At 39.1% G+C, this 70,939-nt stretch overlaps 3 protein-coding genes across 5 annotated transcripts in view; 2 read left to right on the top strand and 1 right to left on the bottom strand.

Moving 5' to 3' along the window:
* The window catches only part of OTUD4 (OTU deubiquitinase 4), a 26,713-nt gene extending 17,481 nt beyond the window's left edge, over positions 1 to 9,232 (top strand). The window contains exons 16-21 of the mRNA XM_054392258.1: positions 1,742 to 1,797; positions 2,349 to 2,435; positions 3,054 to 3,192; positions 4,237 to 4,506; positions 5,098 to 5,138; positions 6,636 to 9,232. Coding sequence (XP_054248233.1) covers positions 1,742 to 1,797; positions 2,349 to 2,435; positions 3,054 to 3,192; positions 4,237 to 4,506; positions 5,098 to 5,138; positions 6,636 to 7,871 — 1,829 coding nt within the window. The 3' untranslated portion in view covers positions 7,872 to 9,232. The remainder of the gene's footprint in view (positions 1 to 1,741; positions 1,798 to 2,348; positions 2,436 to 3,053; positions 3,193 to 4,236; positions 4,507 to 5,097; positions 5,139 to 6,635) is intronic.
* A 2,093-nt stretch (positions 9,233 to 11,325) lies between these two features.
* On the bottom strand, positions 11,326 to 25,002 carry ABCE1 (ATP binding cassette subfamily E member 1). 2 transcript variants are annotated; one of them, XM_054392159.1, is made up of 18 exons: positions 24,990 to 25,002; positions 20,836 to 21,000; positions 20,469 to 20,554; positions 19,875 to 19,972; positions 19,379 to 19,496; positions 18,355 to 18,492; positions 18,125 to 18,194; positions 16,998 to 17,094; positions 16,354 to 16,443; positions 15,584 to 15,705; positions 14,693 to 14,914; positions 14,147 to 14,206; positions 14,004 to 14,062; positions 13,736 to 13,846; positions 13,497 to 13,639; positions 13,276 to 13,398; positions 12,118 to 12,229; positions 11,326 to 11,869 (listed from the first exon to the last, which is right to left on the bottom strand). In XM_054392159.1, the coding sequence occupies exons 2-18, from the start codon at positions 20,936 to 20,938 to the stop codon at positions 11,822 to 11,824; spliced, it is 1,800 nt and encodes a 599-aa protein (XP_054248134.1). In that variant the 5' UTR covers positions 20,939 to 21,000; positions 24,990 to 25,002; the 3' UTR covers positions 11,326 to 11,821. The 2 variants fall into 2 exon arrangements, with proteins under 2 accessions (XP_054248134.1, XP_054248133.1); XM_054392158.1 differs by lacking the exon at positions 24,990 to 25,002 and adding an exon at positions 24,533 to 24,579.
* A 635-nt stretch (positions 25,003 to 25,637) lies between these two features.
* Positions 25,638 to 56,587, top strand: ANAPC10 (anaphase promoting complex subunit 10). Of its 2 annotated transcripts, XM_054392334.1 has the most exons (5): positions 25,638 to 25,667; positions 27,692 to 27,808; positions 28,693 to 28,783; positions 29,523 to 29,643; positions 56,356 to 56,587. In XM_054392334.1, exons 2-5 carry the CDS (start codon positions 27,694 to 27,696, stop codon positions 56,584 to 56,586), a joined length of 558 nt encoding a protein of 185 aa, XP_054248309.1. In that variant the 5' UTR covers positions 25,638 to 25,667; positions 27,692 to 27,693; the 3' UTR covers position 56,587. The 2 variants fall into 2 exon arrangements, with proteins under 2 accessions (XP_054248309.1, XP_054248310.1); XM_054392335.1 differs by lacking the exon at positions 25,638 to 25,667 and having other exon boundaries at positions 27,691 to 27,808.
* The last annotated feature ends 14,352 nt before the right edge of the window (positions 56,588 to 70,939 follow it).

Below are 70,939 nucleotides of genomic sequence, written 5' to 3'. Positions count from 1 at the left end.
TGCTTTGTGAATGTGGCTGAGAGCAGGCTCCTTGCTGGGATTTTTGTAGTAAACAGCAATAGTAATGAGAGAAACACTTAGCAGAGTGACCCTAATGCTGTTGAAATTCTAGTGAGGGTGGCAGAAAGTGCCAGTGGGAGCAGCATTAAGATGCTTACTGAAGTCAGCTAAGAGAACAGCAGGTAAAAAAAAAATGTTGTTAGCATACAGTGGTATAGAAAGAGGGGAGAAGATGGCATACAGAAGAGCTGAAATGCCCTCCCCGCTGCTTACAGTAGGAAGAGCTGTCACATGGACAAAATATTTTAGCTTTTGTCCCTCCCCTAATTTTTTATACACTCTTTAGCTTCTCTTCACTGACTCTTAAACATTTCCTCTTCTGTGAGGAAGTAGAAGGTGGCAGTAATCAATGAAAACTATAGCTGTCAGGAGGAGGGCAGCTGTGAGGAGCTGTCTTTGCTAAATGCAGCAGACAATATTTTTTTTGTGTTTGTGTCCTGCCAGCTTTGCCATAACTAAACACTGAATTTTGATCTTGGCACTTTTTATTTCCTGCCTAAATAAAATCCTAACTCTTCAGTCTCCTGCTAGACGCTGTTCTTTGCTCTGTGCAACAACAGTGAAGACATTTTGTACTCTCAGTCCCTCTTACAGCAGGCAGTGCCTTCTTGAGGGGTTTCACAGGGACTGATGTTACCTATGTTTCATTCTCCAAACATCTGAAAACTTAACTTTGAGAATTTGCTTCATCTTCAGTGCCAAAATGTATGTTCACATAGAGAAAGCTCTTTACTACAGTGTCACGGTAGATGTTGCTGAAGTGCATGGCATGTGCAGCCTTCTCTGGCTTTTGTGGTGCTCTGGATCATGTTGCATCTTCTGAAACTAGGTTACAAATGCAATGGGAATAAACCCTGCATTCTTCTGAGTGTTTAGAGGTTCCAACTGGTGCTTGGGGAATTGGCAGGAATTGTCATAATCAATATTGATTTAACAGGTATTGTTGTCTGCCTGTGGTGATGCACATACTAAGCACATATCTATTTAGTGGCTACTATTGAATTTAAGTGCATGAATTTGATTGTCAAGCAATGTTAGCCAGAGTTGAACATATGCTAGAATGTGAATAACTTGTACAGGTCTTATTATATGCAGATTACATTTTTCAACACCTTCTACCCCTCAGGAGTTTGCTGGTGCTTGAGAAATTAAACTTCCTGCATCAGTCTGAAAATTGCTAGATCTTTTGTACTGTTGACAGCTTGTAAACTGATCTTTTACTCCCTCAAAAGCAGACATGACTTTAAGCTTCTGTGATTTTAACGCTTGAGTATGGAAATGCAAATCAAAACATTTTCACTTCAAGCAAAGTACAAACTCTCTGCTTTTTTTCATTAGGAGATATTTAGGATGAATTACACGTTTAAAGAGACAGCTACATTTATTTCCTGCTTCCCTCTGGCATCACTGAGAGCTTAATCAACATCAGTAAAGAACTCCTGTAGAATTTTGAAAACCCAGGTTGAAGTAGCTGCTCTGTTACTGCCCTAACTACTGTTTGTTTTAGGATGCTTTGATCTTTGATAAAAATTGAAGTTTAAGTTTTCTGAAGTAATATGTGCTGAGGTAGGCTTTGTTTTGAAGGTTTAACTTTGGAAAGACAAACTTTTAACTGGCTTAAGATGTGATAGCCATCAGTGGTGTAATGGTTCATTTACTAGGTTATGTCTTGGTGTTACAGAGTCAAATTCCAGGCAGATCCACTTAAGTCAGAAGCTTGAGCCAAATTCATCTGAGGTAATCTTAAAGAAAAGACCAAAATTTTTTTTAATGTTATTGCTTCTCTGACACATGATTAGCAGAGCAATAGCTGCTTTTAAAGCTGTGATTGCTGTTGCTGCTTTACAGCTTTTAGTTGAAATACTTCTAAGATTGGAAGCTTGTATTGCTGTCAGCTTTCCTCAGCCCCTGTCACCCTTACTTATACTCTTTCTCTGCAGTCTGGGTTCTCAGGTCTGGGCTACTGAGAGCACTTACGAATCTGGATTTGTAATTGCTTAGTACAGTCCATACTGTCAGTATAATGGGACCACAGGAGGTTTGATGTTTACTAATAGCTACTGTGCTAACAGACCACTATCTCTGAAGTTCAGTGAAGATTTGTGGCCTCTTGTTGGCTTTTAACCTTTGCTGTCCTTTCAATGAGCAAAATGTTACACTAGTACAAATAGTGACTGGGTGCTTAGCCCACTTTGTATATAGAGTGATTGAATATCTTTGAATGCCTCTTTGAGAAGTACATCTGCCTATTAGACTAGCTGTGTCTGTTGTTTCTAACTTTGCTTTAGAAGAGTAGTCAAGATGAGAATTATCCAAAAGCTTCATCTCCTGTGGAACAAGTGAAAACAGAATCTCCTCCAGTTCTTGCTGAGCAAGTAAGAAATGTTTGTTTGATTTCAAAGTTTTCCAGTCAGGAGACTTCAAACAAAGGGGAGCTTCATCACAGCCACGTATGTATTATAATACTGGCTTTTAATTACCTAGTCATTGCTGTGGTGGTAATGCAGAAATGTCCAGTTTACAGTCAGGAATCTTATGTCCAGTGTAAAGATTGTGAAAGCACAACCCCTGACAACAAAGTAAAAGCATATCCTTTGTCTTCTGAGAGGGGTTATTTCAACCTTTCTGCTAAGATCTGAAGTGAGTAGCATGGTTACCTTCACCTTGTTCAGGTTTCTCCACCTTACTGGTAGATGTTGGTGAGGGTGGGTTTTCTTTTGGATGGGAAATAGCTCAATGTAGAGCTGGGGGAGGTGGTGACAGCACTGAGGGCTGTCTGTGCTACATGCTGGATAGAGCTCAGTGCAGAGTCCTTCATGCAGTCTCAGGTCTCTCTTACCCATACAGCCTGATGTCTTAGTGTTTTGCTGTGGTGATGGTGGTAGGCTGCATGATGCTGAGTCATCGAACCTTTTTTGGTAGAAGTCAGACTCTTTAGGGGTCACCAACAATGGTGATTTAGAATAATTTCCTGTGATCTCCTGTTTTTACAGAACTTGACAGAGTGCTTACCAAGTGTAACTCCAACACCCTCACCAGTCTTCTCTGAGGTGCATTTACCTCCAGCAGTGCCTTCTGTACCAGCCATTGTGCCAGCTTGGCCAAGTGAGCCAGCAACTTACGGACCAGCAGGTTTGCAGAAACGCCAAATCAGAAACTCCTAACCCCTAACCTTTGTCTTGCTGAGCTGAAGATGCCTCCAGGAGACTGTTTCATGTACCCTCACATTCCACAGGCATTAAGCAGTAGCAATATAGTTTATTACTGCTGAAAGCTAGTGAGAGTTCTGGTAGATCTTTGATTGCCTGGGTGTACACTTTGCTTTCCTCCCTACCTAAGGGTGGAAGGGGGATGTGTATTCAATGCTGCTTTTTTGTCTGAGTGGGATAGCATGTTTTGAGAGAGGTTGTTCTGAGGATCTGCTGAACTTAAAACACAGCAGCATGTTGAAGCATGATATGTGCTTGTGCTCTGTGTCCCATGTAATAAGCTCACTGATTCACTAAGGACTCAACTCAGGTCTGGTATGTCTGGAACTGATGAGATCCATTTGAGCCTGAACTGCAAAGCCAGCATAATGTTTTTTCTGTGCTGTATCTTGTGGTAGATGGAATTAATTTAGACTCAGTATTGCTATAGTGCTGCATCTTCTCTCCCACTGTTAAGGTTCTGTACAAGAAGCAGCTTTCAAATTGGCATCCTGTATTCACATGACACAGTTATAATCCTGTCATGCTTGACCACAGCTGTGACAAAGGAGGCCTTGCCCAGTTAATCTGAGCTCAGGTTCAGTGGTGACTGTAACTGACTAGTCATAATGAGAGCTTGCAAAGATTCACATAGAAGTTTCAGTTCCCCCTTCCTTCCTCTTTTCCTTCCTTCTTAGATGGATCCCTTCTAGTATTCAAATGTAAAACATAGGAAGGGCTTAGCAATTTCTGGAAAGCTTGACTTGTTTCACTCTTTCTGAAAGCTATTCTCAGTATTTAGCCAGCTCTGCTGTTTGTCACATCCTGACCCAAGAATTCCCTCCTATGTTTTCCTGAGTGTTGTGCCTGGGTATTTTTTTTTTTTTTGTCTCCTGTCTTTTGAAACTTGCTTTCCCACTGTCATTTTCTTTGGTGACTGCCTATAGCTGTGAGAGAGAGATACACTTATATATGTTTTTTCCCCTAGGTATTCCAGCTCAAATACCTGCTTCTTCATTGATGCCAGCCCCAGCAGCAGGACCTGACTCTCTTGTGTCACAGGCCCAGGTAACATCTGCTCCAGTTGCTGGAGTTCCTGTGTCACTACAAGCAGTTAACCAGCCTGTAATGCCTTTGCCTCAGACTCTGAATCCTTATCAGGATCCACTATACCCTGGATTCCCTCTTAGTGAAAAGGGAGAAAGAGCCATTGCACCCTCTTACTCCCTGTGCAATACTGGGGAAGACTTGCCTAAAGGTGAGAAGCTGGGGCTTGTTCTGTTTTTTCTGTAGATAAAGATCACTTCCTTGGTCCTGTTGTTAATCTGTGTTAAAAGATCTAGATGTCATCCTGTCATTTAAGGCGTGGGAGGGAATATTGAAGAGGAAATATTGCTAAAACTACCATTATTGTAAGTGGTTACACCTGCAGTTCTGATCATTTTGTGGTTCTCAGCTTGAAGTTTTGTAAATGTAAAGGATTTTCTTTGCTGGAACCACTTCCTTGTAATCAAAAGCTTGGAAATGGTGGAGTGTTTCTTTAATGGCCTGGGTAAATACAGGTTTTGGCATACTACTACTATGGAGCATGCCCCTAAAGAACATAGCATGTCTGGTGTTTGTTTACTGAGCTCTTCTTCAGAAGGTCAGTTCCACAAACTCTGAAAAGGGAGATCAAAAGAGACACAAACAAAAAACCCCCAAGCCAAATCAAAGGCATCGAGCAGCACCTTAGAATCTGTCCTTCTCTGCTGAAATGGAGCTTTATGCAGGAATTAATTTTTTTTTTTTTGGTCAGGTAAATGTAATAATTGAGGACTTCATGGATCTTTTTTTTTTTTTCTCCTAGATAAGAACATTCTTAGATTTTTCTTCAATCTTGGTGTGAAGGTAACTCTTCAAACTTTTATGTTGTTTTCTGTTTGTTTGCTTGTTATACCATAGCCTTTGCTTGTACTTGGTAGTGCAGAAGTTTAGCTGCTGCAGCTGTATTCTTCAAGTCCATCTTTAAATTTGAAATACTTTTTTTATTTTCAGTTAACTGGGATCCCAGCAGTGGTCCCCATTGCAGTTCTAGTCAGCAGAAATAAATTTTCTCTCAACAGTGATAACAAAGCTGGCTTCCAGCTGTCGCTATACAGTCAGCAGATTGTGCTTTACAAATCCCCAGGTAACTGCTGTGAGTTTGAAGGTACATTTTTTTGGAAGCAGGGAATAGTAAGAGAAAGAGGCCTCTACCCCTGTCTGGCTGCTGGCATAACCATTGCAGTACACACCCTGTGGATGCTCCCCTAAGTAATTTAGACACCTGTCCTCAGGATAAGGACAGCAGCATTTTAATCTTTTAAGTCATTAAAACAGCAGTTCTGTGTGTGGTTGGGGAAGAGGCTCACCCAACAAAGGCACCATTTACCATTCCTTGATAAGGACTAGTGGTTTGCTTGGTTTCTCCTCTAGCTTCTGCACGTTAAGATGTTCCTTATTCCTTCTCTTTCTTCTGTCAGGAAAAGGTGCTTGTTCTAGATGACTTTAGCCATTAGTAATGATTTTCTTCGGTGTCTGTGCATAGAAAGAGGGAACGTTTGGCACAATGTATAAAGTAAATTTAGATTTGATAACTGTGTGCATAATGCAAGTGTCTGCTTAACAGAAATCCACCAGTCATTAGCAAGTGCCTCTGCTGTATGTTTAAACAGCACTGGCTTCCGAAGCCTTCTCTCCCTACTGGTGCGCTTTTGGGATCGAATCTGCCGGTTTGGTGCTTCAGCGCCATCTACTGGTCAAAGTAGTTGTGCTCCTCAGCTGGTGACCAAAGGCAGACCTGGGAACTACTTCCGCGTTACTCTGCACCGGTGTGGTCCCCGATGCTGCCATGCTGTTATCCACACCCTTCCAGTTGCTTGTTCAGACTGAACCCACTAGTTCCTGTGGAGAGGAGGTTCTACAAATGGATTAGACAAGACCATGCCAGATTTCAGGCTCTGCCCTCTACCTACTCCAGTGTTTTTTTTTTTTTAAATGCTCTTTGCCTCCAGCAGCCTTCATGGTGTTCTCTGTGGCCCACAAGAAGTTTATTTGGCATGTAGTGTTAAACACAACCTCCAGGTTGCTAAAGCTTGACTGCACAGCACTATGTCTTTAAATGAACTATATACAAATTGTCACCAAGTTTTCTTACTGGTCCCAACTCTTGCCCATTGCTACTGCATTTGGAAGGGAACCAAAAAAAAACCCAGATAACGTCATCCAGGATACATCCTAGATACATGGAATGAAGGGCAGTCACTGTAAATAAAATTAACCTTTACCTTCTCTAATTGTTTCAAAATGGTGAATGACTTGTGTGGTTAGAGCTGTCTGAACGGTTGTTTTATCCCTGTTTTGCAGGCATACAGTTGTCCCATGTGGGCACCCCATTCCTACTTGTACCCCCTGCACCAGGCCTATTTAGCTGCTTGCAGGATGTACCCGAACGTGTCCCTTCCCATGTACCCACACAACGCCTGGTTCCAGGAGGCTCCGGCTCAGAGTGACAGCGAAACTGCACGGACAAACAGGCACTTCCCTGTTCCCAGCGAGGCCAGACCCAACGGTCAGATCCCACAGATTGACAGCAGAGCTGCATCACTGCCTCTGATGATACCTACAGCTCAGGTGTCGGAAAGTCAAGGACAGGTCTGTGTGGAATCGGAGAATCCAGTGCAAGCTCTTCATGCCAACTATGAGGAGTCCCTGAGAGGAAAAAATATGTTCCCACAGACCCCCTTTGGACACAATCACTTTTTAGGAGCTGTTCCAATAGCACCTCCTTTCTTCCCTCACTTTTGGTATGGGTACCCAGTTCAGGGCTTCATTGACAATTCAGCAGCAAGACCTAATGTAGTCCTGTCACCTGAGGACAAAGAGGCAGCAGCTAACACTGTGGTGAACATGTATGTGGCGAAAGAATGTGCCCCTCCGGTTCCTGTGGTGAACTGTGCAGAGCAGCCTCAGAAGGTTGGCAGCAGCTCAAACATAATGCCTTTCCCTGTGGCTGGAGCAAGCAGTGAATGCAGCGCCCTGAAAGAAGCTTCAGCCAGGGCACCCCAGTTGGAGCAGACTTGCCCTTCGGCTTCTCCTGCTAAGCAAAAACCAGCTGGACAGCAGAATCGTTCTCCACTAACACAGGGGACCGAGAAGCAGACAGCAGTGCCCAACACTCCACCGCTGGCAGCAGAGCCACCTAGAAATGAACTGAAACACAGTGTTTGCAGTCGTAAGGAGAAGACTGACAGAAGCAGAGATGGCAGGGGCACGGGTGGGCTGCAGGCAGAGAGCAGGGTGCAGAGAGCTCGGGAGGAGAGCTCAGAAGATGAGAGCGAAGTCTCAGATATGCTGAGGAGTGGCAGATCCAAGCAGTTCTACAACCAGACTTATGGAGGAGGCAGAAGGCCTAGACTTGAGTGGGGCTATTCCAGTAGGGGAGGGTATCAGTTCCAAAGGAATGAGGAGGCCTGGAAAGGACCACCCAGCAGAACCAGAGATGATGGCCACCAGTACCAGCGAAACTTTAGAGGGAGGCCATACAGGAATGACAGACGAAGGGCAACACTGGGAGATAATCAGAGGGGGAATCAAGCATAGAATGGAGGGATAATGGAAACTTTTAAAATACAGGAAATCATTTGAAGTAGCAGTTTAAAATGTTCAGTCTTTTTTTAGTAATGTTCATGGCTATGTTTAACTTTTGGCGAGTAAAGACTAAGAGGATGTGAGCGCCTGCCCTCTGGTTTGGAGGATTCTAGAGTTTGTTTGACTTAGTGTTTTTCCTCATTGTCAAATTAGAAAAAAAAAACAATAGAGGTTTAGTGTTTGGTAATGTTTGGGTTTTCCCCCCTCAAAGGTTTTGAGTTTGTGATAGAGGATGGAGATGTCCATTTCCTAGTGACAAATTAGAGCATCTGACGTGATCTAGGTTCTGAAGTCGACAGTGACACTGCACCAAATCCAAACGTGTATCTTATCATCCAATGCCTTAGTTCTGAACTGAGCTAAAGGGATTCTCAGCCTACTGCACTGTTGTCTTTGATACGCTTCCAACCCAAAGGCCTTTCATCTCAAAACAATCTGTCAGACTTGAATGTTTCTCTCCAGTGCGTTACACGTACAGCAGCCAGCTAACCCTGTGTCTTAGGGATGTTGTATATAGTTGTTTTAATATTCATAGGGTCTATTTTTTAATTAAAAAAAAAAGCATTTATTTGTTGAAATCAAGATCAAGACAAGCAGTCAGGAATAGCTTGTGTAAATGGATTAGAATGGCTGTTTCCACCAAGAGTTCTTAATGCTGGTGTGACTAGAATGGTGCCTATGCCAACTAAATAATAACAAAGACAATACAAATGTAGATGCTATGCATTTCCAAAAGAATTCTGCAGCTGTTATAATAGCAGAAGTTTTTTTAATGCCACTTTAACACTAATGCACTGACAAATCCTAAATACTTTGTGAGGAGAGATGCATAAAGTACCTGTTACATGTTTTTAAGCGTGTATGATTGAGCTACTGTTCAGTATTCTTTTGGTGTTGCACTGTTGATGCAAATTTGCGTTTTGCATGTACAAGTCCTTGCTGGAACTACTTTTAAAATCCAGATGGAGCGTCCTGGTGTGCTCTGCTCTTCCCTACACTTCAGAAGAAAGTGGCTTCTGCCTTATATTTTTACACTGTGTCAGCGTTCTGCTGCTGTTTCTTCTGCCCCTGACAATGATCTCTGCAGTGTTCCTGTTGCCTTTGCAGTTTGGATGTTGAGCTGTCAGGAGACGGACATTCACTCAGCTCTGCTGCCAGAGGAACTGCTGTGTATATTTTGATACCTCTGTACATACTGGTGTAGGTGATGGTACCCTGCCCCTTCTGTCCCAGACTTGTCTGCCCCTGGTCAGGAAACTTGAGTGTTAGTTACGTGATGAAGAATTTCTTTCCAGCTGCATGCCATGTATAAAACCAGACTTAAATAAAATAAATGTTTGTCTTTTCACTTTCTTTCTGCATTGTCTTTGCCTATTGGAAACTCTTGCAATGACATGAACTGCATGGGTTTGTTCTGACAGAACCACTGGTGGAGAACGGCAGAACCATGAACCATTAGTCAAGATGTAGGAAGGATGCAAACTGAAAAGGGATGTAAATTACATTTCCAGTTCTTACTCAAAGCAGTAGTGGTAGGGACCATGCCATGGGATTGTTAGTTTTAAAAATGTAAATATTTTTCAGAAATGTATTCTGGATGGCAAACAAGACAAGGTCCAGTTTTTCAGGCTGAGAAGCAAGCACTGAGGGATTAAAAGTACCATCTACTGTGGGCCTCTGTTTACCACTCTGCTACTTACACAGGCCTAAAACAAGCTGCTTCTTGTCTTTCCTAGAAGGTTCTAAAGTGTAGCACCCAGTTTTAGCCCAAAGCTGCCCACCAGTCATTGCAATAATTTAGCACTGGGGCAGGCATTTAATTGTGAGCTTTGTTGGCAAGAAGAAAGGCAGAAGATTCTCTACAGGAACATCTTAGGGAAACTAGACAATAGGCACAGCACAAACTGATAGGGCTGTGCTTTTAGAATTTAGAACTGATTTAAAATATTTAAACTGGGCCAGCACTGTTCTGGGAAAGTTAAAAAATGAAATAAGCAGTTGTATTTTCTCTGTCTCCACCTTAGAAAAGGTTAAGAGGAGAAGCTCATCTGAATGCCTTAACTATGAATTTTAGTTAGCTTTCAGAAGTTTTTGTCTGAACACCTAGTGGTGTGAGGCTGTGAGCATTACTGCATGGAGTACCTTGGCTTAGTCCAGGTGAATTTCTGTTGTCAGTTGGTGTGGTAGAGCATAATATCTTGACTTGATCTTGGAGGTTGTCTTCAACCTCAATGATTTTAATGCAATGCTGTCAAGGTTATAAAGTTACGACCACCCACAACAGCTTCAAACAGACAAATCACTGCCTTCTGTAACTTGGGAGGCAAATATGTAAACAACAAAGCCCTGGTTTCTTACATGTTTTTCAGCTGCCAAGGAAGGCAGAACAGACACCCCTTGCATGGAAAACACCGTTCCTTATTTTTAAGCTGCACAGCTGAAGCTTATTTTCACATCTGAAACTTGTATGTTGTTTCCTACACATCTGTATAGGAACCCTTAACTGTAAGCACCTTCCCCTCTGTCTCACTGAAGGCCCTTTCTTTATATGGAAATGGATTTTTAACAAGCTATTTAATTTTTATCTCTAGTACTCATCAAAGCCTGTACTCCAGGCAAATGTACCTCTTGCATCTTAACCCTGTACAAAACTCAGCAATTGACATAAAGATGGTGGATGGTGTTGATCTGGATCCTCACTCCTGCTAGTAAGGCTAGGGAGAACACCTTTGTTTCCCCACCTAAAAGAAGTGGTTACCTTTGTCTAAACAACAGCATTGTTGGTGGAAGTGCCCTATGTGTCCCTGGAAATGGTGAGTTTTGTAGGCTGTTCATGGTTTAATGCTTGATCTTGAAGTGCTTGTAAAAAGAGAAGATCCTAGTCACAAAGCAGAGGCAGAGTATGGCTTTGACATGTTCCAAAGCAGAACTACTGCCTTGAAGTGCACTGCACACAGGTATCAGTCTGGTGCAGGCTGTTAGGTGTGTGCTATCTTCATTTCTGTGTGGCTCTACTGCATACAGGAAGGGTTTGTTTTCACCTTGTGAAACAGATGGCTTTGCTACTCAAAAACTGTAGTGTACTGGTGAGTTTGTAGAAAAGAACTGTAAAAAACAGCCCTTAACCTGTCTTTGCTACACAACTGTATTAACAGAAGATTGAAAGGATGATCTCGTATTCCTTAAGACTTCATTAAGTGAATTATTCTGTTATTCCCCCATAGCTTGGTCAAAGAAGACACACAGGGACACATGCCTACAAAAGGTGTAAATCCCTTCCTTTATCTCATTCTATGCAGTCTGTATTCCAGCTTTGGTGTTTTCCTTTCTGCAGTATGAGAAAAGCTGTGTGTGACAACACCCTTACCCTGCTTCTGCATTAGTAATTCAAGAATTTTTGCACTGTGGCAGAGAAGAGCTGTAAATTAGGAGGATATTTATTTATGAAACTCTCATCCAGAGAAATTAAACCTTTTTAAGATAGGAGTTGTTACTGTAGCTTGACATTCTTGGTCACCATCCCTCTTGAGAGAGAAGAGAGCTTCAAAGATGTTTAAAATGAAGTGCAACCAATACTTGGTACACAAATAAGATATATTGAATTCAAAACCTCCTTTAAGCTTTGAAAAACCTGGAGACTCCATTTGCACAATTTGGAGGTGGTGTATTTTGGAAGTTACTACACTGAAAATTGGGTTGTGTCACCAAAATACAGAAAGTGGCAGTTTTATTTGGGCTAGCATTTAGACTGCTACTGGCCTCAGATGTTACAGGCAGCAAGAGATTTTAAGATCCCAAAGATTAAATGTTCTAAAACCTGATTTGAGTGTTCTCATCCACAAATGTTTAGATTCCAATAAGCATTTCTAGACGCCAGTTACAAAGATGCTGAGATTTGGTATTTAGTCATCCAGGAAAAAGTAGTTTCCACTCTTCTTTTGTTCCACATCCTTGGGAAGAAAAAAAAAAGATCAATGTTACTTGAAGTGGTCTTTGGCAGACTTAACTATCTTGTAGTTTAGCTATGTTTATCTAAATTGTTTTCTGCTTTCATTATTACTCTTATTTATTTCACATGCTGTTTTCCAGCACAGCAAAACTACGAAGTTAGTCTTCATTTTGCTCCTTATTTTAAAAGCTGGCTTTACATTAAACAGCCATGGCTTCTTTGCTGTAAAGGTGCTGCTTCTCCTCTTACCTTGATTGAGTTGAGTTTGTTTATTCTTGGTCTGTAATTGTTGGGGTCTCTTCTAAAGGTGATTTCAAGTTGAGATAGAAACTTATTCATTCCAGCCAGAAGAGTCTGAGGACTGTGAAAAAGAGAAGAGTTGTTCTCTTTTGACTACAGGCAGCTTTGATCTCCATCTTATGCTTCCTCAGGTCTGCTAACAGAAGTGAGCCCTGTTTGAGGTAGCAGGATGGGCTACATTTTCAGTCACAGCATGTCTCAGACAAGAGTCATAACAACTACTTCTTTCAGCAGTGTCTCAGGGTGGTACTACAAGTCTTCAGACTGCTACCCTTATATTCTTTCAGTATTGTATCTACATCTGCTGGCACACTTTGTTACTTACATCCAAAAGAAAAAAACGGAGTTGCACCACTAGAAAGCTCTAACAAAAATCAAAATCTATACTGATGCTGAGAAATAGCTTTGTGATCGTGATTTCACAATTCAAACAAGTGAAGGAGTCCCCATCAAAACCAAGCCAGCAGTGCTGTAAAACAGTGCTTGACCCATGTGTTCCCTTCATCTGGCTCACATTAAGTTCCTGGTCATTACCCTGTCCTAACAGTCATGAGGCTCATAAGGCTGCTCCTCCAAGTCTGTCTCATTCACATGAAATTACTTACAGGCACAAAAGCAGACAGAAGGGACAGTTCTGAAAGAGTGACTCATCAACAGTGTATGTTATTTATTACTGTCAAGCCCTGCACTTCACTACAGCTACCTTCAGTGCACTGCTTTCTTTTGATGGAGCTGAAAGTTATTTTCATAAGCAGCGTTTACAATTGGTCCTTTCTTTCACTCCTTACATTCAATAGTTCTTATTTGTTCTCCTCTGACTGTCATTTAATTGGTATGCAGTTGCTTAGGACTAGTTAAGCCAGGAGCTGGTCTAGTTTGTGAGGGCTTGGGTACATTCTCCAACTCTGCCTCAGCTCTGTGTCTAGGCAGTCTCTACGTGTGGGTCAATCCCACTTTCCTTGCTTCAAAACAAAGCTAGAATTCTCAGGCCACTCTTGGATCATTTTTGATGCAGCTTAGATTTCCAGAGGCAGGGATGCATACCTCCTTAATTATGCCTATTTTGCCCTCCTTCACCTTGCCTGCTAATCCAAACAAGTCTCTTACCTGTTGGCGAGTGTGTTCTTGGAAGGGATACCATCAAAAACAATCACACGATCTGCAAGATAGGTAGCCATGATAAAATCATGTTCTACCACAAAAGCTGTTTTTTTAGCATGGAGAATGAAACTGAAATAGAAACCAAACAAGATCATGAGAGAGCTGAAGGCAGCGTTGCTGTAAACCCAGCGCGAGCTCCGTCTGTTTTCCCCCCACGTGTACTTTACCGCTTGATGACTCGAGCGGCCATCAGCCGTTGCTCAGAGTCCAGGTACGCCGACGGTTCGTCGATCAGGTAGACATCTGCAGGCTTTCCAAGGCAAAGAGCTAACGCAACGCGCTGCAACTCACCACCAGACAACGTCTGAACCTATCGGGGCAGGGGGAACAAAGCTACACTTAGTTCAGGTACAGGTAGAGAACTCAAGAAGAACAGTTAGGATCTTGTCTCTCAGGCAATTAGTACCTCCTGGTCAATGATGTTTTCTATTTGAAGAGGTTTCATCACATCAGTTACAAACTGGGGGTGTGTGTAGGCATCTCTGATCTTCTCATGCAGCAGCTGACGGACGCTTCCCTAGTAGAAGGAAAAATGCTGCTCACACCACCAGAAAACAAAAACAAGTAGAATGAATAGAGCTTTTTCTTCTGGGAATAAAGAAATTCTACCTGTGCATCAAGAACATGCTTTTTGTAGCAAACACAATACTTAATTAAATAAGGCTTAAACGTACTGTAGATTTAGGACTGATCTTCTGGGGTTTGTAGCTGACGTTCAGAACTGGGACCTCACCTGTAAAAAAGGTAAAATTCATGATGAAAACAAGAGACTTCCCAGTATCTTACCAATGGCTTTCAGCTAAGGTCTAAGCATTACCTCCTTCATCAGGTGTCAGTCTTCCTGCAAGCATTCGGATGAAGGTAGTTTTGCCAGTTCCTGAAATAAAATAACGTAATTTGCATTTTAGACTTTGTAGTAAAGTTAGACCTCAAACAATTAAGTCACTGACAGAAGGAAAAAAAGACTTAATACAGAGTACATTTTAAAATGAGACTGATTTGAGAATTCCTATATTCCTTCCAGCAAACAACACTTGGAACTACTTGCTTTTTCAAATGAAAGACACATCTAAAGCTACGATGCTCTAAACTTGAGGCTAAGCTCATCAGGTCAATCATCATCCTGCTAATCTAAGCTCTTAAAATGGTGTAACAGACAGACACAATGGCATCATTAGCCTTCAGTAACTTCAAAAGCCTGCTATTTAGAGAGCAAGCTCATGGTGCGAGATCTTCAGTAGGCAACAGGCAGTTCAACCTGACTCAAACCCAGTTACTTTGAAGCCTGAGTTCCAGACTGAAAAAGGGCTCTAGAAGCACAATTTGGGCTGTAGAAGCAGTTTCCAACAAGAGCTGCACTTACCATTTTCCCCTAACATCACCATAATTTCAGAGTCAGTGAATTCTCCAGCTACTATGGACAGTTCAAATTCTCCCATCTTTTTTTTCATTCCTGGGTATTTGTACATACACATCTTCTTCACCTCTTCCTCATTAGCTGTCTCAGCCACCTTAAACACCAGAGATGCATCTCGAAACCTTAGATTTTCTGTTGGAACGTAGCCATCTAAGAAAATGTTTATGCCTATAAAGGGAAGAAAAATGAAAAGGTATTAGAAGAGTTACAACAGAGCAAGCCAAGGTGAATTTCCACTCTTGGCTGGAAATTCCAACCAGAGAGAACACTAGATTTGAAATGGCATGTTAAAAGAGGCAACTAAGCCTCCTATTTGAAAACTTGTACATTGTGCAAATCAAATAAAGAAGTCTTAGTAACATTACTGAAAGGCTACAGCTCTTCCTGAAAATCCAACATTGGTTATGTGTGTAGGGTTTAAAACTACTGCTGTGGGACCCATTCTCACGTTGATTACAGCGCTACAAGTATGGCTGGTTCAGCTCAACACTACGTCCCTCTGTAACTGTGCAAAACGTCCCCTGCCCTGGCTCTACTATTGAAAGACTCTTTGGAGTAACTCCACTGTTAACAAAACGTTTGGAAGTATCAACACTATATGCACAGAAGATGATAGAGACATTTCATCAATTCAGACTTTCGTGTTGAAATAGAAATTTAGGATCATGTAAAACAGAGATTTTGCAGAAAATAGAGCAGTAGTTTTTTAGTTACTCTAAGCGTGACAGGAAGACAACATGTTCATGTAATAGACAAATAGCATCTTGGCACCTCCTTTTTCTTCTACAGAATTTTTTGGGTATGTTTTTATATAAAGAGAAATATGGCAAGAATTACCTTCTCTTACGCTGAAAGGCATAGTAACAACACCGTAAGCACTTGGCACACCATACAGGCAGCAGATAAAGTCAGAGAGATAATCTAACACACTTAGATCATGCTCTACAACAATAATGTACCTGGAAAAGAGCCAGAGAGATGCTTTTACATTTCAATACAAAACACTTATTTCTTACTCTAGTCTTGCATAAGCAAAAGCTATCAACATGGGATTTGTGTAATATGTTTTTTTAGCTTCATAATAAATAAAGACAGAGTTCAAATCTCTGATAAGCATTTCTTTTAAACTGTCCAATAGACAGACATTGTGAATGACAAGTTGAAAGTCCATCTTTGGTGTAAACTGGCAGCTTCTTTATCTACAGTAAGTGGAAGGATATTGATTGATTGGAGAAGAAAAAATATTTAGCACATAAAAAAACAAAAATGGAAACAAAAACCCAACAAAAAACCACCACCACCACCAAAAACCTGACAACCAATAAAACAACTCTGAGAAGGGGGCGGAAAAGCAATGTGAAAAAACAAGCACCTGTGTCTTTACTGCCTTATCACAAAATTTACCCCAAAGCTGAAACAGCAGATAAACCGCTGGAAATGTGTTTCCAAAATACAAAGGAATTGAATTTTAGCACCTTAGAATATTTTATGTTTGTGTACCATACTGAGACGTCAGCTCTTTCAAGGAGATGGACTGGATGTTGCTTCCCTCTGTAATCAGCTGCCTGTTGTTACAGTCTAGCAAAACATTTAAAGTTTGTATTTACCTGTCAGGGTTTATTAGGGACCGAATAGTAATGGCAGCCTTCAAGCGCTGCTTGACATCCAGGTAGCTTGAAGGTTCATCAAACATGAAGCTAGCCCCAAAAGAAAGAATGAAGTCTTAGTGAATGCAAGCTTTCCACATATTCACACCTAAACTTTAAATACACAGAAACAAACAAACAAAAAATATTGTTTATAGTGAAAAAAAATATATAAAAATGAGAATTATGTACTGACACAGCCATGGACCTCTGATAATTGTCACATGAAATCATTAAATGGTGCCAGTCAAGTATTTGCCAAAAGCTCTGATAAAGTTATCAAATGTTAGGAGAAATCAGCAGTTAGGGATCAGCTGCACTCAGCTCTGATGAAGCTTAAGTTTAACATGAACTGAGAAGTGCAAAAATCCTTTAAGACTGGAAGACGTACATCCTCCAAGAGAAGAAAACAAAATGAGAAAACCCATCCCAAACCCACACTACTACCAAAGGAAAAAAAAAAAATCACAACCCAAAGAAAAAACTTTTTTTTTTTTGTTTAAACATTTAAAAAGTATTATTTCTTACTACAAATATGAATTAAAGGACCACATTCTAAGACAGACTATTGGAAGCAACGTGTAATGGAAGTAAAGGAAACATACATATCAGCCTTCTGAATGCAAACAACTGCACAAGCAAATCTCTGAAGTTCTCCTCCTGAAAGGTCCTCAACGTTCCTTTCTTTCAAATGGGTTAAGTCTGCAAATAAGTGGTTAATTTTAGATATGGTAACACCAACACAACCATTCGTATTTTTAATACCTACAGAAACATGCACAATCACAGCAGACACCCTACACAGAGGAAAACCAGAAAGTACAGTAAATGTTCAGTTTATACAGAAGCATCATAATTCTAACTGTAGGTCTGCAAGTTACAGCTTCTCTGCAGCATTAGCTGACTAATTAGCATGGCTGCTGCTTATGATGCAGAAGGATTACATCTCTATTTTGTTTTCTACCATGCACTTGGTAAAGATTTCTAAAAGAAACCACACCAGTCTTAAAAGTGCTTCTTGTCACACCTGGCATCAAAATCAAGTTCCCTAAACCTTACAGCAAGTGTGCAAAGCCAGTATTTTCTCATCCAAATAAACATTTCAAGAACATACTGTTTGACTAATAGGTGGGACCCAAAGACCACGTTCTTGGTGGCACAATGCAGTTCCACCTTCACCACCCAGATCTACCAAAAATAACCCAGTTGTTAATGTAGCAACACCTAAATTTAGGAACAACTCATTCAACACATCTACAAAACCCACCAGGCCTGGACTATGCAGACATTAACTGCACTGTTCTCAGGAGGCACTATTACTCCCATTACAAATAGCTACATACAGATTTTTACTGGGGTGAAAGAAGGAATAAAAAAAGATTTTCTGGTACCTGGGCAATATTTTCTACAGGCAATGGTTCTCACAAAAGAAATAGAGAAGATTTTGCTTGAGTTGAAAGCAAGCAAGAGGCAAGAGCAGCAGATAGTAACTGGAATTTGTCCAGATTTAAAGATGAACACTTTCATGAAACAGAAACTGCATTAGGAACTGTTAACTAGCAACTACCAAATAGTTTGCCTTTGCCACTAGAAGGTGCTTTTTGTCCCAGAGTTTAAACTAAAGCATTTTTATTATTTTCTTTTTTAATTGGTATAAATTAAATCTACTATCACATTAGCATGAATTAAGAGGAATTTCTCAAACGAAGTTTGACTTCCCAAAATTACTTACCAAGCTGCTGACATACAACAGTTTGTGTCTTAGTTTCATCCTTCCTATCCAGAATTGATCCCACTGTTCCCTGCATGATAAATAAAACCCCACAACATTCTTTCACCATTACAGATGTCAGACAGAAGTGAATTTTTGTTATGAAGTTACGCCCCTAAATAAAATCTTTAAACACAACAGAATATACAGGAGAAGCTCCCAGCTTTATCTTAGCTCATGAAATTTCTCACCTTTGCAGCTTTAGGAATCTGGTCCACGTATTGAGGTTTAATAATAGCTTTCAGGTCATCTTCCAGAATCTTGGTAAAATAATTTTGCAATTCAGATCCCCGGAAATAAGTCAAAATTTCTTGCCAGTCAGGTGGGTCCTGTGACAAAATTAAAGCCTGCAGTTACTCACACCATTCAAAAACATAAAAAAATTATCTACTCTTAAAATGCAGCAACTAGAATACACTTGCAAGATTAAAAAACTAGCCTGGATAAAAGCTAGTTACCCAATTTCTGCTGCTTCTGTACTTTCTGTTAAAAAAGCCCCACAAACTAAACAACCCAAAATAGAAAAATTATAAAAAGGTAAAAGGGAGGGCAGAAGGTCAGGCACCTTTTTTTTTTTTCTAGATGCACTGTTACTAGCCCTTTCAAGAAAAAGCATTTTTAAATTTGCCCCTATGACATCCAAACCTGTGCTTAGACAGTTCAGAAGCTACAAGTGAAACTACTTTATGGAGAAAATGATAGTATGGATTAGTGCAACTGCACTCATTTGCTATTTGATGCAGCTAATCCAAAAGGAAAAGGTTGAACTGATAAAATCTAGTTGCACAGAAGATGCAATACAATTTGGGCATTTTCTCTGATTCTAGCAAAAATATCCAAGAGGGACAAGACAAAGGGTAAAAAAAAGACAAGAAAGAAAAAAAAAATAGGAACTGTTCCAAGCAATCACACAAGAAAAAGTTCCAACATGGCCAGTTCTGTTTCATGCAGCGACACAGCTCTACTTCCAACCTAAACAAATAGAGGAAACACTTCCTAAGTTTTAGGGAAGCAGCAAGGTGGAATATTCAGTTCATACCACGTGTTTCTGTGGTCATAGTGATTTAGCTCTTCAAAGGAAAGTGTGATTTTGGACTTCCCAGAAGTGCTGGCATCCTCACAAATTCTATTGTGTTCACAGACAGAAAAACTCAGTGCAGAAATAGAACCAATATTTCTCAGTAATGCTAACTCTGTTTTACTGCTGATACATACATCATATTTTCCAAGATTTGGCTTCTGCTTTCCTGCTAAAATTTTCAAGGCAGTTGATTTTCCAATACCATTGGTTCCAACCAATCCCAGCACTTCCCCTGGACGAGGGATAGGCAACCTGTACACAATATCAGATTACATTAATGCCATCAAACACCAGCATTTGCTGGTAAAGTCAATGCTGTAACCTCTTTTCAGACTTTCACATTATTTCAACCTACTTTGCTGACTTTCAAATATATAATTCAAATTAAATATTCCTTCAATAGAAGAACATAAGGAAGACTTAAGAGGAGGCTGTTCTTTAAAGAGGAGCTCTGTAAAATGAGCACTCGTGTTATTTCACTGTTATGGTTTTTTAACAAGGAAAAAGTAATTAGCATTCAGGAAGCAAGCTATTGAGGTAATAACCAAGAGCACCTTGACATGCACTTTGCTTAGACTATCAAAGCCTTCATTTTCTTGGTCTCCTTTACAGATTTGAAAACTGCAATACCTGTGAAGTTTGAAGGCATTGGCACAATATCTATGTGTTGTCTCTTTCTCCAGGTTGCTAGGTAAGTTAACAATTGACAAGGCTCCAAAAGGACATTTCTGTAATGGAAATAAATATACAGATCACTAGTGCACACAAACCACTTATTAACAACATGCTATGTTCTCCTCTATACCCATGTGTGCATTTAAATACTTTTAAAAGAACTTTCACCAAATTACTCCATTTGCTTTTCCATAGGTGACTTTTCAAGGAAGTTGCACACCAGAGTTTTCAAATTGAACAGTTAGCAAGTAAGGCACACTGCATATAATCTCCAGCTCTTCTGTGAAAACATCTTTCTACTGCTAGCTGTCTATAGGCACAAGCAGACAAAACCAAACAAAACCAAAGCCATGAACAAAAAGTTACAACACACACCCTGCAATCCAACCAGTTCAGCGAACAGACGCAGTACTTCACTTTATATAAACAGTAACAGCTAGCAAGGGCTGATTATCCAGGGAAATAAAACTGCTGTTTGAAGTTACAGTATGCATTACTAAGTATAACAATAAAATGAGGAAAGATTTATCTCTTAAAGCAGTCTTTTACCTTGATGCAAATACCACAACCAATACAAAGTGTTTCTGAGATCCATGCTATTTTGCTCTGTGATGTGACTTCTATGCAAAGCTTTCCTAGTGAAAAAAGAGTGAGATTAACTCAAGAGAGTTTCTAGCAAATCAGAATTCCTGTCAGCACTAAAAAAATCCACAGAGGAACATGTAACCAGTTAATGTTCACTGAAGCTTCATTTGAAGGCCTGAAATCTGGCCATTACTACTAAGAATATCCATGCTTTCAGTGTTACTTCTTTATGGAACAAAGCATGAATGACAAACATCCTCAAAATTACAAAAAAGTAGTTCCTTCTAACGGAACACTATTTAGAAGTTCTTTGTTAAATGACATCTCTTACCCATTCGAACTACAGGACAACTCTTCTTGCATTCTTGACGGCATTTCTTTGGCTTGCACTTGTCATGGTTGACAATAGCAATTCTTGTCAACTTGTCTGCCATAATGCACAGCTCAGGATTAAACACATGCACCAGTTAGGAGGAGAAGTGGGAGTCTTCCAGATCTTAAGGGGGAAAATAAAAAAAATCCCAAAGACAACATAATTACTTACAGCACAGATAAGAATATACATACCTGAAATTAATACTAGCAGAGTACAGTGGTGAACAAAATTAAAATTATTAGATTTTTTCCTCTTTTCAGTAAAATGCCAATTAGAATGTAATAACTAGTCCCTCTGCTTTTAATATTTCAACTTATTGTCTTAAAAAGTTTCTTATGCCAAAAAGTCTTAGTAACATAGTTGATGATTTCAAATAAATGATTATATAAAAAAAAAAGTGATTTTACAGTTCTGTGTTGTCAGTGCAGACTGACAAAAGTAGGGCTGATCATTGCAATTACATCCATAGACCAGGCCAACAGGCATGGAATGCTGAGTCTGCAATTCTCACTTTAAGACATTTCTCATATATAAGAAAACAAGACATTGAAAATCCAACTCTTAAAACTCTAAGATGTTTGAGTCAGGGTAGTTTTCTACCAGACAGATACTGGATATTGTCAGTGCTTCAAAGAAAGATACATTCTTTGGGAATATATCCCAGTGCCTTTCACAAAAGTCCTGTCATTTGCAGTGCACAGAGTATTTGGGTGAATCATCCACCCTCCCTTTGGTTTCTCAAGGGAAGTGCTGATCTGGATCTGTTGTTTCTCCAGCAGCTGTGTGGCTGTGTACCCTGAGAAGACAGACCACTCTGCTTACCTTCCGGGCAGGGCTTTCCCTGTTAGCTATCTCAGCTCTAACTAGCATGCAAACTATTTCTATGGGTTACAACAGCAAGCTCTAGAAGACAAAGCTGCTGTACTTCAGGAGCTTGTGTCCCCTCTCCAACTTCCCACACCTCTGGTTGAGGTCACTGCCTGAGCAGTACTGACAGCAAACCAGACAAACTCCCCTCAGCCACCCACCCAACCTGCAGTCTGGTGTTTGGCTTGAATCACCAAAGCAGGAGTATGGGGTGGGGGTTGCTCTAAAAGACCAAGTCAAAAATGGCTTTGGTTTTGCCACCTATCTCAGCAAGCTTCCCACCCAGTTTTGGCTAAATAACAGGACCAAAGTTTACACTACAAGCCATTGCTGAAGCAGGCTGTGGTTGGCAACTAATAAAACAGCCTAGGGTTTGGTGTTTTGGGGTTTGTTTGTTTTTCCTGACTTACTTATATGGGAAAATGCCTAAAACGTCCACCTGGGGTGAAGAGTTTTGAAAGGACCACAGAACTTATGTACAGCAAAATACTTAGTGGGGGGAAACAGAACTGCATGAAGACACACAGATTCATGTCTCCCTGCTCCCATCTAAATGACGGAAGTGTGAGCATTTAACCAAAATCCTGCAGTGGTTGAACCATTTTCAGTAAAAAATATTTGTGACTTCTGTCACTTCTGCATTACTTCCATGATGTCTATGATGGCCATTAGCCAGAAAAGAATGCAACACTTTCTACTTCGAACTGACAGTCTAGAGCAAATGAAACCCAGACTGAACTCACGTTACATATTTATATGCAGTTACTTTGGTGGCATTTAACTTATCAAATAGGATTGTCTGATTTCTAGGTGCAGACAGCAGAACTCAATACACTGGCATAGGTCAGCAATGTGTACAACATGCATATGCTACCATGCAGCATACCAGTAACTGTGAAGTACAGTCAGCAGTTTAAGGGCAGGAGAAACTGAGATTCAGAAGCATTTGAGTTCTGCTTTCCAAACCAAGAAGAACAGAACAAAAGCAAACTGCAAAAATATCAATTTGTTAGTAACTACAGAGTAAAACATTATTTTGACTGAGTGAATTCTGATGGAGTGACAACAGAAAATCTTTCAAAAACAATGGACTGGCAACACAGGTGAAAGAATGAGAGACAACTGCTAGGAAAAAAGAGACCTTGACACCAAAAAGTTGTTAAGTCTAATTACGACAATACAAACACTAAAATACATCTGAAAATAAGACACAAAGCATGTTATCAGAAGCGTTTTCAGCCAGTGCCCTTAAGCTCTCTGACACAGTTGCTCCTATCTCTGACACAGCAGAAGAAATTGAAAACCAAAACCACGTGAGCAGACCTTGCTACCTGTCACAAAAGGCAACATTAATGTAAGATTTGCAGAATAAATACTTGCATTAAGAAATACCTGCAAGTAATTAAGAATTACTGCAGAGGAGGTTGGACTAGATGACCTCTGGAGGTCCCCTCCAACCCAGACCATTCTATGATTCTGTGTCAGAACTCACAAAGTCAATTATGACCAACGATTTGTAATTGCATAGAACTACCCAGACTTACACGAAGAAACGTCAAAAAAAGTAAATGAAGACTGAAACATAACAAGAGACAATTAACTAAGTGTTAAGAGGTCTGTGTTCAGAATTGAACCATACCCTAATTATTTTACAGAAAAAAAGCTAACATTTTATTAAATTACAATGTATCAGACTCCAAAGATACATGCAGTGACTATGTACAGTCACTCCATAAAAAGAACAACAAAAAAAAACCTAGAACACCTTAAAAAAATGGAATGACAAAGAACAGATTTTCAAGCTGCATATGGAGATCACTACATGTCTATGTGTCAAAGCACCAATAATAGTAAAAACTACAAGTAGAAACAAAATCTACTAAGAATTAAAAACTGGTCTGGTCCTTAAGCGTTTTGACATTGCTTTAGAAACTGAGCCAGTGTTCAAAAAGAAGTTCAAACAAGTCCCTAATATCCCTACTGTATTTAACTCATTATATTACTCATAAGGTATGACACAAATATGAAAATACAATGTTAACATGAAAAGCATATGGTCAAATATACTGACGCAGCATAAGGAGTGGGTGTGCTTAGCTGGTGCTGAACAGCATTAATTATCACTCAATCTTTAATACTTTAACACAAGGTAAAATGCACAGGACTAAACCCATAAATTAGCAATCTACCACATGAAAATTACAGAAGTATTTCACGACCACTTGTTTAGAACTAGAGTTCAGAACACCATTAGAAACTGAAAACTGCCATGGAAACTTGCAGGTGAAATAACTAAGTGCATTCCGGAGAGGAAACACGATCACGGTGCTAGAGAAAAGCCCTGCCGAGTTTGGGGTGGTTTTGTGGGGTTGTTTTCTTTTCGGTTTGGTCTTTTTTGTTTTGTTTTGTTCTGCACACACCTTGAAAAAAACAGCCTTACCCTATGGCCTTATCAAACCTGCAAGGAGTCTTGATCGCCTCACCCCACAAGCATGCACACAGATATTAACTTTCCTCAAAATAGGGCAAAACATGGCTTTTTTCTCCAGCAGGGGAAATCCTCCCCACTCGCAAAACACCGGCTTTCTTCTCCTCAGGCCCCAGCCATCACAACGTCAAGAGCCCACACAGGGTCTCCACACGAAAGCGATTACTGTGGCTGAACCCAGAACCAGAAGGAACAGTTTTCTCTTCATCCCGCTGCTGTTACAAGCACAGGACGGCCGACAAAAAAAAAAAAAACAAAAAAAAAAAACAACCAAAAACCAACAAACCACCAACCTACCAACTCAAAAAGCACTGAAGATGACGCGCAACTGACCAGAGACGACGAACCACACGTGCGGGCAGTGCCGGCCGGGGAAGGTCGATCTTTCCGCCCTAGCCGTGCCCGAGTCCTCCAGTCAATGGAGCGTGCGGCCCATTTGAGCTAGGGAGACCAGGGGCTCGGGCGCGGCTCGCCGCTGCTCACAGCCGGCCCACCGCCGGGCCAGGCCGGGAGCAGGTGGCCCCGAGGCCCAGGCGAGGACCCGTCACACACAGCTCCCCTCCCGTGAACGGATGGCCCAGGACCCGCGGAAGGAGATCGCCCTCTCAAGCCGAGCCCAGCGACACGGGCAGGGCGCGCAGCACGGGAAACCGCCTACGACTCCCGGCAGGGGGAGGGGGCCCCTTTCCTAGCCCCCCTTCTCATATGCGAAAACACCGGTATTCCCCTACCCGCCCCATCGGAGGCTGCTTACCAGGAGATGGGGGGGAGAGTGGGAGGTGTTCCCGCTCTCCGGCCGGGCCGCAGCGGGGAAGCGCGTCCCCTGTCCCGCGGACCGGCAGCACGCAACGTGCTCCAGCCGCCGCCACCCGGCCAAGATGGCCGTCGCCCCCGCAGGGAGGAGCCTGGGCCGCGCACCATAGAGAAGAGGGGAAGGAAGGAAAGAGGTAGGTTCACCATAGAGACAGCGAGGCCGCACAGAGACGGCGTGGGCGGGGCCAAGCCGCGCACCGGTAACGGCGCGTGGGTGACGCCATCTCCGGGTGACGCCTCCAAGAGGCGCGAAGTGGGCCAGCTGTCCCGCTTCCGCGCCCTCACCTGGGGGCCCTCTGTGAAGTGGGACCGGAGCCGTTACAGCCCCGCACTGGGCGGCAGGTCTCCACACCCACTCTCCCCACCTGGGAGCGCGCCGACGCTGTGCCTTTCCCCACGCGACCAGCCGGGGACGAACTCCACAGCCTTCCTACCCCGCCACTCATTTAAATTGCGTGAGTGCGCGCACGCACGCACGCGCGCGTGTGTGGCGGGGCGCGGCAGGAGCCGGCCCAGAAGCTGCTTCAGCGGCCCGGGCGGGACGGCTTCTATCTGCCTTGGGCCTGCTCTGAGGGGACTCGCGCACCCCCACACTCACTGTAGCGGCTTGGAGGAGCAGGTGGGGACGCTCTGGGGATACCGCCCCTGGGGTCTGAGGGCGGGAGGAGCGGGAAGAGTCGTTTGTATCTATTCTTCTGCATCTGAGGATGGGGACCGGGGAAGGCGGCTTCTGTCGTGTCTCGCCTGCCGGTGTCAGGGCAGGAGCTCCGCTGAGTGCTGAGTTTTGGTGTAGGATATGCATTGGAGTAGAGGATTTTTGAAAGTCCCTTCCACCAATCCAAGCCGTTTTGTGATTGTCTGTTTTCAGGTAGCTGTGAGCTTAAGTGTGTTGTAATATTTTCCAAGGCTGTTTTAAGTTCTTAGAATATTTGTGACATTGTGTTTTATTGAAGTTATCAATAAATTTGAAGTTATATTAAGTAGCAAATAGATTAAGTTATTCCCTATTGTAGTCTGTATTCTATAGATGTGCAGGTTTATGAAGTAGCCAATTCAATAGAGAACAGCTGTGTTTTAAAGAGCCTATTGTAAATACTGATAAAAGTGTTAAAACAGATAATGCAGTATTTAAATATAGTTACTAGGGAGGATTTATGTGCTAATATCTTGTTATAGGAATGGCTAACTGGATTGTCTGTTTAGTTTTTTAATAGTTTGGTATTTTTTGACCAAAACTTCTGAACAGGCAAACACCTTGTTGCTTGAGGATTTTTTTTTTAATTGCATGTCATGAGGATTGGTATATTTGTGAATTACGTGAATATATGTGGTAGCTGTAGGATTTGCTGTGTAGAGTTCCACCTGCTTTTCTGAGGATGGTGTTTGAGCAAGGCTGACTGTTTGTGGCCTTTTGTGACACTTACTATTGTCAGTACCTAGATTTTACTACATGTTTATTCCTTCAGGTTTTCTTGTGGTGGTCAGGACTGCAGCCTTATATATGATAAAGCAGCAAGGTCCCCTGGAAGTCTGTCTCAAACCTGTATTTGCAAAATACAGGAAAACATCCAAAGGCCTGTAGGAAGTGTTTGGTGTGGACACTGCTGAATTCATGGTTTTGTGTCCAACCGTTTTTGCTGCAGTTATTCTTGTATAGAAAATGCAGTCTCTGCCATGTGTCACTTCTGTAGTGGGTGAAGTCGGGATCCTATGGATCCCAGCCTACTTCAGTACCTTATGTGCCATCGAGGTGAGGTACTGGAAGACTTTCTGATTATCAGAGCATAATATGATGTCATGCATGTCAGCAAAGGATTAGAAGTCAGCTCTAATACTCTGACTCTTGAGTGCCTTATGATTGGTTTTAAGCTTTAATGTAGTTCGTTGCATGGAATTAGTTTCTTTTTAGTATTTTTTTAATTGTCTTTTAAGTTACTTTCTAGGAACTACTACGGTGCTCTATAGTATTGTGAAACCCAACATGATTATAGCAGTAGTCTAGGTGTTGAGACAATGTGATTACTTAAGCAGTGGAATTGACAGGTTAATGATTCCAGATGAAGTTGTGAAGATAAGGAAATGGACCATGGATAAGTGTGGCAATAACCGCTCCTCACCAAATTAGGCACTATACAGTTTGTTTAAACTCTTGCTACCTGTTCTTATGTAGAAATTTCTCCAGGAGGACAGGTTTGCTCTAGCTTCTGAACTTGCAGAGGGTAAATGAACTTGCAGGGGGTAAAAGGAATTGTATTGCTAGCCTTAAAACCAGCAGGGTCTGTTTTAATTTGAAATAAAAGTGTTCTAAAAAAATCCTGAAATCCTGACTAACTCTGTATGTATGAATTAGAATGATAAAAATAAAGTAAGACTTATAAATGTTCCTGATGTGTGTTGAATTGAGGACACAAAATTTACATATGTAGACCCTCTTGACTAAATTATTTTTTACTTTATTATGTCTGTAGAACTTTTATTTTTATATAAATACATACACGTACGTTCAAAAGTGTATACATCTAAACCACATATTCTGTAAACTGTTATAAAGAAGCTAAAGAATTAAAGCATATGAATGTGACCCTTTACTTTTCCTGTCAAGCTAAACATGTATCAATTAACTTGCTGCTTTTCTTTTACTAGGAATGACTACCCCAAACAAGACACCACCAGGTGCTGACCCAAAGCAGTTGGAGAGGACTGGTACTGTTAGAGAAATAGGCTCACAGGCAGTTTGGTCTCTTTCCTCTTGTAAGCCAGGTAAAATACAAATAATGATGTAAAAATCTGAATGTACGTTTTTTCACCTAAAATTTACAGTGTTTCGTGTTTTGCAAAGACGACATGCATACAGAATGTGGCAGCAAACCTGCTCTAGTGTAAGCTGTATGGGTAGCTGCTACAATTAATTTTGGCCTAGTCTGTTTTTGATGAAATATAGAATCATAAAACCCTTTTGGTTAGAAATGACCTTTCATATCAAGTCCAACTGTGTTAGCCCAGCACTATATCAGAAATCCAAGAGTGAAGGAGGTATCTACTATTAAGGGAACAGTGTCATACATAATGTTGTGAGTTTGTTTTGTGTTTTTTTTTTTTTTGTTTGTTTTGTTTTTGTTTTTACTTGCACAGTGAATAAACTAAGCCATATGACACCCAGCACTGTGTAATTTTTCTGTGTTCTGGCATTTTGCCTGATTATCTTCAAATTTTAACTTGGAAAAAACTACCTGATTACCTGAAAATGTTATTTGTCTGAAATGTTATGCTAAATGGTCTCTGCTAATGATCTTCCTTTAGTTCAGCAGTTAGGTGGAAAAGCCTAACTGTTAAGTCTTATTCTTGTAATTAGTATGAATAGCAATTCATACATAGCAATTTGGAATTCCAGAACACATTGAATGGTTTAAAACCCCAGACTTCAAGAGGAGATAATGTAAGGACAGTCAAGTACTGAGCTTTATTAACTGACAGATTCCCCTCTTCCAGTTGTGTTACAAAAGCATAGGTACAACTCGGGTATAAGGAAATGCTTCTTTATATTAATACATACTTTACTTTGTAGCAGCTGAAGAAAAGTTACATCTAAGATGTCTGCATCACAGAAGGGGATATTCAAGGCTATCATATTTTCTTTTTTATAGGATTTGGAGTGGATCAGTTACGAGATGATAACCTAGAAACTTACTGGCAGTCAGATGGATCACAGCCTCATTTGGTGAACATCCAATTTAGGTATTAAAAATTGCACTATATGGGCTAGAGTGTGACACTCGGTATTGATTGCTGTTCACCAAGATGGGAATTTTGGAAGTGCAAAAACTGGCTTAATCCTGTTACCCAACTGATAAGAAACCAGTCAGACAGCATTTATAAAAATGAGATTTTTCAAATATTATAGTTACTAAATGCCTAAATAACCAACAAAAAAATGCTTAATAGTATGTCATTTGTAACAGTTTCTTATTTACCTACTTAAGGTGGCATTTTTGTCCTGACTTTGTGGCTTTTAGGGTAGTTTGAAGGGTAGATGACAGTTGTTAACTTGTACAGAGCTACTTTAAAAACAATCTGAGTAACTGTTTACTAATCTATTGTGTGTTGGATGCTGTCAGTCCTTTTTCTTTAACCAAACTCTCAAGATGAAGGTAAATATTTTTCACCTGTTTCTATTTGCTTTCTGGAGAAAGCCTGTATTTGATAACCTGAACAAATGCTTCATCATATACATTCTGGGCTTTTGCTGTATTTATTGCTTTGTTGGTGCTTCTGAAAGCAAAGGAGAACCGTGAAAATCAGCTATGTGAATAACTTCATGTAGAAAAAACACATTTAAGCAGGGGGGTCCTCAAAAATCAGTAGACACAATTGTCTTAAGTTTCAGAACATCTAAATTCTTAGTTATCATAAATGAGCAACAAACTCATCCTGAATTTTTTTTTTGTGATGCTTACATAGTTGTTTCTTCTTGCAGAAGAAAAACAACAGTGAAAACATTATGTATTTATGCAGACTACAAATCTGATGAAAGTTACACTCCAAGCAAAATCTCTGTCAGAGTAGGAAATAACTTCCATAATCTCCAGGAAATCCGGGTAGGTCAATGACGCTTTGCTTTCTGTTCTAAAGTAGGTCTCTATCATTAGGCATCTGATATAGTAACATTGTTTTTGGAGGTTAAAATACAGCATTGTGCTTTGCATGAGAAAACGTCTGGGTTTATTTTGATGTTTGCTTTTATTTTTTTTTTATCTTGTAAATTTACTAGGCTGACTGCTAGTTTTTATTAGGTTCCATTACCAACGTGGGCATACCAGAGTTGATATATAGATCCTGTAACGTAATAAAGAGTGAGGTTTCCCAGAACAGGGCTGTTGAGAGTTGGTTAAACCTTGATCTCATTTAAAATACCTGCATTGCATACACCAAAAGGGAGACTTAGCTTTTAAATACTTTCATTTTTGGACATAAAGGCATGAATTCAAGTTTTCATAAATGGATCGCTCAGCTCCTAGGTTTCACTAGTAATCAGAATTTAAATATATATGTTTTAGTTGTGGCTGTGTATAGTCCATAAATATCTTCGGAGTCTGGATTTAATTTTTGGGAGGCTGCATGTACTCTTGGTAGCTAGTAGCATCTGATTCAAACCTTGCTTTGAGACCCTGGCAGAAAAAAATTGGGGTGCAAGGCCTGATCATCAGTTAAGTAATGTTTTTTTTCATATTCTGCTGCTTAGAGAATCTTCACCTAAGGGAGAATCTGTTAACATATTTGCTAATAGCTGACCAGCCACTACTGATGGTAAGGGCTAGTAGGATTGCAACACGAAAGGTTCCAAAATGAAACACAAAGCAATCAAGGTACCAACTTTAAATGGAAGTCTAAGTTACAATTAGATGTGTTCATAACTGATGTTTAACTTCTAAGTACAGTTTCTGATTTTTTGCAGTGCTTTTCTATACTGGACATTCACTGAAAGGCAAACATTTTGGAAGGGATGCAGTTATTTGTGTATTATGTTGCAAAATCCAATACTTAAGACTTTGAACAGGACATAATTTTATAGTGTTAACATTTGTATTTACAGAAGTCTAGTAGTCAAACCCAGTATTTGTTTCTGGATAGAAGTGTTAGGAAAAGTTTCTCTGATGGCACAACTGAGATCAGATTTAGTTGCTTATAACTGCTTAGTTTTGCTAGCCTTTGGGCTAGTAGCAAAGGCAGATTTAAAATAACCCATGATCTCTGTAGAAGTCCATCTTGTAAACTGATCAGGCTACTTGTGAGCTGATCTTTGCTGATTTTGAGTTAACAGTAGCCTCGTGTTTCAGATTCCTTTTCTCTGGAGCTCAGCAGCTACTGGCTGATATATTTGGAATGTTTAACTTAAATCACTTATATGGCAGGTATAGCAATAATAGAAGGAACAGAATGATGAGAGAAGGAATGTGCTAAATAGTGGTTTGAATTTTTACTTTGGGGTTTTTACTGTTTTAACTTTTTCAGTGTTTGGAGTCCCAACAGGAGCACCTTATAAGTAAAAGGTAATGGATACAGTGGGGATAGAAAGCGTAGCAAACTTGTATGATTTTATAATGTTGGCACTACGTATCTATCCACATTCTTTCAGTGATTTGTGATGTTCTCTCAAGTTTTGACCAAGGCTTTTATCCTAAACTTAAATGGAAAGGTCTTGCCTTTTTAAGTTAAATATTCTTTTGAAGGAAATGAGTCATCACATTACTTTGACTTTCATCAGCTGCAATTCTGTCTTTTAATCTTCTTAATTGCATGGTAGTAATTTGGGAGTTGCACATTGTGCAACAGTAACAGCAGCTGGATCTCTTCCTTATGTTGGGCTACGGGTTTCTCTTCCGATTGCCCACTAGATGTCATTGTTGTCCTTAATTACCGGTTCGATTTTGTGCTTGCCCTCTACTCTTTGGATAACTTTTTGTAATAATGTTTAGTATAGCTTTATACACATAACTGCAATAACTTAAATTTCCTACACAGTGGTAAGCTTCCACTTTCGAGGATATGTGTTAAAGATCTATAGAAACAGGAAAATGTATAATAAGCGTATTTGTCTTCTGGAGTTTCTCAGGCAATGTTTTTAGGCTTTTCATGCCAAACACAGAATTCTGTACATAATGTATTTATTTAAAAAGGCAATTTAAAATTAAACAAGTTGCTAGTATCTTTTATAGTGTATCAATGACTGTAATAAGTTGCATGAGAGCAGTAATTTTTATACATACCATATGCTCATATGCTTTTTTTACTTCGAAACTGAGTTGAAGATATGGTCAAGTTGTTTATGATGAGATGCAATACTCTGATGCTGTACAATACTAGTGACTAACTTTGTCACCACTATAGTGTTAAATATTGCTATCAATTTCATATTACCTGAACTGCTTGCTGCTCAGAATGTGTCTTAAATATTCCTTCAATCCTGAAGCTCTTTTTTTCCAGCTTCTCTGGCGCATAGACAGGTTATTAAAGCAGTGTGAACTGTTACGAGCTCCTTAGAGAAATCTGCTTAATTATACAATGATTCCATTGGCTTCAGGACTGATTAACTGGGTGGAAAATCCAGCTAAATAATTTTGTATTTTTCTATGGACACTTGCCCAGCTCATAGTGTCTAATGAAAGTCCTGTGATGCCTCCATGTGTTCTTTTCCTAATGGTCCAATTTTCAAAACAATGCAATGCACAGTTCTCTCCCTAATATGAGACTAGTTTTAGTTTGTGGTCTACTATGTAGGTATGCTCTTTTTAGAGTTAAAATTTGGTGCTTTTCCCTTTGAGAAATAAGTAACTTGTACCCCATCCTTTTGGGTGAGAGCAGCCATCGTGATCTGGCAGTAGTATTCCCTTGCTCAGCTGAAGGAATTACAGCTAAGTTTTGTGCAGTAAGCCTTCTCTGACTTATGTGCCTTTTTATCACAGCTGTCAACTTCCAGGCTTGGAATTCTTCCACATATTGGTGCAAACAATCTAGATGGACAAGCTAGTCTATAGAGGCATTTTTGGAACAGCATCCAGACTATTCAGTATGTGATTTCAGTTATTACACTTTCTCATAACCCACCACAAAGCATGCAAGTCAGGTGTTGGCTGCAAGAGATCTCTATTCTCTTCAAATAATGCTCACCTGCATGGTGCCTTACCGTTCAGGTAATCAGCAGTTTATTTTGCCCTAAAATAATTGTGTTTTGATACTAAGTGCAGGCAGGATTTCAGGTTGTATTCCTTCAGTAGTATCAATGGTTTCTGCTGTTGACCTGTAACATTGGGACTTTATGGGTGTCTTGCTGTCTAAGATCTTATGTTAGACAATTCTGCACCTTTAGGTTTAAAAGACACTCTGGGAAGATTTGGGTCAGACTTTCTGAAAACAAAATGCAGAATGGTTTGGTTTGGAAGGGCCATTAAAGATCATCCTTGGCATGTGGTTTAATGGCCACAGTGGTGTTAGGTCCACAGTTGAACTTGATCTTAGAGGTCTTTTCCAACTGAAACAATTCTATGATCTAGTTCCACCCCCTCTGCCATGGCTGCCCATGGTTGCTCTAGGCCCCTTCCAATCTGGCCTTGAACACTTGCAGGGTTGGAAAATAGTTGCGTATTTCCCACATTAGTTCATATTGAGAAGCTGCTGATGTTTAATCCTCAGGTTAAAGTTGCTTTAAGAGACAGAACCCCTCCTGAAAGAGGAAAAGTCTTTTGTTCTGCTGTGCCCTGTAGAGGACTCAGCAACAGAATGTCAGGACTCAGCAACAGAATGTCACATACATATCTTAACCTGTAACTAGGTAAGACACTGCTAAATAGATATTATTTCCTTCCTGTTCCACTAGGAGCTAGTTATTCCAGCATGTTTTTTCATTCATTTTTTTGTGCAGTTCAGAAAAAAAATGGCAAGACTTGTGATAGGACTGAATCATTGCTAGTGCGTGGCATTACTATGTGTACTTTGCTTTTCAAATTGCATAAAGGTAGTAATAATCCACATGGCAGTGCTGCTGGAACAGGGGAACTCCTGTGGTTAACATCCTGTTTAAGCATATAATGCTCCAGCACTGGATGGAAAGCCCTTATGTAGGAAAGACTGTCACTGGAGGTCCTGTGTAGCAGCCTTTGCATCAAGGAATGATACTAAATATTAAATGCTTTAGAAGAGGCCTGGTTTAATTTGGTTGCTGTATGCTTTCTTCCTGGCCCAAGAACCTGCTTGGGCCACACCTTTCCAGCAAGGTGTGGTTCTGAAGATGACTTCGAAGACGTGAGTTAAAGCCCTGTCATCTTCATATGTCTTTGCTGGCAACAGTGAGAATCCTGTGTTTCTGGGGGGTTTTGTCTTCTGTTACAGTTGCTGTTCAGTTGGTTTTCTAGCCCTTTTAGTCTCTCTTGTGTTCTGTACTGAGGTGCTCCAGAGCTGTTGATGGCACCACAGCCTCCCTGGTGGCTGGTGTTGTGACCAAGCACCACGGACAGGGCCATGTCCTCACCGCTTCAAGAGTCTGCTTGGGAGAGGGGAATTATCAGCCAGAAGTATGCCCTGCTGGGGATCTGTTCTGAGAGGTAGCTGAGGAAGTCTGACCCTATTGAGATCTCTTCATTCTTACAATGTGCAGTGGCTGTGGTGAAGAGGTTGGACTTCTATAGATGTTTTCAGAAGTTCAGTAGCTGGCAATTTCAACCTGCTTTCTGTGTGTGGAGAAAACTTACATACTGAGGAAGAAGGAGATGCTAACTTGTCATGAGACTGTTGTAAACTAATGAAGCAAGAAAACGTACTGCCTCGAGTCTCTGATCAAACATCTCTAAGGTGCATTTTAAACTGCTTTCCTCTGAAGACAGAGTACTGAGTTGTTACTGCTTTATTTAGATTCCTGACTAGGCTCTATGTACTTCTGTTAAAAACCATTCCTCTCTGCTTCTTCTATGTAGATAAAGATGTATTTGTGACCCCTAGTTATTCCTTGAGTTCAGAATGTCAATTAAAAATATTTGGTCTATTTTCTGAAAAGTACATTTGATCATAAGAACAGATGAAGCGAGCTTTAGTTTTACAGAATTTCAAATTATAATATTTTTTTTGTTGGATGCTCTGCAGATGATGTCATCATACGAGCTCATTCACTGATTGCTGTTCTACTAGTTGGGTATGGATTTAGTTCATGAGGATGCACAGCACCTGTTCCTTACATCTAAAATTTACTAGTACTGGAACCCTGCAGAGCAGAGGAGTAGAATGATTGAGGTCAAGAGTTGGAGTCACATTTAGGAAGCTGGATTATTTCCATTTGGTGCAGTTGGTACTCGCTCCACATTTCCACCTTCAGCAGAAAGGATATTTTGTTAGTCGCCAGCTAGGAGGTTCACATAAACCCCTCCGAAAAAGAAAGGCTAACGACATAACATCACTGTTCCCTGCTGGTGTTAGTATCACAGTCTAGATATAACCTGCTTATTATTGTTATCCTTATGGAAATAATTAGTATGTGCTTCAAACTGTGGAGACTCTAAACAGGATTGCAGTTTTGCTGCTTTTTATCCTCTGGAATAGTAGCACATTGGAATGGAACATACTGTGAAATCTTAAGAAATGCGGTTATTGAAATAGCCTCATTACAAATAGAGATCTGTGTTGCATTCAGAAGAATTCTGAATAATGGGAGATTTTTTGGTCCACACAAAATCATTGAGCATTTATATTTTACCTTTCTCCAAAGTGGTGTTTTAAGATAAAGGCATGCCTCTTCTGTTGGATCCTACAGTAAAAAGAGGAAAACTAAAGACTGGATTTGTGCTATGGCCTCTGCTGCATGTAGAATGTGGTTTTTTTTTCATTTTGTTTTGTATCCCAACATTCAAAAAACAAATCTATGAAGGAACCTTTTCTTGCCACAGAGGGACAGAATTAGGCAAGGGTATTTTTAATACTGTCAGTCTGACTACCTTCAGAAGCAGAGGAAAAGCCTTGTGAAAGAAAGTGGCAACAGCTCCATGGAAGGAAAAAACTTGATGAAGTACAGAACTTCTCTCAAGGGAACTCAGTATTTAGAGGCTAGGAACTGATCGAAGTGCAAGATTTTGCATATGTGAAAGCCTCAACTGCAATTATAGTCCTTTTCATGATTATTCTAACTAAATTTTACCATGGAAAAGGAATTAGAAAATGTGTATGACTTTTTCATGTAAAAGTGAAAGAACTTCCACTGCCACTGAGAAAAGGCAGGGTAATTTACTAATCCATCTGACACTAGTCATTGATACTATGCTGTGTAATACCTGGTTTATAGTGCATTTGGTTATGTGGTTTCATCTCTCTGTCCATGAAGTCCTAGCAGGAGGATTTCAAGTGCTTTCTTAAAGCTTTTTGTGTGTTTAAGAAGTAAAATATATTTCTTCTTAATCTGAAGTTTATCAATGCAAGGAAACTGTCCTGCAGTGTGGTGGGATAATTTTTCATATCCTTTAAGTGCAAACCTCCACCAGTGTATTTCCATAACAATACTATAAACCAATTCCAGTGTTTTCTGTGGCAGACAATACAGGTTGCAGGTAGTGCTCAGTGAGGAGGTAGACAAATATATTTGAAGTTTTATTTTTAGTATTCTTTAAAAAGTAGGAAAAGATGGATAGATTTGTGGCTGTTCAGCAAGTATAGAAGAGTACAGGAAACCAACTGCAAATTTGGATGAGTGTATTCTCCAGCACTCTTTGGAAGTAGGTAGGCTGCTAATATTGGAGGATAGTAATACTGTTGGTCTTCTTATAGGAAGACTAAGTAATTTGGTTTTCATTCTGTGCAGATGGTCTATGCCAATAAACCAGTATTCCAAGTCAGAATCTATTGTGGGTTGTGTCCAGTTTATACCTAACAAACTGAAACTTAAAATCATGATGTTCATTGGTATTAGACAGTGAATGCTCAACATTTGTTTGAATTAATTAGTTCTGTCTAGAATTGTCTGGTTTACACTGTTCTAACTTGCATCTGCTTAAAAAACCCACACCTCAAACCCAAGATAAAGCACCAAACACACTTACGTATAAAGTTTTAGTTAAGCCAAAATAAAGCACTCTCCCTTCCAGTCCTTGAACTGAACGGTTCCCATTTACTCATTAGTTTATTATACTGACTCAACTTGGTAACATTTTTCAGAAAAGCTGTTTGTTTTCAGTGATGCTTTAATATTTATTAAAAGGCTATTAGATATTTCATATACTATGTATACTAATGTGGTGTTAAAATTCATTGCTTTATGGAATCCAGATTTCCTTATTGATCTCTGTGATTCTCTCCTGTACTACAGACTACCTGATGGTTTCAGGAGGCTTTTTGATTTTTGTAGTAGCTACCCAAAGTGGCAGAATATATCTGTGAAAGATTGATGGTTTTCCATGATAGTTTCTCACCTTCTTTATGTCCCTGAAAGATTTGTTTAAGGAAGACTTGAATAATGAAGAGCAGAGTAGTTCATTTACTAGTCCTAAATAGAAGAAATGAAGAATCTTTCATTTGCAAGAAGTTTTTTTTATGAAGGGATTATATATATGTGGTAAATTCTGTGAGACCAGAGCCTCTGGGTTTTCTTTTTTTGCATGTTTGCAAAATTTCTAGCTAGAGCTGTGGAAGAGTCTTCTTTTTAATTTTTTTTTTTTTAACTTTACCAACTTTTGCGGCTGATTTCCACCCCCACCCTTGGGGCTTCTGGCTTCTGTGAAAGCATTTTATGTAGCCCTTAACCTTTAGTGCTACATATAGCATCTCTTGCTTTCTTTTAAACTATGTCTTTTTTTCTTTTTAATGCCTGTATAGAGCGGAGATGCTGATCTGTCACTTGGATAGCATTACCAAATTTTTGGAGCTCCTAGAGAGATCAATCGAATGTCTCTATTTTCTAGCTGGTAGGAATTGGTCCAAATATGTGTATTTAGGTACCATAGATCCTATATATTTAAAACAGTATTCTGCCTACCCTTCTCTCCCTGAGATTGAAGTTGTAATCACTTATGTGCTATCGGGCTGAAGGGAAAAAAGCATGTTTTTCTTTTACATGCCCAAAATGTAGTGAAAATCCCTGTGGACAGTTGTGTTTACAAGGGTAACTGTCTGCATTCAATTGTGGGTTATAAAAGTGCTTGCTTGAATAAATACACTGAGCTATCAGACAGAACAACCAATAGTTCACTGGACTAATTGACCTTGTCAGTAGAATAGAAACACTTGCAAATAAAATTCCCATTGCCAGTGAAGTTGCAACTGAAAACCCCTGAAGAAACAGTGTATATCCTCTAACTATCTTGGAATGCAGTGATTCAGGCAATAGACGTGTGGTGGTAGGGGGGTAGGAGGGGGAAATCATTAGCTAAGATAGTTTTATATACCAGCATTTTGCTTTTGTAGCATGAGGTTATGTGTGTTCCTAAAATCATTAAGTCCTTCACTTTCCATATTCAAAGTAATGTTTTCTAACAATTGCTATTACTTTTACCCATATCTCAGGTCCCCATGTATTTGTTTTGCTGGTCAGCTTTTATTATAACCTACCCTTGCCCAGAAAAGGCAAAGATGCTTGGTTAGTAACCACTGCCTGCTGTAATGAGGGCAGAGTGTGTTTGTTGTCCTACAGCAATGGTTGACTCACGTGAATGCCAGTGTCTATAACCACAGATACAGGGGCAGTTTATCTTTCTGTGAGTATATTCAGATTATATTACACTGGAAAAGTATTACAGCAAATAACAGAGTATCTGGTCTTCTAATCAAAAGCATGATGGAACTGTTTTGCTTTACCTGTGATGAGTCATGTAGTTTATTTTTAAAAAGCAAAATATTTCACTCCTGAAATAAGCTTTCATGAATGAATTAGTCATATATCAGACACTTCCTTTTAGAAAGTTGGATAATGTCACACAGGTGGATGTAGTATTAAAGAAAAAAAAAGGAAGCAGTGAAAGACATAACAGGCTTCACTGTGTCCTATAAAAACATGATTTTATTTTGGTTAGAAAACAAAACAGGAAAAATGGCATGTGGAAAAAAGTCTGAAAAACAGTCTAGTTAGCTGCTAAATAAACTTCAGAGATGAAAGTATAAAAAAACAACTAAGAATTGTAAAGGCGGGGGGAATAGTGTATTTCACCTTAAGTAAAGGACAATGTGTAGTAAGGGATTTTGTGGTTTTACAGCTCGATGCATGTGTTTGAAAGCTGTTCTCTCAGCAACGTGGGTGGCAGGTTATGCTACCATATAATGTATTGTAGTTGGCTCTCCACACTTGTCAGGGTTAGCGTTCAACCATTCGGAAAATTTTCCCATTGTTCTATCATGTGAACCAAGACTAGTGTTGAATTCCCAATAACCTTCTGCAGGAAAAAGAGGTTTAATTAGAAAGTTTGAAATTTGATTACTTCTGGTATTGTCTTAATGTACTTCTCTCTCAGTTTAGATGCTTATCTAGAATTGCAATTTTTTAAAATATTTTTTATTTTTTTTAAATTTAATTTTTTTGCTCAGAAAGATGAAAAACAAACTTAACACTGTACTGCAGTTGCTTCAGCACTTTTAAAAGAAAACTTGTATACTCAATTCTGTCTTTCTGCAGCATTAACACTCTATTTCCATCTTAAACATGTTTGCTTTTAGATGGATCATAGCTTTTGGCAGCTACTGCATTTTCAGCAAATAATACTGTTTCTAGTAAGAGTTGCAAAAAAAAACTTTGTGTGAGGTCCTTGTAAACTGAACCTTGGGAACGTTATGTTATTTCTGTATTTTCCCTTCTTTTGTGCTTCTTCTGTTTGTGTCATGGTTATAAATTATATTGTTTGAACTAGAGAATTAAAAACATTTTATTTTGTGATTCCTGTAATTTAAAAAAAGGGAATGTTTGTTTTATGTCTTGTGTTTTTTTGGGTTTTTTCTTTTTACCTGTTATTTCAGCGGCTGGCACACAGAAATAAGCAATTATGGTATTGAGATTTCATTGTGCCAGCACCTCCAGGGCATAATCCAAAAAAACCCAGCAAAATCGCCTGCTGGGTTGTATGCAGTATGCTTGTGTGAACATCAGTGTCTGCTGTTCACACATAATTTTTTACTGAAAGTTCCTGTTGGAATAAAGGTTCTGTGTTTGGAGAGTGCATTGGGATATTTGTTGGTCAATGGTTTTTCAAAGTTTGCAGAGATTTCTTATTACAGTTTCCCAAAGTAGGCTCACTAGATGCTACTTGTGGGTGATCACTAATGCTTGAGAAGCAGAGATTGGGTTTTGGCAACATTAAAACCATATCAAGAGCGAGCTTGATGAACTTCTCTTTGCTTGAAGACTGAACACGGGATTGAGGAATAAGGTGGGTGGCTGGTGGGGAAGGTGACAGCATGACAGAAGAGATTCAAATACTTAGTTGCACTACTTCAATATTTTAACCCTTTTCCTTCCTTCCCCTTGCCCTCTGTTCCCCTCCTTTTTAGTGCAAACATTTGTGTAGTCAATGCTTTAGAACAAGACAAGTGCATACAGCACTACAGCTTCTGTAGGGTTTCAGCTGCAGGCTCATCTAGAATATCTTCACGCTGCTCCATCAGAATGGCCTCCTCATTTTGGCATTCATTTTAATTGTAGTTTACCAAACATTGGTAATACTATTCACTTGCAAACTGTAGCATGTAGCGTTGACTTTTTCATCTGTTTGTAATCTGTCTGCACTTGGGCATTTTGCTGGAGACCTTAACAGGCAAAGTGTTAAACACGGGGACGTAGGTTACAGATTTCTACTAGATTCGTAGAAGTGAAGAGAAAAGGAAATGATTCTAAACCAGATTATAAGGTTCAAGCTAGGTAAGTGGGATAGTTTACCTTGATATTCAAGATAATTATCTATCTGACCTCTGACTGAATAAACACTGCTAAAGGCCTTCTGCTGGTATAATTGCCAGTGGCCAATGATGTCAGTGTGTATTTGCCAGTATAGCAATTACAGATTTTGTTATTTGTATTAAAAAAACCCAAAAATAATAAAACCCCAAACAAAACACCGCATAAAAAGCACGAGACTGACTTTGTGTGTGGATTTTAGCATTTTTATTCCTCTGCTCCCAACTACTTAAGACCATGTCATGTAGCCACAGAATTATATGCATGTGTGTCTGTCCTTCACTGAAGTAACTGCAGTAGTGTCTGCCTTTTAACTGGTATCAACATGTTAATGGACTACTTCTATGCTTTAGTTTATCCTAATTTCTTTTTCAAATGAAAGCATAATGTTTTTCCATGTGAGTATGGTCTTGTATTTTAAACAGCTATTTTGAAGTAAACTTCACAAGTTTATATTGCTGTTTTTATAACTTCTCATGAACAAATATGCTACAGTCCATCAAAGAAATCAGGTAGTTTGTTTGAGCCTAGAATTAGTATTTTGATTATCAACAAGGGGAATGCCAAGCACTCTGAATGTCTGTACAGTGTTAACTCTTGTAACATCTTGTATCTCTTTTAGGTTTCCTTATAAAGATTTGAAGGGAAGTTTCTACTAACAGTTTTAGTTGATTGTGTTCCTGAGGGGAAATTGATCTGTGATTATCCTTTTTTTTTTTTTTTTTTCCTTGGGTGTTTGAAGAGGCTCCTGGTTATGTGAGATTTCAAGGCTTGAGCTAAGAAATACTGAAAATCTTTTTCTTTGTTTGCCTGCTGTATTATTTATTGGCTTTTGGGGAAGTGTGAAAAGAAATTATGAGTATTCTGGGAGGAATCCAGACACCTGACATTACGAGTTACCTAACAGTGCAAGATGATGGATGCTATTGGAGGAACTATCTGGAACAAGGGACTGTTTAATCTCTATAGAGCAGCATGCCAGGGAGAAGGTCTTGAAGTGCTTTCTGATATGAGCAGGCTTGTATTTGAAATAATGTTTTTCTGTAGAAAAAGGCCCAGGAAATAGGTAAATAGTCCTTAAAGACCTCCTCCCACCATTCTACAACAATGCTTTTTCCCATTCTTGAAGTTCCCCAGAAGTGAGAAATCCAAAGTTATCTGCACTAGTTTTGGATCCCGTATGTAAAAGAACATTGTGGGAGTCCAAACCTGAGCACCAGCATCTTCTCAAAAGATTTAAAACAGTTTTTCTATGTCAAAGATGGTAGGATAGTAAGACAATTCTCACTCGTTCTTGCTTTTTTTTTTTTTTCTTTCTGGAGAAGTTGTTAGCCAGTTGGGAATATCTTGCCATGGTGTTTGAGCTCTGTTTTTCCACAAACTGGATCAGGGTCGGGAGGATAAAGTCAGTGAATAATCAGCTTTGATTTACCTGTTTGTCTTCACAGACTTAATTACGGAAAGTAATCCTTAGAGATATGTTCAAGCAGTGAGAAGTGCTAAATATGTGCTGAAACATAGAATCAGAGATAGATTTTGATCCCTCTGAGTGGTACTACCAACACAGGATTAAAACCCTTTCAAGACAAAAGCCAGCACTTGACATTTAATTTGGGTTAATCATAAGAAAAGAGATAAAAGGAATTAGTCCTTTATAGGATACCTGAGAACTAAAAATCTTGTGCTGTCATCTCAGCTGGTGCTGGTCAACTGAGGAACCACACCTTGTTTTGTTTCACTTAAATTGGAGGCAACAGCACTGGGAACATCTTAACCACTCTTCTTTGACAGTTTTAACAGCAGAGTTGTGGGGGAGGAAGTGGCCCCTAGGTAGAAGAAATCAGGAGCAAATTAGTCCATGGTTATTATTTTTTGGCCTATGTGTGGCTTCAGTGTTGTCATTATTTGCATCCATATAAATTCAACCAGGTGTAACTATTGTAGACATTGCCTTGAGTAGCAAAGTTACCATGCTGCTACTAAGTAAGATTAAAACCAAACCAAACAACCCCACAAAACAAAAAAAACCCAAACCTCAAAACAACAACAACAAAAACCCCAAAACAAATCATCAGAATGCACTGGACAAGACATGCGTTTTTGGGCCAGAAAACAGAAAAAAACCCCAATAATCCAAAACAATAAAAAACACACCCAAACCTCCAAACAAATTACACCACAAAAACCCACCATCACCGAAAAAAAGCAAACCCAAAACCAAACCACCAACAAAAACCCAACAGCAGAAGCCAACCATAATTTCCATAAATTCCCAAGTAGTGTTAGCATGCATAAAGACTAGTATCTCTAAAAAAGGAAAAGCCAAACCTTTTTTTTAATAAAAGATAAGCAAATGTAGTTCATGTGGGTATGAGAGATGTTTATCATTGCAATCATCTTTTTTTTTTTTTTGAAGCTTAAAATTTTAGTGAAAGACTGAGATTAATCACAGTACTGAGTTATGGGAAGGAATGCTGTTCATGTGGCAATTTAAAGCAATCCTTGAGGTTCAGAAGAAAATGCTACCTGACAAGTGACAGCTGTCTAGAACAACTGCAGGGCTCTCGAGCAAAAGATTCAGTTCCTTCAGAGCTATCATCATGACCTTTCTAGAGTCCTCTCTAAAGTTATCACATTCCCTTGACTGCTAAAATGTTATTTTGGTCAGGGATCATGCCTGCTCAGAGCTTTGGGAATGCTGCTGGGTGGACAATGTCTACATCCTATTCTTTGCTAAATTTTCTGGGTACCAAGGGAAGGAAATATTGTTCTTTATCAAGTAGCACATGAAAACATTTCTATAGATCTGAAGTATAATTTATTTCTTTCTGAGGACTGTTCTCTGTCTTATTCTGTCATAAGATAACCAAGATCATGTATTTGAATTGCAAAAACTTTTCCCAGGATTTTCACGTTTTCTGTAGCAACACACAGAGAGGGTGGAATGAGAGTAAAAAATGTAGCTTATGTGCCTGGCTTGAGGGCCTGTGCTCTCTAGCTTTCTTCATCCAATTCCTAAACTAGGTTTATCTCACACTCCTATTGTATTTCAGAATGATTTCTAGAGTTTTATATTGCATGGTAAAGGAATGTTAATAAATAGTTTTTATTGAGGCTTTTATGAACACTGTTGTCAGTCAGTCCTTGAGTTGAACTATAAGAGCCTAGTCCCTAATACTTACCATGCTCCCTTTTGTTGGTCTTTTTTTTTTTTTTTCTTTCTTTCTTTCTTCCTTTTTTCCTCCCCCACCATATCTGGCAGAAGTCAGTCATCTGTGTATGACGGATTTTTCAGATAATTTCTGCTAGCAAATGCAGAAAATCCTAATTTGATTTTCCTATATTGAGAAGAGACAAATTGAGATTTCTTACTTCTTAGCAAAGTGATGTTACTGAGGATAACTGGTAAGGCTAAATCAAATCTATTTTTTTTTCTCTTGTGAAAAGAGCTCCAGTTCCATACTGGGATAAATTATTTAGTAAAATTTTCAAGTAGGTTTCCTTCCATTTGAACAGATCTGTTGTGATTGTGATGCTCACTGTGTTTAATGGAGAGGTTTACATAAACTGGTTTTGGGTAGATCCAGCACTGCTGAGATATGACCTTCTGTGCTGGAATTATTTGACTTTGTTTATTTACAATGTCTGTCATGAGGAGACAAAGATTTAGTCACATAGCAGAATTAAATGAAGCAGAGGAGCATATGTACCAACAGGACTGTAAGATACATAGCATCACATATTTGTAGTCCAGTTCCATTAGTCTTCATATCTCTAAGCAGTAAGATGATATCCCAACAGCAGCTGTAGATTTAAGGCTTAAGAAGCCTATTGGTAAGCAAGTTTTCAATGTGATGCTTTTTTCTGTTTTGTTTTCCATTGCCCTTTCATTCTTCAGGAGAATACATAATGTAATTTTATTTTGGTTCTCATACAAAGAGCTGATATTCTTACATCTCTTGAATGTGGCATTAAGACTATTCAATGCTGCTGTATATATTGGATATGCTATTACAGTATGGTAGTCATTAGCCCAACATTGTATAGCTCCATCAGTATCTTTTTGAGCTATATGGTCTTTGAGTGAATGGTGGCTGGAGAAGTCTTTGACTCTGAGAAATAATCATAAAATAGAATTCATCTAGATTGAGAACAGAGTCTAGAGTCTGGCTTCAGCATTAAACAATGAAACAGCCTTGCATTTCTCTGGACACACTCACATATGAATAAGTGTAAAGCACAAGCAAAAGGAGAAAACTCTACTGCATTTGTTCTAGCTTGTTAAAGAAATTGTGTTTAGATATAAAATTAAATGCTTCCATCAGGCAACCTGATTCCAGCTTTGCAAATTTATGAAAGTGTATTCTGGCTCATACAAAACTACCCAGCTGAACTACTGACAGAGACACTCCTATTTCTTCTCTTTAAAGTTCAGTCATATGAAAATATATCTTTAGTAGAGACATGTTTATGAATTTGTGATCTTTCTCCGCTTTGTGTTTTTAAATTTACACAAATAGTTTTCACAACAGTCTCTTGCATTTATTTCCAGTGAGTAAATATTCTTTGAGTTTAGCATTACATCTGCTCTGGATCCTGTAAAACATTGCCCTGCTTTTGCTTACTGAAGTCTGGCATGCTCTAACCAACTGAGAAACATTAACAGTTTGTCAGGTTTTGCCCAATGTGCCTTTACTGGGTATCTACATCCACAGTCTTACTCAGATGCAAAAATGTTTTACTGGTTTGTATACTGTCCTGCTGCAGGATTGGGGGATTTATATAGTTTTAGGGCCTCTAATTTTAGGAGAGGTAACCCTCTTTCATTCTCTACTTCCTCAGAAGTTCCTGTGGAACTTTCACTTCCCCTTACAAAGCAGCAACTTGTCCTCTTGAATTTTTAATTTGGTAGCACTCGGTATAATTTATTGCAGTGTTTTTCTAACAAAGTCACTCAAACTTGTTCTTGTTTTGAGTGTAACAGATAAAATGTGAGAGCTGTGCCATTTTGTGGGCCCGTCTTCTGGAAGATTATCAGAAATCTGGTTCAATGGGTAGTCAGAGCCCTTTTGAGTGGGGGGAATGTTTCTTTTGGTTTAGATATACAGCTATAAAGGGTCCTAGAAAGCTAGCAGCTGTCTACTTCTACTGTTGATTTTATATTTTTTTATATCTCATGATATTCTCTTGTTTGTTTGTTTCCCATATTAAGTGTTCTAGCATTCTGTAGGATGCAAAGAGCAAGGCCTGAAATGCAATCACTAGCTTATCTCTGAAAAGTTATTCAAGATACTTTGATATAGATTTAATTCAGTACAGCTAGTTTTCAGACACTTAAATCTTTACTATTCATTGCATAATCAGATTTTTTTTCAAATACTTTCTTTGTATAATTTAACTGTAGCTATGTCTAGACATATTTCCTGGATATGCCTAAACAATTCTGAAGGTAAATTATGAGCTGCCTTTTTTTGCGCTTTCACACAAACATAATACCATTCCATCATATACATTGGAATAAATGGAAACTGCAGACACTGCAGGTAAAGTTTTCATCCGTTTTGCAGACCCTTGCACCTTTGTAGAATTGGTTATTTCCCTGTAGTATTTTCTGTCATTTAACTTAGATTTGCAATGAATTTATGCAGTGCATCCATACAATCCATTTATATTGTTCGTTCTTGTAGTTCTGGTTCAGAAATATTGATAGGGCCTTTTTCTTTGTGCTCTTCTATCTCCTGATTTCTGATGTCTTAATTCTGTTTGCATTAAGGTCATCTTGTATAAGGCCCTCTCTTAACAACTATTGCAGGATTTTCTTTTAAAGCACTTGTTTCTCTGCCCTCAGGAAATTCTGCTTATTCTCCCCTTTCCTGTAGGATTCCATGGTGTTCTGTTGCCTTTCATGAAGGGCAGCTGCCAGTATTAGCGCTTTGTCCTGTTCTTTGGTCAGCAGTCCCCTTTGCAGTCACCTGAACTTCAGAGAGTTCTTCATGTGTTTTCAGACTCTTTGCTGTACTGCATTCCACTGTTCTTGTTCAATCTGTTTTCTGTTTTTTGTATAGCTGCCTGGTCTTCTGCTCTTCTTTCACTTGCTGCCATCCTCTGTGGTTTCCCCTAACTCTTCAGTAGATGACTGAAGTGCTGCTATCTTCCCTGAGAGCAGCCTGACTCACCTGAGAATTGTAGGAGACAATGTCCTTATTTTGGATGGAAGCTGCTTTGAAATGGAAACAAGGGTTTTGGATCTTAGTACAGGAACTGAAAAATCTTGGGGCTTTTCAGTGTCTTTGGAGATTGAGGAGAAACTCAGTCATGACTAAGATAAAAATATACATAAAAATGCTAGCAATGTGTCATCTCCAGTAATTTTTAAGAACTTTATGCCTTCTTTGTTATGAAAACTTTAGTGCACATAGTTAACTAGATGGTTATTTGGATAATTTTGCAACTATTTTGTGTTGTGACTACAAAGTTTGAATGTAGACAGCACCATTTGTTGGGGTGAACTTGGGAAACTGTAGGAGTTTTTGTTTTGTTCTATTTGACACTTTGTAAGTAGTATCCCTCTGTGTGGTGGTTTTTGGTTTTTTCCTGTCCTCTGATCAGGTAAAAGTTACATGAAGAATTTTCAAGAAAAGTTGTATGAATCGCATTTCCCACCTTTATGCCATCATTTGCTCCATTTTTATAACAGCTGATCCTTCAAACATGATTTTTAGAGAACCCTCTAGCTCTATTCTGTACTGCTGCATGGCATACCAAAGATGACTTGTATCAGTTGGTCATCATCTGCAGGCTCCTGCTAAATAGGATACTTAACTCTTACTTTGTGTATATGGGGCCTTCTGCTTAGCTACTTTTCTGAGAAATGAAAAGCACATTGCAGTGAGGCAAGCTTTTATCTTTTGAGGTGTTTCCTAAAAGGTACAAAATGTCTGATTTCACTGAATTTTACTTCTTTCTAAATATATGGTGTTGGGTATATATGTTCAGTAATTTTTCATGGTGTATTTTAAAAACACAGAGTTTCTTTTCTGCCATCTGCATCTATAATACACAGAGATACTGATAATTTTAGTTGGATAGTACCTTGGTTTTTAGAACAACAATAATAAATTCCCTCATCCTTCTTTCAGAGTGCCAGAATTTTGGGATGTTTAAAGACTTGCAGCAAACCAAAGACACAGTGTGTTCCAATAGGTCTGCAACTTAGACTCAAACAACTTAGGTATCAGAACGAGGCAGACTGAAGCAGAAAGTTTGTTTTGGGCTGCATTACCTATTTTTGACACTTTCAGCCAGGCTACCACATCAGAGCATAAGCTCAAGAATTACTTTTATTTTTTTGGTTGCTTTTTCAGCTTCAGCATACTGTTTGCCAAGCTCAAGGGAAGTAACTGATACTGACGTTGGAGCCAAATCCCTGTAGGTCTGAAGGATTTTCCCTGATACCAGGAGCCTTCTCAAAGTTTGATAGCAGTGCACCTGCAAAGGTATGGCATTCCTATCTATTGTGACAGCTGGTTCATGAGACACAGGGCCCAACAGGAGAATGCTAATGAGCTTAGGAAGTGTGCCTTCTCATCCACCACTCTTGACTGATTATTAAAGGAATTACAAAGCCCTTTTTTCATTAAATCAGAGGTCCAAAATATCACAACTGTTGCAAGTAATTTCAGTTGGAGGCAGTATTTCTTCTGTAACAACAGGTTCATCTTGAGATGGCATCTCTTAGCTGAAACCAAACTCAGCTTAGATGACTTCCTGCTGTGGGTTAAAGGCTCACTTTGGAGTTTTAGAGCATATTTCCACACATGCACATAGGAAACACCATGGTAGACTGTGGTGTCACTACTTGCTGTTTTGAGCACTCTGCTTTCTGAAGGGACAGGGAGAAGGTTTTGTATTTTAAGTTCCCATGGACTGGATGGCTGCCACTTAAAACACACAGACAGGCAGTCCTTCTCCAGTGAGTTTTCATTTATGCCTGTGTCAAGAATAAACTCTATTATATGGTAGTTCAAGTCATCTTGCTCAACCGAAAAATGAGATTTTAAAGATACAGGGCTTGAGAGCAAACTCTCCAAGCCTACTTAACATTTCTTCAGCTTCTCTGAAATATTATCTACATCTTGAGACATATTTTTGTAATTAATTTTGAGCTGCCTGTGCATCGTCATCCCTCACAGAACGTACTAAAAAAAGTGCATATGGCACAACAAATGTGAAGTGTTCCCTTCTTTCTAGTGAATTCCCTAGCAAACCATTTGTGACAAATTGCTGATGGTTTCTGCAGATACAATTTCTAGAACGAAGGAAGAGTTACAATTAAGACCACTTTGGCTGACAGATCCACAGTAGTCGATCGCTTGGCAGGCTATTTGTGTCTCGGGCTGCATGTACCTGATTGTGTAAGTTACTGGCCAGCACTGGGAGCAGATGCAGCAGGATGTGATGGGCAGGGTTGTGGTTGCTTAAGGACCATGGACAGGGGACCCTTCATGTGTCCAGTCCATCCCTGTATCAACCTGTGGGGCTTCCACCAAAGTCACTTCAGCTGGCAGGAGATTTATGTGGATAGTTCAGCACAGTCTTGATCCTTTTGCAGGCAACAGTGCTTAGGATTCTTTACCACCTGATACTCTGGAAACAACTGTTCTTCCAATGAGTCTGTCATAAAACTCTTGGTGTTCCACAGCACGTGCAGTTGTACCCTATTTTCTCCCATTTGATGAGTCTTAACATTAATACTTATTCACCAGTCACTTTACTCACATCTAAGATTTAAACATGCAAGTTTCCAGTGATGCTTGCATAGAAGCATTATATTTTTAGTTCCAAGCATTACACTAGCTTCCAATTTAGTGGTTTCATGCTATTTACCAAGCATTGTGTTGTTAAATCTTCTGTGGTTTGAATCATTTTTGCACCTCAGTCCATTGCACTTGACAAGTTGTGAAAGCATTTAAAACTTGCCAATCATATTTTACATGATGAGATCCTCATAATGGGGGTAACGCTTTCGTAGCTGATTCCCCTTGTTCGTCAGAGCCTATAACTCTGGCTTTTAGATGCCTGCCTTTTACCAGCTCACAGTGTAAGATCATCAAGATGATGGTGAGCTTCATTTGCTTGACATAATAAAGCAGCGGTGTTGCATTTTCTAAAGAATATTGAATTTTTGCAAACTTTCTTGCCAATTCAACAGCTCAGAAATGAGTGCAATGAAGAGAAGCCATAGGTGATTCCGAACATGTAGAACAGCTTAGATGCACAAACTGAATTGGCACACATGATGCATTTGACTATGTATGAGGCCAAACTCAGGAAGATGTATTGAGACCTCATCTGTGCAGAATGAAGTCAAATTTAGTGTGCTCATGAAAATGGGGCCTGATGTATTTTGTAATTTTTTTCGTAGTGCTTCTCTGTTACGTTGAGCTGCATGAGCACTTTCCTAGCATATTTTCAGGGTCTAGTTGACCTCTATGCTACTTCTAGGCTCAGATATGTATTCTCTCACATATTTTGCTAATCTGTATCTGTAAAGTTACTTTTTCTAGCTTGGCTTGTATATTTAATTGTCTTTATTTTAATTGGATACAAATTCTCACCACCTGGGCATTGGTCAGTTTTTAGTGTTTTAATCTGGAGCAGAATAGTCTGAAGAAGGAAGTTGTATAAAACTTATTCTTCAGCTCATCTCATGTCTGCCCAAATCCACAGTTTAATCTTCCTGAGAGATGGACTGTGCTCTTCTAGACTCTTCAGAAACTGCTATTTGGAAGAATGGAAAACTTCTCTTACCTAATGGACTGAAGTTAGATTTCTTGACCGTTTAAGGAGGTGACTGATTAAGACCACAGAGCCACCTCCTTAGGTGGTCGTTGCTTCGTTAGAGCGAAGAAGTGTGCTTTTCACAGTGGGTCCTTTGAGCATGTTTCTGTGTTTCTTGTTAAGCTGCTAATGTGGTGTCCCTCCTTTGACTCACTTGGAACTTACAAAGTTTCTTTTGGACATGCTTCATTTTTCTGCTGGAACTGGTGCATCACTGCTATTAACTGGTTCTCTTCCTTCCTAAGTGAAGTGATGGCTGAAGCCCAAGCTCTGCTGCTTCGTGTGTTGACAGTTCCCATACTTGGAAATATGCAGAGGTCTACTGATTCTGAATCTTGGTAGTTATATGGTAGGGCATGGCAGCTGTGAAAAGAACTTAGGAAATAGAGCCAGCCTTTTTTTTCCGTGCCAGTTGTTGTGAAAATGTATTTGGAGAGCTGTAAAATAATGGCTAAACAGGGAAAAGCCTTTCCCATATTTTATCACTCATCTCTGAGAAGGTCTGTGAATTGATAAATACTTTTTTTTTTAATAGCATTTATTTCTTCTGGAACTTAGTTTTATAATCTTGTTCTGCTTGGAAGAATACATTAACTGAGAACACCTGCTTTGAAAAGCTTAGGGGTTTTATGTAACTATAGTAATAACAAGTTAAACACACAGGCAATTTTTTTTGTGAAGAAGAATCTAGATCTTTAAATTTCAAAGGTGGCTAAGACACTACAATAAAAAGGATCAGCTTTAACTGTTTTATGAGAAAAGTAGGAGGAGTAAAATCAAATGCTGTTATTTGGATCTAGTAGTACAGTTGATTAAATGGAACTGTGATGAAGTACTAACATCTCAGAATTGTGTTATATCATGCTGAAGCTGTGATGGCAGCAGTAATTATCAGTTTTCTGTTGGTACACGTGTGCCAAAAAGACCTTGCTTTCTTTAGAAGGAAGAAAACAGCCTGCTTTTCCTTCCCAATATATGCACAGGAGCTAACTCCCCTGATTATGTGAGCCTTGTCTAGCATATATTCTGGGATGTTTGTGATGACCCTGGATATGAAACTACTTAGTGGTTTGTTTGTTTGTTTTTTCCTTTCATAGAAAGATCTTCACAAAGATCTTCATAGGGCTACAAAGATCATGTATGGTTTCAAGGGTGGTGGTAGCCTACTGTAAATATAACAATCAGCAGGTTGGATTTATAAGTCTAGTAGAAGTAGGAGTTTTCAGTTATATGCTACTTTGAGGACACCACAGAATTTAAATGTTTTCTTTGTATGGAAAAGAGATCAGTATTCAATTTAAACAGGATTAAGTGGAATAGAAAAGCCTTCTTTGGATAAATGATTTCCAGCAACACCACTACAGGAAAAAAATGACTTCTAAAAGCTCTGGTCTTGTGTTCAGTCATCTCTCTGAAGTGTAGCCTCAAGTTGATTTTACTTTTTTTTTATGTCACTTACATCTTCTGTGGTATATCACCCATCAGTTGCAATAGCAGCCTTACCAAATGTATATGGAATCCTGTTGAAGCTCTGGACTATACAATGAAGTGAAGAGACAGGCCTATTAAATGGGCTGGAGAGGAGATTTCCATTAAGAAGATGATTTCTGCTTTGGCTTTCAAAATAACATAAATTCCTGGAGTGGGAGCATATGTCCATAGGCAAAGCTGTAGCGTGGAGACGACAGAAAAATAAGCAAGCAGTGGAGAAGAGATAGATAAGACTATATAATAGCAGCAAAGGACAAGTGAGTAATTTTTTTCCATTTCAATTTTTATCCCTTTGTTTCTTTATTTTTTGACTTTAATGCATTTGTTTACCAATTGTCACAAAAGTTGTAGTATCAAAAGAAAATATTAAAACCCAAACCCTAGGCTTGTAGTATATTGTATGTAAGATTAGTCTTGAACCACAGGAACTGATCTGAGTTACTGATACTGCACTTGCATTGACTCTCTCCTTGTTGTCCCTTTTTTGTTGTTTTTGGTTTTGTTTGGTTTGTTTGTTTTAAACTTTTCTGATAAAACATGTAACAGAAAAACTTAGTTTTTAATTTCACTCCAATTTCACTTCATTAGTTTCACCATATACCTGGTTTTTAAAACTTGCCTGGAAGCCAGTTAATCGTGACTGATTTTTAGTGACCACAGATAGAAGGGAAAAAAATATAGGAGGAAACTTGATCTGGTGTTTTCCATAGTGGACTTTTCCCGTACTGGGGTAAAACATATGTATGTATGTGTGTATGCAGTGGCTAGTGCTTTTAAAGAGCAGGACTGACAGCAAAGTGAGCTGAAATGGTAGAAAATACAGTATGTACTGCAGGTAGAGCTGGTAGTGCCACCTGTGCTTCAGGTTTTGTGACCCTTTCCATTTTGAGGCTTAACTCTTACTTACTTTATAACTTTTGCCAGAGTTCAGCTCAGACAGATTTTTCCATGTCAGATGTCTGCTTTGGGTTTAATTTTTTTTTTTTTTTGAAAGTTTCAGCCAAAGCAGTTTGGTTCCAAGAATAAGGCTAGTGAAAAGTATGCTATTTTGCTTGTGTGAGAATATTCTGGTGTCCTTCTTTGATGCTCCAGTGCCCCCAAGCTCTGAAGCAAGGATTTGAAATTTGGCATTAATTCAGCCTTTGTGTTGAGGATGTGTCTTTTGCCTCCCTGTAAAAATCCACCCAAATTTCCAGACCGGTTTACAAGGCTTTGAAAGATTGCCATATTGCATGGGCTTAATAGGAATTTCTTGAAACTTCACAGTAAGTTTCCTTTAGATTTTGTTCACACTGGGAATGCTCCAGGCAGAGTAGAGCTGCGTATTTCATCCTGCTTCTGGTAGGAATTGTTAAGGGCTGGATCTGGGTGCTGACATTGAGCTACGAGTGGGCAGCATTTTGTCTTGTACCGCCACTGCCTATTCCCATGTCCTATTCCTTCTCCCTGGTGAAGGATGTGGGCCCTCTGGAAAAAAACTGCCTCACTCATCTGAAAGAGCATGACAGATGTGGAGGGGAAGAATGTAGGAGCATATGTATGTGTCTGGTTTGTACCATTGCTTTGGTCACAGAAAATGTGTGTGTCATGCTGGCAAAATATTGCTTCCTCTTCTAGTAGATGCTCAGATAATAACTGTTAGATCTTATTGTAGTTAAGCTTCAGTAGCTGAATGGGTCTCAAGGTTTTAATCATTTTGCTGAACTATGTAGGCAGCAATTTATTAAAAAAAGTAAGACTCAAGAAATGTTGCAGTACAGTAATGTTATTTAAAGGGCAAAAATTATTTCATTCAAACTCAGACCTCTTGCACTAAATACACCATAGTACAGCCTCTGACTTTGTCACATGCTTGGTCCAAGAGGGAACTATTTGGTCAGAATGGGGAAAGGGCTCTATTCTGAGGATGAGCCCAGGATTTGTACAGGAAAGGCTGTGCATTCATCCACTAGAGAAGTTGGAACGTGGAGTAAGTGAAGCAGAGAGTTTAGGAATAAAGTTTTGTGGCTAGGACAGTTGAGCACTGCCTGATGAATTGTGTGCAGTCTGTGCTAAGTTGTGGTGTTTTGACATGATGCACTCCAATAACTGCTCCTAGGTGGCTGCTCGTACTGTGTGTTCCAGGGGCTGCTTTCAGAACCCTTAGCAGCATGCAGAAAAGCAGACAAGTATAACTGCAAGTGAGCTCAGTGGGAGCTAAACCTCATGTGAAATACTGTATGTTAATAAGGACAGTAAAAGGCAGGTTCAAAGTATGTGAAATTCAACATCTGGAACTAGGGAATATTTTAATCTAATTAACCTAATGCCTCAGTTGCCTGTTTTACAGATGTAGAAATTACTTGTCCTATTCCTGTAGAAAGGCTTGTGAAGAAATTGGTTGCCTTTAACAGAACTGAAAAATACTGTGCTATAAATCATATGACCACCCCTGGCTGATCAGAGATGAAACAAAGCACTGATAAATACATAATCAAAAGTAAAATTATCTTTAGTTTGTAGCTTTCCAATGCTTTCATTTATGACCCTAGTAATTCTCAAACTAAAATATGTGATTTTTCCTTGTGAATATGATAAACATCCAACTCCCTTTTGTACAAATAGTCTGATTTTTGCCGATCCGTTGGTAGCTGTTTTGGTTTGAGAGATGAAATCTACTTTACTCTTCTCAATTTCTTTCCCAGTAGAGCATGAAAACTTGAACTCTTTTGGATCTGTCTAAAACCAGTGATGTCAACTTAAAGAAAGTAATTCTTCTGACTGCTAATTAATCCATTTCATACTGATCCATGTACAAAAACCCCAATACCATGGCTCTGGAACTTACATTTTAAAATGCAAAATTTTGACTGGAAATTAGCAGTCAAAATTTGTAAGGTTTGAGAATAATACTGAAGTGCAAGCTTAACTAGCAATAACCTTTCATTACTGTAGCCACTTTACCATGGTACTAAGTGAATGAAATTACTGAGATCCTCATCCTTTCTGTTCACTGTGGAGATGGAAAGCATATTTGCTCAAGCTGGTGACTACTACCTCACCAGGATAAATTTCCTCTTTGTAAAGCCATCACAACAGTACTTTTATCCCTTTGTAAAGCCAATTATTACCTGAAGTTTCCTATGCAAAAAAAAGAAGTTTGCATAGGTTTTTTTTGAAAGGGACAAGGTTACAACAAATAAATTAACATGTGTTTGTGGAATCGTGCAGCTCCCAGTGTGAGAAGATTTGCTGCTATGGTTTAGTGAATTTACTACTTTGGAAATTACTTGTTGGAAAGCCTGAAGCAGTGGAGACCTCTGGGTTTTATTTTTCTAAGTTGGAGGTGTGAGAGGTGGTTTTGTCTCTTTAAACTCAAAGTAGTCATGAAACTTTTTTTTTCTTGTTTTTTTGGGTCGTTCCCTCAGGATGTTTGCTGCTTCTGAAACAGTAGATCTTAGATGAGTCTTTTGAATACTCCAGCAAAGGCAGGGCATTTGACAGGATGTTTGTCATGCAGTATTTTCAGGAGGAAGACAGGAATTATGAGCTGCTCAAAGCATAGATCTTCCTTAGAGGAACTCTGCTGCTAGGAACAGCAGTCTATTTGCTTAGCTGTGTGAAATCCACTTGCTTGTGGACAACTGTTTTGGGTTTTGTTGTTTGGGGGTTTTTTTTTTTTCTTCCCCCCCAAGACTTCCGCTTGCTTGTGTGCTCTTCCATATGTGTTTTGAGCTGTGCTTTGAAGTTGGATAGCTAGCTTTAAACAAAAGCTGTTACCACACTTCTGCGTAGTGTCTAGCTTGATTTCAGCATGCTGATGTGTCAGTGATGTGGTTTTGAATTAATGAAATGCAATTCTTTTGCTTGCTTTGACATTAGTTTCTGTAGGATTAAAACTAAAACCGAAAACTTGGGTTGTATAAAAGCCAAGTCAAAATGAACTTTAGAACCCTATTAAATGGCAGTGCAGTGATTATTAATTGGCCCGGCATGCATCTTGACATATAGGTGACTTGAAGTCTGTGAGTTATCCTGTATTTTTTCCTCCTGACATTTCCTTCCTTCCCCAGTCCCCCTTATAATCTGAGGAATTTATGAAAACCCAGACTTCATGTGGATTTAGTTTCTTACATAAATTATTCCAGCATATTTTAGTTCAGAGTGCCTAGATAAAATGTTTTAAGATGCATATTTTCTGCTATCTTTGAGCAGTGTACTTCAGTAACAAGATCCAAATAGTACTGCTTTGACTTCAGTGTAGAGTCCTCAATTTTGTTGTATTGGTTTTTAAAGTGGGTTTGGTTTGGTTTGATTTTGGTTGTGTGGGGGTTGTTTTGTTTTTTAAGGTTAAGGCACAAAATGAAGGGTGGATTCTAAAAGGCAAAAGCAAGCACAGCTCTAGTCAACCAAATTAACTTGTAGTAAATTACCTATGAGTATTCAACTGCAGGTATGTCAAATTAATTTGAAAAAGTGGCTACAATCTGATTTGCAAGACTCTGCTCTATTGAAGAGGTTTAATATGTGATCATTTCTGTTACATGTATTAACTGTTTCTGAATGTTTTGCTTTTTTGTCTTGTTTTTGGCAGCAACTTGAATTAGTGGAACCGAGTGGCTGGATTCATGTTCCTTTAACAGATACTCACAAGAAGCCTATTCGCACATTTATGATTCAGATTGCTGTTCTAGCTAATCACCAAAATGGAAGAGACACTCACATGAGACAAATCAAAGTGTACACCCCAGTGGAAGAGAGCTCTATTGGGAAGTTTCCTAGATGTACAACAATTGATTTCATGATGTATCGCTCCATAAGATGATAAAGGCTTTTTTTATGGCAGTATCGTTGCTTAAGTATTTGAATATTTACAGCAAGGTTCACTTCAATGTAATTATATCTGTTTATACTTTGTATGATTTTGAAATAAAGATAACCTTGTGTTGGAGTATATTTTGTAGTCTGTAACTTTGTGTTACTTTTGGAGTCTGCTTTTTTACCACGTGAGAGTAAAAAAAGAAAAACAACCCTGGACGATTTAAACAAACTTATTTGTACTGAGAATCAATAATTTATATATTTGGTTCGTTTCTGAGTGACTTCTCATTGTGATCATGGATGGAAATAATTTTGTGTATAATGTTACTTTTCATTCTTCCACCTATAAGTTGCTTTTTTTAAAAGAGCATTCTTCTTGAACAGACATGGTTTAAGACATTGCCAGTACTATTTTTCCATCATTGTTTGTTACCTTTCTGTATAGATTTTTTTTTTCTGCTTAATGACTAATGACTTTCTGCATGAATTTAGACTTCAATGTGAATTAGATCATAGAAGGTCTCAAGTTGGAAGGGATCATCAAGTCCAACTCCTTCCTTATTGCAGCACTATCTAAAACTAAACCATATGATTAAGAGCCTCATCCAGGTTCTCCTTGAACTCTTGACAGGGTTGGTGCTGTGATCGCTTTCCTGCGGAGCCTGTTTTAGGCACCAGCAATTCAAGGAAGATGGCAATGACATGAAGGAGAAAAACAATTTACCAAATTATTCACTATAGTAAATGTATTAATAGAGAGATGCTGAGGATAGGTCATCCAAACATGATAGCAGGAGAGTTAGGATTGCTCCAACATAATGCAATAACAATAGGAATGATTCTGATTTCTGCCCTGCCTCCACAAGCATCATTTTGGATCTTTAGAAAGCTATTCTCGCTTTTATAGATTTTTCTGATTAAGTCCTTTTAGTAGATATGAAGGTGCACAAGATTCTTTAAATATTAAGGCCACAACTGCACTTTATTCTTACATCAACAGCAGAGCCAGCCTGAAGTTGTACATTTCAGTATTTTCTCTACTTCATTGTCAGAAATTACCATCTCTATGGTTGACCCTCTTCAGATGCTCCCATGATTGTTAACTAAACTTCATCTGTGAAAGAGTCAGATCCTTGGTTGTTCCTTGGCCCTTTAAAATAAATATATTCATAGTATTTGGTGGAAGCAAGTAATCTGTGGTAAGACACTGGGAGTGAACAGTGAGTCATGATGATGAGGGTAGGAGTAGATTAAAAAGGAGAGTGCAACTAGTAACTCCTTTAGCTGCTGCTGACAAAATAATATATGACCATGCCTGAAAGGCAGTATAAAAATGCAAACTCATTGCTGTCTGTCCCCCTTGCTCTTTGATATTCAGTGGCCATTCAAAGTCAGTCTTAAATCTTTTCTTTGTTTCATAACAATTGTAGATAGGTTATATTGGCGTTTAACATCTGTGCAAGTATGTTTGGTTTTTAACATTTTTGGTGCTTAGTCACATAAGGTCACTGACTTTTAAATATTGAGATCCTAGAGGATTGTGTCTGAAAATCAAGCAAGTTTACTGCTTTTGCTTATTAATATAGCACTTGGTATTTGAATGGGGGTAAACAAGCTGGTCTGCCAATTCATTGTGGGAAGTTACTGCACATGTGTTTAGCTGCTACTTTTTTTTTTTTGATCATTTTTTTCAGACACACAATTGTCTGGGATTTTATCACTTGGAATAGCAATTTTATTTGACTAAGCACTGAAATTGTTGAGCATACAGGTTTTGCTTGTTCTTTCATTCCTGAAACTGGGTTTGTGAGCAGAATGGTCTTATAGTTCTAATTCAGTTACAGTTTCTATATTGCCTAGCCACATGCTTCTTTGGAAGATGTCAACAAGGCCTGTAAATTACAGTGGAACTGCTGGAGTGTGCTAGAGATCCTAAGGAAGAGCCGGAATGAGTTACCTTTGCAGTGAACATTCACAAAAATAAATGTTTTTAGACTCACGTATAAATAGTGCTGATGGAATACTAGAACCGTTTTGATACTGATGGTGAATTTGCAGGGTTTTAGTGGAAACAGGAATAACATTTTAGCTCAATATACTTGTCTCATACTCAGTTCCTGCTTGGTCTGAACAAACTTTTCTTTAACAGTATCTTATGTTCATAACTAGCTTGTTTTATTTTTCCCCACATGCACACTACAGCTGCTGTTTGGAAGGAGACAATTCCTGTCTGTATTCTTTGTGTCCAAGTTGCAGCTTCTCAGTAGAAATGAATGTAGAGCTAGATCTCTGAAAAGCACAAAGTCAACAATTGACCTATTTGCTTTTCAAGGTGGTTTTACCAATGTTAAATTGAGGGGATGCTAACAAAAGACAAATTGTCAACTTGTTGCCCACTTAAAGCATACTTTATCTTTTTTTTTATTTTATATGAGCAAACAAGATTGCTTCTTCAAAGTGGTGAGGGAAAAACAGTCACAATTATGGCTTGCTGAGAATTGCAACTTCCTAGCCTTAGGCTAGCTATTTGTGTGCTTTGGCTTGCATCTCCAAATATGATTACAAAGACAACTGATCTTAAGTAATTTTGAGCCATAGAAAAAAAGAGAGCTGGTATAAAACTTAAATTTTGCAAGGTGTATGCCAGTATTTGTCAAATAAAATCATGCAATGTTAGTGTATTTAGCAAGCTGACTGTTCACTGAAGATAGCCAGAATTTAGAATTTCATTTGAATGGGTGACATGCCCAATCTAAAGGTTTTAGAGTGAAGAGGTGGTATAGTTGTATTTAATAAGGGGCCAATACTTTAGGCTGATGAAGGTTAAAAGGTTCCCAAGTAACTGTTTCTACTACCCAAATGGTCAGAACAGTGCACTGTAGGTATGCCCCTATGCTGAAGGTGTTTCAAAGGCTTTGGCGGTTTCCCTCTACTCCAAATCACAAGACTTTTCCAGCCAACTCATAATTTCCCAATTTGTTTTTGAAACCTTGTCTGTAAAGCCAGTCAACGTTCTTTATGCTGGTGCTCTTCTTTAACTGGAGACTAAGATTCTAGTGGATGGTTTTGTTTATCACTGTGGTTGTCTCAGAATTGACTAGTTTATCAAGTAGCAACTATCCAAGAAACTGAACCAGGGAAGTTCAGAGTTAGGTCATTTTGCATTCTGAATTACAGCTACTATGAAGTCTCAGCTTTTCAAATGTTTTGTGGTAGTCTGACTTGTGTTATCTCATGATGGTTTGATCTCATCTTTTAAATTTTGCTTTTTTTGTTTTAAATGTTTTCTTTGCCTGCTAATACTAAAGAAAAAGAGAATTTCAAGGTGCACCATGGCTGAGAAGTTGGCAGTTTTCTAACTTCAGGCAAGGTGTAAAAGTATATCCTGAACTTTTATGTTTAATTGCAGTATCAAAAAGCAGAATTATTAGGTGGATGAGGAATAATGGGTAGAAATCATCTTGTTCTAGCTTGTGCAATGTGGGTTTATTTTTTCCCTTGTAGTTGGAGCATTGTTCCTCACTATCAAAGCAGGCAGCAGTTTATAATCCTAAATGAACTCAATGGAAAACTAGAGTGCCATAAAATGAATGAATACCAGACTATTAGTAGTTTGTGTGTATTACTATGATTAAATGTACTGTATAGGAAGCACCACTCGATTACAGGATTCTCTTTTCCCTATCTTTTGGTTTGTCATTATCTTTTTGCTATTGCTAAGTAGTCTTTTTCTCTTGTATGAGGAACAGCTGATAAATAATAGTAGATAAAGACAATACAGAAATAAAGGTATATGAGAGACACAATGACAAGATGTGGGTTTTTTTAAGCAATCATGGCTTGGCAGTGATCTGAATCACTTCAAATAGTAGTAATTTAAGGGTGTAAAACTTTTTTTGGAAGATACCATACTAAGCCTTCACAGAACAGAAGTTTGATTCCTAGTGGAAGTGAAAAAGCCTTTCTTCAAATTAAACCTTAATTCTTTGTAGGCACTAAGAAGAGGGAGGTAACTGAGTGATCAGCATCTTGGAACTCTTGTTGAAATGGATGAGAGTGACTGTGTTTTGACTAAGTTGTGTCTGTGTGTCTTCTCAGTGCTGCAGTGTAAACAAAAAAGGCAGATGACAGGAGAGGGAGAAAAGAGGTATTTGCTGCTCCTGGTTTTTAAAATGGAGAACAGCAAAACGTTTATGTTTAGCTTAAGCTTACATTGGGAGTCTCTGGCAGAGCTGGAAGTTGAAGCTGTATCTTCTTTGTCTATCTTCTCTTTCACACAGTGAAGCAGATTTTGAGAGAGTGATACTGTTTTAAAGACAATTTTTTTGGTAATGCAATTTCTGTATGTAATTCCAATAACACATTGAAACTGTCTTTCAGGTCTTTCTCTTCTAGTTCATGTGTATGGGGAAATACTTTTGCCAGCATTGTGTCCATAAGTACGCCACTGGAGCTCTTCAGTTGCTGCCTTGGTGCTTGCTCTTGCCTTACTAAAAAGGCAGTGTCCAGTTTATTGAAAGAGGGATAAGCTGCCTTACGCTTTAAATGGAGTACTTGACATGAGATCAATCGTAGCTTGCAGTCTGGCTTGAAGATCTGCCATTTCCCATGCTTGCTTTGGTATAAATTGGCATATTGGACTTCTATTTATTTTAAAATGCCACTCTGCATGTTGGACTTGCTAGATCCTCAGTTATTTAGACATTAGTGATCTGCTTAATGCATACATTTGCTGCCTAATTCTGTACTTGCCCTAGTCTTCACCATCAGACATGCTACAGGGTGCTTGGGGCTCTAATTCAGCCTCAAATTATTGGTAACCCAATGTGGAGACTATTAGACTAGGTGTTTACTCAACAGCTGACATGTAGGTAGTCTTCTGAGAGTTAAAGTGAACAAAGTTATAAGAAATCAAGAACTGAAGCAAGTCTTGCTCTTGGGAATTGTTTTTCTTAGTCTGTGTCATAATAGTGAAAGGGAAGTAATGGAAACATGAAATCTGTTGATGCACTAGAGAGGGCTAGATGTCCCGATGACCAGAAATGATTAGTGAGAACACAGGCTTGTGTGGAAACACTGAGGTGATGAAAGAGCCTGAAGGACCTTGGAGAGCTACTGCTTGTTGGGAAGGGAAATCCTTGCTTCACCTAAACCAAAGTGAGCCACATCTCCAGGCAGCAGGCTGTTGCTTTGAAAACTCCGCACCTCACAGAGCAATAGCCACCAATAACTGTAATTGTCTTGAGTCAAGAACTGCAAGTGAAACAGATGCTCAGGTGATTTAGACCACACTGTGAGAAGTTGGGCTAGCTACAGAGCAGAGTGCCACCTGCAGTGAGTCAGAGTGGCAAGCCTTTACCTATTAACTACAGTTGAATCACGTCAGGATAGTCAGAGAAAGTCAGAAAGGACAAGCAGAACCTAGTGTAGTAAACTTGGGAAATCCTGAAGGCTTTAGACATTGTCAACTACAAATGAATGTCAAAATGACCAGTGGGGTTTTTATTTTCAAATTGCATCTTGATTAGAAGTGCAAAAAAGCAGGAGTTCCTTCTGCCAGCTTTAAAAGCAAGATTAATTGGTCATCATTGCTCTTACCATGGCTATGTGAATGAATGAGGGAGATGGGGTTTAGTGGATACTTTTCTTGAAGTTGCCATCCAGCTCTGCAGCTTAAGTAGAAGGCATAAAAGCTCTTGGAGATTACTGGATTGACCCCAGACTGACATCAGCACATGCTTGCCTGTGAGGCTCTAAAGAGTACATGGCAATGATGTGCAGTAAAGTGCTGTGCTTTGAGAACCTGACTTGTTTAGTAAGTGGTAACCTTTGGGCTCTTATTCCTAAATTTTGTCATTATGTAAATGGCTATTAAACACTGATTGATTGATTACAAGAATGCTTTATTTTCCTTTGCATGTATAGACAAGACCAGCTGTTTATTTAATATTTAACTACCACATTATTTTACTACTCTAATAAAATGCAATAGAGTTTTGCTAGAGCATGAGATAATAATCTAAATGCAATTAAAACGTTCATAGTATTAAGAGTATGTACACTGCCCTCCAAAGACAAAATTGCTGAGGCTTCCAGGCAAAGGTGTTGGGTGGTCTGCTGTTGGTTTGGAATACTTAACTGCTCTGGTTTAGATCAGAAATGTGTTAAGGTGCTTTTATAAAGCTGTATAAAACATCATTAAACATGGTTCATTGAAGTAAATTTGAAGTAACTCTTCATGTGACATATTTGCTGTCGTGCCAGGCTGACATTTCAACAGGCTGTTTTACATCAGCCTAACAATTACCTGTGACAGTTTCTCCATCTGCACTAGAGAATAAACATTTCTTGCAGCCAGTCAGCAGCGTTACTGTGGCTTAATTTAGGAAGAGGGGAAGAAACTCTAGTAATGAAAATGATGCTAGTGCTGGATGCTGCTAGAGGATATAATCGAGGCATAATTATATACAAAATGAGAAAGCAAGTTTGGAATCACTGAAAGCCTTAAATATCTGACCTCTGATCCTGCTGAAGTGAATTACCGCTGTTAATTATAGTAGGGAAGAGTTAAGCCAATATTTAATACTTTAATTCAAGTAAATTAAGTGGGATCAGTGACTTCCCATTTATGTAGATAAAAATAGCCTGATGTAGAGCAGGTTTGAAAATTCCCTCTTCAAATACTTCTTTCCATAGACAAAACTCCTTCAGGTATAAATTCCAGACAGATGCAGTGTAACATTGAACATGTCATTTGTTGAAATCTTTTAAAATCAGAAGGTAAAAATTCCTTGTGTATGAATAGAGCAGCAGAGCTCTGCAGCACTGAAGTTTTGAAACGGTTTATGGCTATAGAGTCAGTTCTAATGTTGACCAAAGATGCTTACCATTGTCACACTCACTGGTTATCTTCCTCAACTCCAGGAAAGCCCAAGGATGACTTAGATCTGGCAGCTGGGCTAACTGTCATTTTTATACTCCCCTGCCTCAGGTGTTACAGGCTGGTTTACAAACATGATTTGTATAAAACTATCACTTGCTTTTGGTTGAGTTAAGAATTGATCTCCAATGTATGGATGATTCACTTGTGATTGGCATATGTGAAGGGTAGTAACTGCTGATGGGACCTCCTGAAACCAGTGGAATGTTGTGAGTGACCTGTCAGGTCAGTCTTGCATATTAAATGAAAAAGATTTATACAAGTAATCTGCAATGGTTGCAATGACAGTTAAGTTGATCTCTGTTGTCAACATTTAGAATTACTGACATATTTGTGCATGTTCCCCTAGATTATGATGAGGTCTTTATGTAATGTATTTTTTTTTTTCCTCCTCCACCTTGGATTAGGAATAAAACAAAATAGCATAGTAAAAGGAGTCTGTTACCTCTGGCTCATCTGGAATTGGAGAAGTATAGAGTGAATATGGTGTGAACTCTTGCAGAAAGGGAGGATGTGGGTTTTTTTGTATTAAGACAGACTGCTGTTCTGGAAAGTTTGGCTCCATCTTTAGCTTCTCATAGAATGATTCTAGGAAAGTCACTAGAGTGTTTTCATAGGTGATCAGTTTCTTTCTTGGAGGAGTTACTCTGAACGCCCTGGTTCAGGTTTTCTAAAGCCCCCAATGGCTTTTTCAGTGCAAGAATGAGAGGGTATCAAGCTGTATCAGCAGGTGAGAAGTTGAAAATAAAAATATTGTTCTCAAAGCATTATTTTAAGCTGTGTAGCTCTTGACTGCAGCAGGCTGTAGACATTTAAAGCTTCTATGGTTTCTAAACATGATTGATCATGTTTGTGGGAGAAAAATCCATCGAAGATTAGGAAATGCAAAAGATATTAAGTCGTAAATTGTTGGGGATTTCTGCAGCCCTGGTGGTTGAAATGCCATTACATGCTTGTCTTCTTATACTTTTCCCTGTGCTTTCGCTTGCTGGCATTGGTCTATACCAGTTCCTTTTTAGGGACAATAAAGCTGTCCCTTAGAAATGCCAGCAGATGACATCAAAAAATGTATTCCGCTGCTTCATGCTACTTTTCATAGAATCATTTTGGTTGGAAAAAAATGTGAGGATCATTGAGTCCAAACATTAACCCTATTCTACCAAGTCTACATCTTCAAGCATCGGATTTGCACGGCTTTTAAACACCTGCAGGATGGTGTCAAACCCTAGCAAGACCAAAAAACTTTATTTGTTTGAAAAGGAGAAAAGGGTAACAGATACAAAAAACTTGGAGAAACAAAGTGACTATGGAGAACAACAGAGATAACTGGAAGGGGTGTTAAGTTCAGACCATCAAAGAAGTGGAGGGGATGCCATTCAGAGCATCCTCCAAAGCACTAGAAAGTGCTTGAAAATATCTAAGGACTTGATGGATACTTCCTGGGGCTCCTTTCAGGACAGGTTGTTGAACTAAATGGACCCTGTGGTTTTACTTGAGGCTGTGATTTGTACTTCTTCGGCGGTTTAAGTTTTCAAACGTTTGGCTGTTGGCAAAATTTGCTTAGAATATGGAGCCAACTGAGAGTAGGAACATTGTGATTTGGGGAGTAAGCATTGCATTTCTCTAACCCCAAAATGCATACTTTTGAGGGAGGATTATGTTTAAGAAAGAGGTGGAGGGAAGCCCCTAACTGTTTTCTCCTCAGAGTACACTGAAAAAATGTTTGGACTGATGTATAACCTTCATAGTGTTATGTTCTATGAAATTGGCAAGAGCGTAGTTCTTAGTCTGAATGCTCTGCTTGTTTTGAAATTTAAATAATAAACAATTTATATATGTACGGATTTTTAGCTTAAAATCATATTTTGTCTGACTTGGCTGTTAGTAAAAGCTTATGGTGGAATCAGCACTCTGTCTATCCAGTGAAAATATGAAGAGGACCACACAAAATGCTTCCACTGTGTCATTTCTTTTACTGCTGTTCCATTAAAATAAACTCCTTGCCACAGAACTTACTTGTCATTTCCCGCTTCTCAAAAATATCACAAGTAGCGTAGTTTGTAAAGCTTTTCCACTTCTGCCTTTGGTATCTGCTTGACTGTATTTGCAGAAGATCCCTTTGTATTCCTTCTTGCTATTTCTCTTCAACCACTACCTTACTGGGTCTTAAATATTCTGTATTAACTGCATGTTTTGGCCAATGTTGCTTACAGCTGAACCTAGGCTAGTCAGTGCCATCTTGGCTTCTCTCATCACTGATTCCACAAAGAAGGTGTTTTTGATCCTAGTGCATGTGTTCTTCTGTCCTTGTCTACTTCAGCATTTACTGAAATTCTTTTCGAGTTGCATCTTTTTTTTTTTCTCCTCTCTTTTACAGCTTACTGAGCTCTACTGAAGTAAAAAAGAAAGACTTCTGCTATGGGCATTTGTTGGTTGGATAATTAGCTAATCTTGCTTGTGTGTTTGTGCTGTCTCCTAGAACGTGGCCCTGTGTTGTAGCACTTTGACTCATGGCTGTATTCTCACTCAACCTCCTTGATTCAAAACTACTTCTTTCACCTGACAATGGGATTTCCTCCCCTTTTTTTACAAAACAGAGGAATAATTCTTCAATGTGTGTTTTCAGTATTCCTGAAGCTTTTCTAATTTGTATTTTATGAAGGTAAGTGCAGAACCAGGGTTTGTTTAGAGAGCAGAGGAACTGGTTTAGTTAGAGAAATATTTTTAAAATTTCTGCTTCATATGCATGAATGAAAATTCACAAAATTTCTTTGAATGTTGTCTTAAAACTCAAAAGTGTAGGTAGTGATACCTTCAAAATTCCCAGCAAGTAGTTACCTGGGACTCTGGAGGTTTGGGATGAGTTGTTGTCATGAATTTACTATTCAGTACCACCAACTTTGGCATTTCCTTTGGCACTGTATCACCTTCAGAGTAGGTAGATGGAATTGAGATGGTCTCTGTAAGATTCAGCTGTAGCATCATGATTCAGAGATGGTCTCCCAAACCATAAGTATACAGGAGATTGATGTCGTAACAGAGCTGTTCTGGTAACAATATATAGTAAAGCACAGGATGTGTTCTTCTATCCTTAAAAAAGGTGTTTGTTTATCTTTTAAAGTGTGATTCAGGATCCATTTCAGTTTGCAAATCAACCTGTGCATTTTTCTACGTAGTTTCCAACATCATCTCTTAGTTTACAAAGGTGTAAATAATCTGCATTTGCATGCACTGCCAGTAGTGCTCACAAGCTGGCAGGCAGGCAGGTATACCAACTCACAGGGCTGTGCTTGAATGCATCACTTCTGCTATGCTCTTACCCTCCACTGTGCCAACAGCTGAGAGCTGTGAGTTTTCCTTACACTCACATCTTTCTGGCTCATTGTCAGTCAAGCCATGCCAACTGCACCAGCCAGTAAAAGCATATAGGAAAAATAAATTTGTCATAGGAAAAGTACAGAAAAGTGATTATTTTCATGCAAGACTACAGTAAAGGCACTGTTAGGCTACACTTTGCCAATGCTGAAAAAAATGGAGTTCAAAATCGGGGTTTTGTCAGGGACAAAGGGTTTGCACCAAAACTTGCTTTTCTTCAAACTGCTGTAATGTGACCATTTTTAATAATTCTGAGTGGTTGAGACAGTCTTATATCCTTGTGCTGTATCATTCTGTGTGATCATAGTAAAGCTGGCTGATATGTAAGAAGATAGAAGAGGTGTGTGTAGGGAAAATAATGAACTGCACTTCTACACTGATTTGTTCGTTATGTTTCCGTACATTGCGTGTTCCCGGTTATTTCTAGTGTAATGCAAAATCATAGGAAGTAAAACAGTTGTTGAAGTACATTTGAAAGGAGGTTGTAGTGAGGTGGGGGTTGGTCCCTTCCTCCTAGTATCAGGTGATAGAACAAGAGGAAATGGCCTCAAGTTGCACCAGAGGAAGTTTAGATTGGATATTAGGGAAAATTGATTTCCTGCAAGAGTGGTCAGGCATTCGAACAGGCTTCCCAGGGAGGTGATGCCGTCACCATCCCTGGATGTGTTCAAGAAATGTGGCCATGGCACTTTGGGACATGGTTTAATGGCCATGGTGGTGTTAGGTTGAAGGCTGGACTTGATTATCTTGGAGGCCTTTTCAAACCAGAATCATTCTATGATTCTTAATTGGTGACTGTTTAAAAAACCTCAGCAGAGTTCTGGGTTTTAATCTTCTCTAAACACATAGTATTTCCTCCTGTTGTTATTGGGAGGGGAAATCAAGCAGGCTGCTGCTTCTGTAGAATTTCACTTCTAATGAAATTACAGCTTCAGCATTTGTGTGATGATTCTGTGTGTAGTTCTTCTGAAGAACTTTGCAGAACCATGCAGAAGGCATGATGTGATACTGAATGCTTCATCTTATGCTTTAAATTTCTTAGTCTTGGCATACTAATCTAAGTAACAACAGTTTGCATTTTTTGTTATTCGTCCACATTTAGTAGAATCAGTCTCACAAAATCAATAGTACAACTAAAATTAACATTAAAGTACACATAATGTATTTGTCCCAACTGTCTTAAAGAACTGTTGCAAGTGCGTCAATGATTTAACTTAAAGTCTAAGGTCAACTTCACTAATCTGTATTTAGTATATGTTGTACTGATATATTGGAGACTAATTTCTAGGCTTTGCTCAAGACTTATTCGATGTGGCAGAGATGGCTATTGCAAGTAGAAACTCTTTTCATTGCTCTGGAAGTAAGAAGAGGAGGCCATAGAATGGTGTCAGATTTTCTGAAGTCAAAACATGCAGAACGTTGCAGGTGCTTAGCTTTGACATTTATGGACAATCTTGTCAAAACGTGCAGAAACCAGTTTAGAAAAAACAGACTATTTGCCATTCTCATGAAGAGGCTTACAGTGCCAAGAACACTTAGGAACATGGGAAATATATTCCGTGTGTGGCAGAAAGGTAACAAAATCTGCCTTCTTATACTTGCTATCCCCCTGATCCTGATATGAAGGGAGGGAGGGACGGACTATGATGAGAAACTCTGAGTAAGATGGGGACTGGTGCTGGTAAATTGCACCATATCAACTCCTTTCCTGACATGAAATGCCTTGTCAGTTTTAATCTGATGTTAGAAAAAGTAGTCACTATTTGTTCCATGAGCTGAATATTAGTAGCACGTCTAGAGCTACGTATCTCTTATAACAAGTTGCAAGTGAGAAATAAGATGCCTTTATAAACCGGGGAAGCTGTGTCTAGTCCAGAACTACTTTAAATTCTTGTGGGAACCATACTGGCAATGATGCTTAAGGATTGTTCAGAGATAACACATTCCCTACAGAGTCAAGCTAGGCTAGCTCCCAAAATTGTAAAACCATAAGCTTCTTTTATGGGGCTTTATGCTGTAATTTTGAAGTGTATATTGATCTTTCAAAGCTACTGTAGGAGAAACTGAGCTTTACCAACCACAGGCATTGAAAAGTCTTTGGTCAGAACTCCCCAAAGCAGAGGTTATGAATGCCTCTCACACTCAAACCCTTGCACCTAGATGTCTCCATTAGTATGTGGTGTAATGGAGAGTGCTCAGGGAAGCATAGAAGGGAAGAGCAAACTACTGGGGATTTAAGAGAAGTCTTGAAGAGCTATTCTGGTTTCATTAGTTAAACTGGTAAAGCTGGAACTCCTCTGTCAAGGTCTCTTCCATAAGATTAGAAAGTTCAGAACCTTTGTGGTCACAAAATAATTTTACAGTAGCTTGGTAAACAAGGGATGCTGTGTAAGTTTGTCTTTCATATGTTGTTCTAACTGGTCTGGTAGCTGGAAGAGACATTGGTAAGTTATTTAGAGTTTAGACATCTTCAGCTGCTTTTTTAATACATGGCTTATGTCATCTTACAATAGCTCTGAAAACTTTTCAAAGTAGGGAAGAGATTGCTGTGTTTCAATTGTTCTTCAGGAACAAGTTAGCAGCTTAGAAATCACTACTAGGTATAGAATTTTTCAAGCAGTTTTCCACTTCTCTTTACCCTGTGCTAGAATACTCCTATTAACAAGGTATGGATAGGAGAGGAGGAATAATATATGATGCCAGTGACAGAGTGGCTTTAATGCTTACAGAGTCTGGGCACCTTTATAAGTGAGAATGTGATTTTTTTTTTTCTTTAAAGTTAGAAGATAAAAGCTGGAAAGAAAATAAGTGAGTTAACAACAAAGTGCATGGAAGTTTTCAGTATTGTAAGATAATATCTGTTCACATAAACCACCAGGCTACAAAGGATTGCAAAATGTTACAAAGCTCCTGCTCAGCTTCCAGCTGGCAAAAATAACCATATTTTGAAGAGCAGGAAAGGTGGTGGTTATGCTGTTTTGCATTGCAGAGTGTTCCATATCCCATGTTGTGTCATGTCTCGGAGTAGGTCAGTATGAAATCAAGAATGAAAGAAATGAAACTTTGAAGATATTTGTTTTTTCCAGCTCAGTAACTTAATATTTCATCAAGGGTCTTCTGGGAGCTGATCTGAATACGCTGCAGTGAAGAGAGCAGCCAGGGAGGAACTCTAATGAGTGCTCAGTATACATTCCTGACTGCCTTCAAACAATTTGGCGGCCATCAGTTTTTAAAACATTCCAAGTACTCATCTCTCATTGTCTTTTGTGGTTTGGATGGAGGGTTGTTGATTGTTGGACTGGTTTTGAGGTAGTCCCTTGAGTGAAATTGTGGATCCTACCTCACACATTATCATCTACATTTGCATATAATTGAGACATAAGCTCTCTGGCAATCTGCAGAAGGAATGCTGTAGAGCTGTTGTTAAATTTTCTAAGAACAAACACAATAGGAATGCCAGCCTAGGATGTAGGTCAAGAATTTGTCCACAAAATAATCTTTGTTAAACCCTCTGGGGGTTGTTAGATACTAGTTAAAGGAAAAACCTATATCCAAGACCTTTTTACTATGGGGAGTAAGATAAAATGAGATTTGGATCTCCTTTGCTGCTGCACTTATTTGTTTGAAACTAAAATCATTCCAGGCTTGTTCATTTTTGACCTTTTATTTTTGTTTTGTTTGCTTGTTTAATTTCTGTTTTTAAAAAAAGCACAAGCCACCCCTATACCCAGTGTGTAAATGACTCCAAAAGACCAATTTTGTAAATGACATCCATGCATGAGAGTGTGTGTGTACTGGGACTGGGGGGGTAAGTGAGACAAGAGTGAGAAACCACAGAGGCACTTTATACTGAGCATTGCTCCTGCAGCAGCTAGTAGGGTGAGAGGTGACTTTAGCAATGACTTACATTACATAATACCTCCCATCTCTCTGCAGATGTGTGAGTTTGTTTAAATGTTTTATGAGGTTTTTATTACACTGTAATATAGTCCCAACCCCTCTGCAGTTGCCAGTTTGGTCACAAAATATAATAAATTAAAAA

This window comes from Indicator indicator, chromosome 25 (genome assembly GCF_027791375.1).
Source record: "Indicator indicator isolate 239-I01 chromosome 25, UM_Iind_1.1, whole genome shotgun sequence".
Classification (NCBI taxonomy): Eukaryota; Metazoa; Chordata; class Aves; order Piciformes; family Indicatoridae; genus Indicator; species Indicator indicator.
The sequence above is the reverse complement of the archived record's forward strand: the minus strand, read 5'-3'. Positions and strand labels throughout refer to the sequence as shown.

Bases quoted from the DNA above. Each gene is read 5' to 3' on its own strand.
- ABCE1 (XM_054392159.1), bottom strand. From the start codon at position 20,938: ATGGCAGACAAGTTGACAAGAATTGCTATTGTCAACCATGACAAGTGC. The intron at 19,973-20,468 runs GTAAAAGACTGC...TTTCCATTACAG, and splicing joins GTTGTGGTATTTGCATCAAG to AAATGTCCTTTTGGAGCCTT. The intron at 18,493-19,378 runs GTATGTATCAGC...ATTTTGTCACAG, and splicing joins CAAATCTTGGAAAATATGAT to GACCCACCTGACTGGCAAGA.
- ANAPC10 (XM_054392334.1), top strand. From the start codon at position 27,694: ATGACTACCCCAAACAAGACACCACCAGGTGCTGACCCAAAGCAGTTG. The intron at 27,809-28,692 runs GTAAAATACAAA...TCTTTTTTATAG, and splicing joins TCTTTCCTCTTGTAAGCCAG to GATTTGGAGTGGATCAGTTA. The intron at 28,784-29,522 runs GTATTAAAAATT...TTCTTCTTGCAG, and splicing joins TTGGTGAACATCCAATTTAG to AAGAAAAACAACAGTGAAAA.